Source organism: Balaenoptera physalus, assembly GCF_965194825.1.
Source record: "Balaenoptera physalus genome assembly, chromosome: 6".
NCBI classification, from domain to species: domain Eukaryota; kingdom Metazoa; phylum Chordata; class Mammalia; order Artiodactyla; family Balaenopteridae; genus Balaenoptera; species Balaenoptera physalus.
The window spans coordinates 117828042-117900130 of record NC_138885.1 but is presented as its reverse complement, the minus strand read 5'-3'; the positions used below and the strand labels follow the sequence as shown (position 1 = coordinate 117900130).

The 72089-nt window shown below is 40.3% G+C and overlaps 1 protein-coding gene across 2 annotated transcripts; it reads left to right on the top strand.

Annotated features, from left to right (window-relative positions):
* The first annotated feature begins 17881 nt into the window (after positions 1–17881).
* LOC309663062 (cyclin-Y-like protein 1) lies at positions 17882–52223 on the top strand. Of its 2 annotated transcripts, XM_082466372.1 has the most exons (10): positions 17882–18122; positions 27237–27311; positions 29197–29231; positions 35284–35384; positions 38933–38968; positions 41170–41221; positions 42194–42313; positions 46138–46304; positions 49586–49748; positions 51304–52223. In XM_082466372.1, exons 1-10 carry the CDS (start codon positions 17897–17899, stop codon positions 51418–51420), a joined length of 1092 nt encoding a protein of 363 aa, XP_082322498.1. In that variant the 5' UTR covers positions 17882–17896; the 3' UTR covers positions 51421–52223. The 2 variants fall into 2 exon arrangements, with proteins under 2 accessions (XP_082322498.1, XP_082322499.1); XM_082466373.1 differs by lacking the exons at positions 35284–35384; positions 41170–41221.
* The last annotated feature ends 19866 nt before the right edge of the window (positions 52224–72089 follow it).

Genomic DNA, 72089 nt, shown 5'->3' with positions numbered 1-72089 from the left:
CAGTTAGAAAAGGCCAGTTACGTGTGGGCGCCGAGCTGCCCTGCCGTGGAGCCCTGGCACCGGCGATGACCTTGTGAGAGTTTCCAGAGCGGCTGAGTCTCGGCGCTTTGCACTCAACACTGTCTGCAGGTTATTTACAGTCACACTTATTATTCTGAGGGAATAAATCTGACTCTAAACTGTTGACATTTGACAGCAATTCTAGTTTTGATAGGCGCCAAAATTCATTTGAAATTTGGATGAATACCATTGTATTATGGCGCTGAATTGTACTATTATAAATACGATCATATAAATGGTAAGGTTCAGTATTGTAAATCTCATGGTGTTATTAGCATTCATACTGTTTTATTTCTCGTGCTGATTTTAGTTGAAGGCTGACTCCCCTCCCCTTCCAGTGAGTGGTAATTGCATTTAAGCGTTGACTAAAAGAGAAGTAACTGTAATTATTTGTATTTTAATCGAAGTAGTTTGAATGACAAATCATTGTAAGAATCCAATTCCATTTCTAGAATGAATGTGAATGCTCTCAGCAGGTGTATATTTTATTGTCTGTTTTATGAATTCATATCAGTAAGAATATAACCACATGGATGCACCCAGATTCTACATTAGGACATTTTTGTTCATTGAGCTAGTGTTTAGGAGAATAATCTGTATTTATAAAGTGTGACATAACTGCCAATTATTCCTATCAGGAATTACAACACTTTCTATTGACAATAAATGTCACATTTGACAACGTTCGCACACATTTTGCATGACACGACTTTCAGAAACTAAGTGCGGTGGCCGTCGGGTCTTCTTTAAAGGGAGACCAGCTTCCCTTGCTAAGTCAGAATCCAAGAGGTGGCAGGGGAGCTGAACCCACCTCCCTGATTCTTTCCCTCCGAGTGTGTTGCCCTGGGAGCTGTCCCTTCGTGGTCCCTGCCCCCAGCTGACCATCTTCACCTCTGTCCCTGCAACACTTAGGCCACCGTGTCCCCAGACCTGCTGCCCCTCTGGCTTCACCTCCAAGGGGTTTGAGCTGCTGACGGCTCACCTGGCACGCCTCCCTCCCCGACCCTCTGCTTTTCCTCCTTCCGTCTCCGGCTCTTTGGGGACCTGGTCCTCTGCTCTGCCTTTCAGAGTGCGGTGTACAGACCTTCTGCTGCAGGTTCTTTTCTCGCTGTATGTTTCCAGGTGGCCTCACCTGCCTCTGGTTAACCCACTGATGCCCAACACGGTGCCTCGGTGAGCCCCGCTTGGCTGTCCAGTTAACACTTCCAAGATCCTCCGCCTAATCTGAATCCCGAAACCCCGCTCTCTCTCTGTGTTTATATGTCAGACAACGGCAGCACCACCCAGCCAGCTCATGTCTCTGTCTGATGTGCTCGTGCCCTTGAGGCCGCCTCAGGGCCTTTGCTCACGCTCTCGTCTCTCCCTGGACGTTGACCCCGTCCCTGGCCTCTGTCCCAGCCTCCATCAGCCCTGCTCATTCCCAGTCACAGCCGCGCCCCTTCTCTCTTGCTTTCAGAACCCACGTTTGTCTGGGTATCTGGTGCCCGTATGCTTTATGGGCCTCATCCCACCCTCAGGTGTAAATATGGACCAGTCTAAGTCAATGATTGCCTTTGGAAAGGGCATGATTGCAGCTTTGCCAGTGAGGCTGCTTGTGAGTGAGGGGGGAAGTTCCCCTTTCTTTCAGAAAGAGATGCAAGACTGGGTGAATAAATTACATGCCTGGTACGTAACAGCTGATACGCACTGTTGAATCATAAGTATTTATCTGAATTAATGGTATGTCATGCTGTAAGAGGGAGGAAGTTCTGTTTCTGGCTCTTGTACTGAGAATTTATATTTATGATTAGCTATTTTGTAAATTTATTTATTTATTTATTTATTTTAGGCTGCATTGGGTCTTCGTTGCTGCGCGTGGGCTTCTCATTGCGGTGGCTTCTCTTGTTGCAGAGCGCAGGTTCTAGGCATGCGGGCTTCAGTAGTTGTGGCTCGTGGGCACTAGAGCGCAGGCTCAGTAGTTGTGGCGCACGGGCTTAGTTGCCCCGCGGCATGTGGCGTCTTCCTGGACCAGGGCTCGAACCCACGTCCCCTGCATTGGCAGGTGGATTCTTAACCACTGTGCCATCAGGGAATCCCTGATTAGCTATTTCGGGTTTGAATAAAATTGTGCCTTTATATTTTTATAATTGCTGCATTTTGATATCAATTTTACAAATCAGCATAACTGTTAATGGTAAAATATACCGTATTCTCTTCTCATCTCTATCCTGCTGAATATTATCCTTAATGATTTCTCTTCAGATAATTATACTTTACCAAATGGCTCCATTAGTTGACTCTTCACATTATAATTATCTTAAGTTTTTGTTACGTGCTGAGGAGCATGAAATTACTCCTCAACTGTAAACCTGGGGACATTCGGACCCCTTGAGGCGGCAGCAGTGCTTTGGGGAAGGTGTGTGGGCTCGACATAGGCAGTGCTAGTCCTGTCATCTTGGTGATAGATCCAGGCTGTCATGGCTTGTGTGACAAGGTAGACAAATAGCAGCTTCTGCATTTGTGGCATTAGAAACGCCAGAGGTTTCACTGCCTTCCTGCCGGGGAGGGCAGCCAGGAGAAGTGGCGCCAAGCTGGCCTTTTCCACAGCCGTGAGGGTTTTCCTGAAGGGGTCAGGACTTTATGAAGGTAAACTTAAATGTCATTTGGAAAAGTACTTTGTGGTTACAGATGTGTACGTACCTGCACCTGCGTGCACACCATTTATGCGTGTACATCACTAACAGAGCAAAGTGTGAGCACCTGTTAGGAGCTGTGCTGGGAGCTGAGAGGACAAAGCAGGACAGAAGGCGTCCAGACACAAGGTGCATGCCGGTGAGCACCCCCCAGCTCCCCCCACCCATGACCACTAGAGGAGGTAGATTCTGGAAGCGCAGGCTTTGGGGCGGGGCAGGGGGGCGTGAGTGGCGGGCGACAGGTGCTTCCTTCCTGCCCCGAGTGGTGACTGCTGCTTGTTGCTGGGGGTACGGCTGTGGCTGTGTGCACAGGAAAAGAGTGACACACGGAAAACATGATCGCAGATGTTTATGGCTGTTATGAGGGAGAGAGACACGACCTTCAGAGAATACCATATGTGTTAATCATAAGTGCTCAGCTTGGCGTCTCGGGAGGCTGCCTGGACCATCAGCTGCCCGGTTGTACCCTGGCTCTGTGACCCCAGAGTCTGGGGCCTGGATGCTCTCAGGTGACTCTGTGCAACGGTGAGCAGGTACCAACTTCTTTGTGTGACTCACCTGTAAGGTCGGGAGAAAAATAAGGAGGATACTCATATCTCTAGAATAATGACTATCATTTAATTCTTTTTTTTGAGGGGGATTAATAAGAAAAGATCCAGGTGGGATAGAATTGATTACAAACAGGAGACAGTGTGTGCGTGCATGTGTGTGTGTATGTTATAGCACATTTGGAAAAATCATTTGCTCTTATTAGTTATCTATATTATACACATTAGTGTATATAAGTCATTCCCAATCTCCCAATTCATCCCAACACCACCACCACCCTGCCCCCGCTTTCCCTCCTTGGTGTCCGTATGTTTGTTCTCTATATTTGTGTCTCTATTTCTGCCTTGCAAACCGGTTCATCTGTACCATGTTTCTAGAGTCCACAAATATGCGTTAATATACAATATTTGTTTTCCTCTTTCTGACTTACTTCACTCAGTATGACAGTCTCTGGGTCCATCCACATCTCTACAAATAACTCAGTTTCGTTTCTTTTTATGGCTGAGTAATATTCCACTGCGTATATGTACCACATCTTCTGTATCCATTTGTCTGTCGATGGACACTTAGGTTGCTTCCATGACCTGGCTGTTATAAATAGTGCTGCAATGAACATTGGCGTGCATGTGTCTTTTTGAATTATGGTTTTCTCTGGGTATATGCCCAGTAGTGGGATTGCTGGGTCATATGGTAATTCTATTTTTAGTTTTTTAAGGAAACTCCATACTGTTCTCCATAGTGGCTGTATCAATTTACATTCCCACCAACACTGCAAGAGGGTTCCCTTTTCTCCACACCCTCTCCAACATTTACTGTTTGTAGATTTTTTGATGATGGTCATTCTGAACAGTGTGAGGTGATACCTCATTGTAGTTTTGATTTGCATTTCTTTAATAATTAATGATGTTGAGCAGCTTTTCATGTGCCTCTTGGCCATCTGTATGTGTTCTTTGGAGAGATGTCTATTTAGGTCTTCTGCCCATTTTTTGATTGGGTTTTTTTTTTTTTTAATATTGAGCTGCATTAGCTGTTTATATATTTTAGAGATTAATCCTTTGTCCATTGATTCATTTGCAAATATTTTCTCCCATTCTGAGAGTTGTCTTTTCATCTTGTATATAGTTTCCTTTGCTGTGCAAAAGCTTTTAAGTTTCATTAGGTCCCATTTGTTTATTTTTGTTTCTATTTCATTTCTCTAGGAGGTGGGTCAAAAAAGATCTTGCTGTGATTTATGTCAAAGAGTGTTCTTCCTATGTTTTCCTCTAAGGGTTTTATAGTGTCTGGTCTTACTTTTAGGTCTTTAATCCATTTGGAGTTTATTTTTGTGTATGGTGCTAGGGAGTGTTCTAATTTCATTCTTTTACATGTAGCTGTCCAGTTTTTCCAGCACCACTTATTGAAGAGACTGTCTTTTCTCCATTGTATATCCTTGCCTCCTTTGTCATAGATTAGTTGACCATAGGTGTGTGGGTTTACCTCTGGGCTTTCTATCCTGTTCCACTGATCTATATTTCTTTTTTGGGCCAGTACCATATTGTGTTGATTACTGTAGCTTTGTAGTATAGTCTGAAGTCAGGGAGTCTGATTCCTCCAGCTCCGTTTTTTTCCCTCAAGATTGCTTTGGCTATCCGGGGTCTTTTGTGTCTCCATACACATTTTAAGATTTTTTGTTGTAGTTCTGTAAAAAATGCCATTGGTAATTTGATAGGGATTGCATTGAATCTGCAGATTGCTTTGGGTAGTATAGTCATTTTCACAATATTGATTCTTCCAATCCAAGAACATGGTATATCTCTCCATCTGTTTGTGTCATCCTTGATTTCTTTCATCAGTGTCTTAAAGTTTTCTGAGTAGAGGTCTTTTATCTCCTTAGGTAGGTTTATTCTTAGGTATTTTATTCTTTTTGTTGCAATGGTGAATGGGATCATTTCCTTAATTTATCTTTCTGATCTTTCATTGTTACTGCATAGGAATGCAAGAGATTTCTGTGCATTAATTTTGTATCCTGCAACTTTACCAAATTCATTGATTAGCTCTAGTAGTTTTCTGGTGGCATCTTTAGGATTCTCTATGTATAGTATCATGTTATCTGCAAACAGTGACAGTTTTACTTCTTCTTTTCAGTTTCTATTCCTTTTATTTCTTTTTCTTCTTCCAAAGAAGAAGCACTACCTGACAGCACTATTTACATAGTTTTTTGCAAAACTATGTTGAATAGGAGTGGCAAGAGTGGACATCCTTGTCTTGTTCCTGATCTTAGAGGAAATGGTTTCAGTTTTTCACCACTGAGAATGATGTTTGCTGTGGGTTTGTCGTGTATGGCCTTTATTATGTTGAGGTAGGTTCCCTCTATGCCCACTTTCTGGAGGATTTTTATCATAAATGGGTTTTGAATTCTGTCAAAAGCTTTTTCTGCATCTATTGAGACGATCATATGGTTTTTATTCTCCAATTTGTTAGTATGGTTTATCACACTGAATAATATGCATATATTGAAGAATTCTTGCATTCCTGGGATAAATCCCACTTTATCATGGTGTATGATCCTTTTAATGTGTTGTTGGATTCTGTTTGCTAGTATTTTGTTGAGGATTTTTGCATCTATATTCATCAGTGATATTGGTCTGTAATTTTCTTTTTTTGTAGTATCTTTGTCTGGTTTTGGTATCAGGGTGATGGTGGTCTCATGGAATGAGTTTGGGAGTGTTCCTTCCTCTGCAATTTTTTGGAAGAGTTTGAGAAGGATGGGTGTTAGCTGGTCTCTAAATGTTTGATAGAATTCACCTGTGAAGACATCTGGTCCTGGACTTTTGTTTTTAATCACAGTTTCAGTTTCATTACTTGTGATTGGTCTGTTCATATTTTCTATTTCTTCCTGGTTCAGTCTTGGAAAGTTACACCTTTCTAAGAATTTGTCCATTTCTTCCAGGTTGTCCATTTTACTGGCATAGAGTTGCTTGTAGTAGTCTCTTATGATCCTTTGTATTTCTGCAGTGTCTGTTGTAACTTCTCCTTTTTTATTTCTAATTCAATTAATTTGAGTTCTCTCCGTCTTTTTCTTGGTGAGTCTGGCTAAAGGTTTATCAATTTTGTTTATCTTCTCAAAGAACCAGCTTTTAGTTTCACTGATATTTGCTCTTGTTTTGTTTCTATTTCATTTATTTCTGCTCTGATCTTTATGTTTTCTTTCCTCCTACTAACTTTGGGTTTTGTTTGTTCTTCTTTCTCTAGTTCCTTTAGGTGTAAGGTTAGATTGTTTATTTGAGATTTTTCTTGTTTCTTGAAGTAGGATTGCATTACTATAAACTTCCCTCTTAGAACTGCTTTTGCTGCATCCCATAGGTTTTGGATCATCATGTTTTCATTGTCATTTGTCTCTAGGTATTTTTTGATTTCCTCTTTGATTTCTTCAGTGATCTCTTGGTTATTTAGTAATGTACTGTTTAGCCTCCATGTGATTGTGTTGTTTATGTTTTTTTCCTGTAATTGATTTCTAATCTCCTAATGTTGTGTTTGGAAAAGCCACTTGATATGATTTCAGTTTTCTTAAATTTACCAAGGCTAGATTTGTGACCCAAGATATGATCTATCCTGGAGAATGTTCCATGTGCACTTGAGAAGAAAGTGTAATCTGCTCTTTTCAGATGAAATATCCTATAAATATCAATTAAATATATCTGGTCTCTTGTGTCATTTAAAGCTTGTGTTTCCTTATTAATTTTCTGGCTGGATGATCTGTCCATTGGTGTAATTGAGGTGTTAAAGTCCCCCACTCTTATTGTGTTACTGTCGATTTCCTCTTTTATAGCTGTTAGCATTTACCTTATGTATTGAGGTGCTCCTATGTTGCGTGCATATATATTTATAATTGTTATATCCTCTTCTTGGATTGATCCCTTGATCATTATGTAGTGTCCTTCTTTGTCTCTTGTAACATTCTTTATTTTAAAGTCTATTTTATGTGATATGAGTATTGCTACTCCAGCTTTCTTTTGATTTCCATTTTCATGGAATATCTTTTTCCATCCCCTCACTTTCAGTCTGTATCTGTCCCTAGGTCTGAAGTGGGTCTCTTGTAGACAGCATATACGTGGGTCTTGTTTTTGTATCCATTTAGCGAGACTGTGTCTTTTGGTTGGAGCATTTAATCCGTTCACATTTAAGGTAGTTTTCGATATGTTTGTTCCTATTACCATTTTCTTAATTGTTTGGGGTTTGTTTTTGTAGGTCCTTTTCTTCTCTTGTGTTTCCCACTTAACGAAGTTCCTTTAGCATTTGTTGCAGAGCTGGTTTGGTGGTGCTGAATTCTCTTAGCTTTTGCTTGTCTGTAAAGCTTTTGCTTTCTTCATCAAATCTGAATGAGGTCCTTGCTAGGTAGAGTAATCTTAGTTACAAGTTCTTCTCCTTCATCACTTTAAATATATCGTCCCACTCCTTCTGGCTTGTAGAGTTTCTGCTGAGAAATCAGCTGTTAACCTTATGGGAGTTCCCTTGTATGTTATTTGTCGTTTGTCCCTTGTTGCTTTTAATAATTTTTCTTTGTCTTTAATTTTTGTCAGTTTGATTACTATGTGTCTTGGCGTGTTTCTCCTTGGGTTTATCCTGCCTGAGACTCTCTGTGCTTCCTGGACTTGGGTGGCTGTTTCCTTTCCCATGTTAGGGAAATTTTTGACTATAATCTCTTCCAATATTTTCTCGGGTCCTTTCTCTCTCTCTTCTCCTTCTGGGACCCCTATAATGTGAATGTTGTTGCGTTTCATGTTGTCCCAGAGGTCTCTTAGGCTGTCTTCATTTCTTTTCATTCTTTTTTCTTTAGTCTGTTCCACAGCAGTGAATTCCACCATTCTGTCTTCCAGGTCACTTATCCGTTCTTCTGCCTCAGTTATTCTGCTATTGATTCCTTCTAGTGTAGTTTTCATTTCAGTTATTGTATTGGTCATCTCTGTTTGTTTGTTCTTTAATTCTTCTAGGTCTTTGTGAATCATTTCTTGCATCTTCTCAATCTTTGCCTCCATTCTTATTCCGAGGTCCTGGATCATCTTCACTATCATTATTCTGAATTCTTTCTCTGGAAGGTTGCCTATCTCCATTTCATTTACTTGTTTTTCTGGGGTTTTTTCTTGTTCCTTCATCTGGTACCTAGCCCTCTGCCTTTTCATCTTGTCTATCTTTCTCTAACTGTGTTTCTTGGTCCACAGGCTGCAGGATTGTAGTTTTTCTTGCTTCTGCTGTCTGCCCTCTGGTGGTTGAGGCTATCTAAGAGGCTTGATGGGAGGCTCTGGTGGTGGGTAGAGCTCTCATTTACCAGTTTTATTTTACATAGGATGCCTCATTTACTAAAACCATAGATTCCAAGTTGCTCCATGAAAAATGTGATATTCTTAGCCGTCAACATTAGGGAATTTCCCCAATCACATTTTTAAATTGATTTAATGTGTTATTTTTTTTTTTTTTTTAAATGAAACAAATAACTTTTATTCCACATTGCTCTTTAGAGAAAAACAATACTAATTCCACAATATATATCACTAATATAATAGATCATTTTAACTATTGAATACACTCATTCATAGTCACATTTATATCATTTCCTTTTTTTTTTTTTCACACACACACACACACACACACACTGTATTTTATTTTTACAAGAGATAAATAGACTGACACCAAGCATTGTACATGGATGACCACAACAAAAGCAACAATGATTGCCATTACCAAACATGAAACACACTCATACTATGTCATAATATTGACATTCAGTCCAGTAATCCTCCACTGTAACAGCTCCTTTACTCTGCAGTGAAAATTGATTTGTATATTCTTTGCCTCTGAGTCCTTGTGGGATTTTTTTTTTTTTTTTAATTCAGACAGAAAGTCACAAAAATTATACTCATCCTCATCAGTTCACTCAGTCCCATGTAATTAATTGTTTTTTTTCATCTTGATCTTTTGTTAGCACTTTTATGAGTTCATAAGTTTTTCATCAGAGTTCTGAAAATGCTTATTCATTCAGTTCAGCAGTACAGTCAGTTACCAGAAACCTGTACATGTCAGAGTCTTTTCCATGAATTTCTTGAAGATGAAACCCTTTTATAGGAACATATTTGCAAAATCATCAGAGTACACCCAGAACTGTCTGTAAATGACAAAAGCCTTAAAAATGACCACGGTAAAAGATTTGATGAAAGTTCATAATAATGCAGTTGACAAGAAAATTAGTTATTTCTGAGATATACATTTTAAAGTAATAACTAGGATTATTACATATAACATTATACCAGAACATATAAGATTTTTAGAAATTTCATGTAATGTCTGAAACATTTATATTAACATATTTCCATACATATTTCCATACAAATATAAGATTTTTAGAAATTTCATGTAATGTCTGAAACATTTATATTAACATATTTCCATACATATTTCCATACAAATACAAATATAAGATTTTTAGAAATTTCATGTAATGTCTGAAACATTTATATTAACATATTTCCATACAAATAACCCAATGAAAGTTTAGTATTAGTTGTTTTGTTTGCTTTTTTATACTGCAGGTTCTTATTAGGCATCAATTTTATACACATCAGTGTATACATGTCAATCCCAATCGCCCAATTCAGCACACCACCATCCCCACCTCACCACAGTTTTCCCCCCTTGGTGTCCATATGTCCATTCTCTACATCTGTGTCTCAACTTCTGCCCTGCAAACTGGCTCATCTGTACCATTTTTCTAGGTTCCACATACATGCATTAATATATGATATTTGTTTTTCTCTTTCTGACTTACTTCACTCTGTATGACAGTCTCTAGCTCCATCCACGTCTCAACAAATGACTCAATTTCGTTCCTTTTTATGGCTGAGTAATATTCCATTGTATATATGTACCACAACTTTATCCATTCGTCTGTTGATGGGCATTTAGGTTGCTTCCATGACCTGGCTATTGTAAATAGTGCTGCAATGAACATTCGGGTGCATGTGTCTTTTTGAATTATGGTTTTCTCTGGGTATATGCCCAGTAGTGGGATTGCTGGGTCATATGGTAATTCTATTTTTAGTTCTTTAAGGAACCTCCATATTGTTCTCCATAGTGGCTGTATCAATTTACATTCCCACCAACAGTGCAAGAGGGTTCCCTTTTCTCCACACCCTCTCCAGCATTTGTTGTTTGTAGATTTTCTGATGATGCCCATTCTAACAGGAGTGAGGTGATACCTCATTGTAGTTTTGATTTGCATTTCTCTAATAATTAGTGATGTTGAGCATCTTTTCATGTGCTTCGTGGCCGTCTGTATGTCTTCTTTGGAGAAATGTCTATTTAGGTCTTCTGCCCATTTTTGGATTGGGGTGATTGTTTCTTTGATATTGAGCTGAATGAGCTGTTTATATATTTTGGAGATTAATCCTTTGTCCGTTGATTCATTTGCAAATATTTTCTCCCATTCTGAGGGTTGTCTTTTCGTCTTGTTTATGGTTTCCTTTGCTGTGCAAAAGCTTTGAAGTTTCATTAGGTCCCACTTGTTTATTTTTGTTTTTAATTCCATTACTCTAGGAGGTGGATCAAAAAAGATCTTGCTGTGATTTATGTCAAAGAGTGTTCTTCCTATGTTTTCCTCTAAGAGTTTTATAGTGTCCAGTCTTATATTTAGGTCTCTAATCCATTTTGAGTTTATTTTTGTGTATGGTGTTAGGGAGTATTCTAATTTCATTCTTTTACATGTAGCTGTCCAGTTTTCCCAACACCACTTATTGAAGAGACTGTCTTTTCTCCATTGTATATCTTTGCCTCCTTTGTCATAGATTAGTTGACCATAGGTGCGTGGGTTAATCTCTGGGCTTTCTATCTTGTTCCATTGATCTATGTTTCTGTTTTTGTGCCAGTACCATATTGTCTTGATTACTGTAGCTTTGTAGTATAGTCTGAAGTCAGGGAGTCTGATTCCTCCAGCTCCATTTTTTTCCCCTCAAGACTGCTTTGGCTATTCGGGGTCTTTTGTGTCTCCATACAAATTTTAAGATGATTTGTTCTAGCTCCGTAAAAAAGGCCATTGGTAATTTGATAGGGATTGCATTGAATCTGTAGATTGCTTTGGGTAGTATACTCATTTTCACAATGTTGATTCTTCCAATCCAAGAACATGGTATATCTCTCCATCTGTTGGTATCATCTTTAATTTCTTTCATCAGTGTCTTATAGTTTTCTGCATACAGGTCTTTTGTCTCCCTAGGTAGGTTTATTCCTAGGTATTTTATTCTTTTTGTTGCAATGGTAAATGGGAGTGCTTCCATAATTTCTCTTTCAGATTTTTCATCATTAGTGTATAGGAATGCAAGAGATTTCTGTGCATTAATTTTGTATCCTGCAACTTTACCATATTCATTAATTAGTTCTAGCAGTTTTCTGGTGGCAGTTTTAGGATTCTCTATGTATAGTATCATGTCATCCGCAAACAGTGACAGTTTTACTTCCTCTTTTCCAATTTGTATTCCTTTTATTTCTTTTTCTTCTCTGATTGCCGTGGCTAGGACTTCCAGAACTATGTTGAATAATAGTGGTGAGAGTGGACATCCTTGTCTCGTTCCTGATCTTAGAGGAAATGCTTTCAGTTTTTCACCATTGAGAATGATGTTTGCTGTGGGTTTGTCATATATGGCCTTTATTATGTTGAGGTAGGTTCCCTCTATGCCCACTTTCTGGAGAGTTTTTATCAGAAATGGGTGTTGAATTTTGTCAAAAGCTTTTTCTGCATCTATTGAGATGATCATATGGTTTTTATTCTTCAATTTGTTAATATGGTGTATCACATTGATTGATTTGCGTATATTGAAGAATCCTTGCATCCCCGGGATAAATCCCACTTGATCGTGGTGTATGATCCTTTTAATGTGTTGTTGGAATCTGTTTGCTAGTATTTTGTTGAGGATTTTTGCATCTATATTCATCAGTGATATTGGCCTCTAATTTTCTTTTTTTGTAGTGTCTTTGTCTGGTTTTGGTATCAGGGTGATGGTGGCCTCATAGAATGAGTTTGGGAGTGTTCCTTCCTCTGCAATTTTTTGGAAGAGTTTGAGAAGGATGGGTGTTAGCTCTTCTCTAAATGTTTGATAGAATTCACCTGTGAAGCCATCTGGTCCTGGACTTTTGTTTGTTGGAAGATTTTTAATCACAGTTTCAATTTCATTACTTGTGATTGGTCTGTTCATATTTTCTGTTTCTTCCTGATTCAGTCTTGGAAGGTTATACCTTTCTAAGAATTTGTCCATTTCCTCCAGGTTGTCCATTTTATTGGCATAAAGTTGCTTATAGTAGTCTCTTAGGATGTTTTGTATTTCTGCGGTGTCTGTTGTAACTTCTCCTTTTTCATTTCTGATTTTATTGATTTGAGTCCTCTCCCTCTTTTTCTTGATGAGTCTGGCTAATGGCTTATCAATTTTGTTTATCTTCTCAAAGAACCAGCTTTTAGTTTTATTGATCTTTGCTATTGTTTTCTTTGTTTCTATTTCATTTATTTCTGCTCTGATCTTTATGATTTCTTTCCTTCTGCTAACTTTGGGTTTTGTTTGTTCTTCTTTCTCTAGTTTCTTTAGGTGTAAGGTTAGATTGTTTACTTGAGATTTTTCTTGTTTCTTTAGGTAGGCTTGTATAGCTATAAACTTCCCTCTTAGAACCGCTTTTGCTGCATCCCATAGGTTTTGGGTCGTCGTGTTTTCATTGTCATTTGTCTCTAGGTATTTTTTTATTTCCTCTTTGATTTCTTCAGTGATCTCTTGGTTATTTAGTAACGTATTGTTTAGCCTCCATGTGTTTGTCTTTTTTACGTTTTTTTCCCTGTAATTCATTTCTAATCTCATAGCGTTGTGGTCAGAAAAGATGCTTGGTATGATTTCAATTTTCTTAAATTTACTGAGGCTTGATTTGTGACCCAAGATGTGATCTATCCTGGAGAATGTTCCGTGCGCACTTGAGAAGAACGTGTAATCTGCTGTTTTTGGATGGAATGTCCTATATATATCAATTAAATCTATCTGGTCTATTGTGTCATTTAAAGCTTCTGTTTCCTTATTTATTTTCATTTTGGATGATCTGTCCATTGGTGTAAGTGAAGTGTTAAAGTCCCCCACTATTATTGTGTTACTGTCGATTTCCTCTTTTATAGCTGTTAGTAGTTGCCTTATGTATTGAGGTGCTCCTATGTTGGGTGCATATATATTTATAATTGTTATATCTTCTTCTTGGATTGATCCCTGGATCATTATGTAGTGTCCTTCCTTGTCTCTTGTAACATTCTTTATTTTAAAGTCTATTTTATCTGATATGAGTATAGCTACTCCAGCTTTCTTTTGATTTCCATTTGCATGGAATATCTTTTTCCATCCCCTCACTTTCAGTCTGTATGTGTCCCTAGGTCTAAAGTGGGTCTCTTGTAGACAGCATATATATGGGTCTTGTTTTTGTATCCATTCAGCCAGTCTATGTCTTTTGGTTGGGGCGTTTAATCCATTCACGTTTAAGGTAATTATCGATATGTATGTTCCTATGACCATTTTCTTAATTGTTTTGGGTTTGTTTTTGTAGGTCCTTTTCTTCTCTTGTGTTTCCCACTTAGAGAAGTTCCTTTAGCATTTGTTGTAGAGCTGGTTTGGTGGTGCTGAATTCTCTTAGCTTTTGCTTGTCTGTAAAGCTTTTGATTTCTCCATCAAATCTAAATGTGATCCTTGCCGGGTAGAGTAATCTTGGTTGTAGGTTCTTCCCTTTCATCACATTAAGTATATCATGCCACTCCCTTCTGGCTTGCAGAGTTTCTGCTGAGAAATCAGCTGTTAACCTTATGGGAGTTCCCTTGTATGTTATTTGTCGTTTTTCCCTTGCTGCTTTCAATAATTTTTCTTTGTCTTTAATTTTTGCCACTTTGATTACTATGTGTCTCGGCGTGTTTCTCCTTGGGTTTATTCTGTATGGGACTCTCTGCGCTTCCTGGACTTGGGTGGCTATTTCCTTTCTCATGTTAGGGAAGTTTTCGACTATAATCTCTTCAAATATTTTCTCTGGTCCTTTCTCTCTCTCTTCTCCTTCTGGGACCCTTATAATGCGAATGTTGTTGCGTTTAATGTTGTCCCAGAGGTCTCTTAGGCTGTCTTCATTTCTTTTCATTCTTTTTTCTTTAGTCTGTTCCGCAGCAGTGAATTCCACCATTCTGTCTTCCAGGTCACTTATCCGTTCTTCTGCCTCAGTTATTCTGCTATTGATTCCTTCTAGTGTAGTTTTCATTTCAGTTATTGTATTGGTCATCTCTGTTTGTTTGTTCTTTAATTCTTCTAGGTCTTTGTGAATCATTTCTTGCATCTTCTCAATCTTTGCCTCCATTCTTATTCCGAGGTCCTGGATCATCTTCACTATCATTATTCTGAATTCTTTTTCTGGAAGGTTGCCTATCTCCACTTCATTTAGTTGTTTTTCTGGGTTTTTTTCTTGTTCCTTCATCTGGTACATAGCCCTCTGCCTTTTCATCTTCTCTATCTTTCTGTAACTGTGGTTTTTGGTCCACAGGCTGCAGGATTGTAGTTTTTCTTGCTTCTGTTGTCTGCCCTCTGGTGGTTGAGGCTATCTAAGAGGCTTGATGGGAGGCTCTGGTGGTGGGTAGAGCTGACTGTTGCTGTGGCGGTCAGAGCTCAGTAAAACCTTAATCCACTTGACTGTTGATGGGTGGGGCTGGGTTCCCTCCCTGTTGGTTGTTTTGCCTGAGGCAACCCAACACTGGAGCCTACCCGTGCTGTTTGGTGGGGTTAATGGCAGACTCTGGGAGGGCTCACACCAAGGAGAACTTCCCAGAACCTCGGCTGCCAGTGTCCTTATCCCCACGGTGAAACAGAGCCACCACTCGCCTCTGCAGGAGACCCCCCAACACCAGCAGGTAGGTCTGGTTCAGTCTCCCCCAGGGTCACTGCTCCTTCCCCTGGGTCCCGATGCACACATTACTTTGTATGTGCCCTCCAAGAGTGGGGTCTCTGTTTCCCCCAGTCCTGTCAAAGTCCTGCAATCAATTCCCACTAGGCTTCAAAGTCTGATTCTCTAGGAATTCCTCCTCCCGTAGCCGGACCCCCAGGTTGGGAAGCCTGACGTGGGGCTCAGAACCTTCACTCCAGTGGGTGGACTTCTGTGGTATAAGTGTTCACCAGCCTGTGAGTCACCCACCCAGCAGTTATGGGATTTGATTTTACTCTGATTGCACCCCTCCTACCGTCTCACTGTGGCTTCTCCTCTGTCCTTGGACGTGGGGTATCCTCCTTGGTGAAGTCCAGGGTCTTCCTGTCAATGATTGTCCAGCAGCCAGTTTTGATTCTGGTGCTCTCGCAAGAGGGAGTGAGAGCACGTCCTTCTACTCCGCCATCTTGGTTAATCTAATGTGTTATTTTTGAAAACATAAGTTGGGATATCACAAAATGGACTTAGCCTGCAGAGGCTTACTTTCAACCAGAGAGCTCCATTTCCATGTTCCGCTTAACAGAACCCAAAATGATCTTCCTTCCCAAACCTCTTCCTTTTCCTGCACTATCTAAGAAAAAGTAACCACACTCTACATAGTTCCCTAAGCCAGAACCCTAGCAGCCATTTTTGCTTCTCTTTTCCCCTTCCCGCTCCATATCTAGTCACTGAGCACTTCTATTCTACCTCCCAGATGACCTCAGATCCTTTCCCTCCACTCCAATCTCTGCCACTGCCTTTAGTTTGAGCCCTCACTCCTCTCTTAGATGAATATAAAGTCTCTTAATGGGTTTTGTTGCTTCCATCAGTCCTACTTATTCTCAAGCGTGACCTCACTACAAACCACCTGATAGTGACTCCTTAACTTCACAACATTCAATGGCTCTCATGTTTCTGGGAAGAAAACCAAGCTCTTTACCCCAGCATCTACTTGGGGTTAATAGATCTAGGTTTGAATTTCAGGTTTAAGTACTTTGCAGCAGTGTGACCTCAGACTGTTGGGCTTTCTAAGCCTTTGTTTTCTCACCGTGCCTGAGGTCACTGAGGGCAGGACTATTTTTCACACACGGGTGCCTGGCATGTAGGAGGGACTAATCAATGTTGAATGAAGGGAAAGTATTTTAAAATCCACATCAAAAAATTGTTCCTCCTTAAAAAAAGAAAATCCTGATACACTATGCCACTTCCAACCAAATTTGACTTCGACCTTTATTTTCTGATGATCACAATAAGGTGCCTTTGGGGATCCACACAATCAGGGATCAAATCCTGGCCACACCCCTGAGCAATCATGTGACCTTGGGAACGTGACTTAGCGTCTGTAAAATCTGTAAAATGAAGGTTTCTGCGGATTTTGTTCCCGAGGGTTAAATGAGTACCTCACTTGGAACGGGGGCGGGCGCATAGTGTTTGCCAAATGTTAACTATCGTTATCATCTTCATCAAATCAAGACCGTGGTACTTCACTTTGTGACTCTCAAGTTTGTATGAGAAAATCGTGCTTTATGCGTTGTTGTTGGCTAAAGTAGGGAAACCTGGAAACTCCTGCCGTGGAAGAGAGCAACAGGCGAGAAAAGCGAGTTGCTGAATCCCAGCGCCTCAGAGGTGGGAGGGGGGAGTTTGGTCCCTAATTTGCTGATGAGGAAGTGGAGGGGTGACGTGTCCTCGAGTCTCATTCAAGACACAGCCACAGCTCTTTATTGAGAGTAGGACCAGGGCCCCGGGGGTTGCTATGGTTAAACTGTAGGCGGAAACTAACACTCTTTGGAAGGCAAGACAGGAGGAGCATTCAGTTATAAAAAACGGTCAAAAATTGGGGTGAAACTAAGTTCGTTGAGCAATACATCAAATGAGTCAACTGTGGACCCAGTGAAAGCGAGTTGCTAACTGAACTGGCATTTTACGAACAGGGGCTTTCTACAGAGCCCACTGACTCAGGACGGCTTCGATTAACAAACTCCCGCGGCGCTTCCCGCAGGACCGGAAAGCTCGGAGCGCGAGAGATGAATGGAAACCAGAGTCTGGGGCGCGCCGCTCGGGGGGCGGGGCAGCCGCGGGCGGGGGCGGGGCATTGTGAGTCACATGCCTGCGCTCTGAGGAGGGCGCGTGGAGGGAACTCTGGTCGTGATTGGTCCGTCGTAACCAGGTAACCGAAGGACACATTCCGGTAGGCAAGGGCCGGCCGGGCTAGCTACTTTCAGTCGGGAGGTGGCAGCGGAAGGAGGAGGAGCTCCGGCTGCGCTCTCTCCCTCAGTGGCTGCGCGTCTCAGCGCTTGTCTGGTTCCCAGCCCTTTTAAATAAGCGGGTCTGGTCACCGCCCTCACAGACTAGTTGGTTCCGGGGAGGCAGCGGCGGGGGTGCGGCCGGGGCCGGACCCCTGCCCGGGGCCCAGCGGCTGGGCAGGGGTGCGGCCGGGGCCGTACCCCTGCCCGGGGCCCCGGCGGCTGGGCGGACAGGAGAGCGGCGGGCGAAGTCGCGTCTGCATGTGCGGCACAGCCCCGGCATAGCCCGGGGCTGCCAGTGCCCGCCGCGCCATTGTTGGGGGAGGGGGCGGCTTCTGTGCTCGGCAGAGTCGGGGGACGAGCGGAGGCGGCGGCGGCGAGGAGTGAAGGCGCCCCATGGGGAACTCGCTGTGTTGTTGCCTGTCCCCCAATGCCAGCCCCAAGTCGGGCCGGCGCAGGGGGTCAGCGGAGCCGGACTGCGAGTCTGAGGTCTACAAGGCGGCGGCCGGGAATGCGGTGGCAGTAGCTCCGGCGGCGGCTACCGTGGAACCCGCCGAGTTGGATTTCGCAGGTGGCGAAGGCCACCACCTGCAGCACATCAGCGACCGGGAGATGCCCGAAGGTAAGAAGCGGCGGGCGCTCCTCGCCCCTCGCGGGGTCGGCGCCGTCTGCTCTCGGGCTTACCTCTGGCCTCCGCCGCCCCCAGGGTCCCCCGGGAGGGAGACGCCGCCTAGGGCTCCTTCTTGCCCGGAGTTGGCTCTCCCAGGGCTGGGCACCGGGGACGAAGGCTGGCTCTGCTTGGCGTCCCCACCCCTTATTCTTTACCAGTCGCGTCCGGCCAGTCTCCTTCCCTCTTCCCTACCCGAATGCCCAATTCTTTCCCCCGTTCCCATTTCCCAGCCCGGCCTGAGACCCTCCAATCCGCGGCCCTTCCTGTTCGTGGTTCTATTTAACATCTCGTGGGACTTAGCAGAGACTTTCTGGTGTAGTCTCTCTTTTCTTAATGCAAACTTAAATACTCTAACTTCGGCGTATCCATCCCGTCTCCCTATCCAGATGGTACCTAAGCGAAGGAACTAGGTAAGGGCCTGATGACAGATTTCTATTCCTTAAGGTAGTTGATACTCGAGACAATTAAGACAAACATTAGAGGATTTGTCATTTAAATTCAAAATAGAGATGGACAGAGTCAGTGTGGTGTTCTTAACTAAAATTCTTTGGATTTTAATGTTTTCAGTCGCCCTGATAGAAGCTACTTTATCCCTTCTAACTATAATTTGAACACGATAGGAAAGAAAATGGTGGGAGAGGGGCTTAAAATAACTGTGAACGGTGTGAAACGTTACTGCCACGGCTGCAGAGAATAGTTGTTGGGTTTTTTTTCTTTACCAAAGGAGACCCCATGGAGTTCTGATTACTTTTAAATTCCCACTTTGACACAAGTATGTCTTCAGTTGCACAGCCTTAACCGACTTCTTTTGCACGTTGCCTGTTCTAAGGGAGGGGTGAGGTGGTTCCTGAGACTGCTGGACAGAAGTTTCAAAGGAGAAAAAACAAATTCAGATTGTAATTTGTAATATAAAGGTTTGGGAGTTAACATACCACATCCATCCTGCAGAAAAATGTCTCCATGGCTCCCTCCTCCTCCGCCCCCCCCCCCAGTAGAATACTATTTAACTTTAGGAATGTTCAGGTAAAAGTTCTGTAGACTAAGTGGCTGGGGGTGGGTGTTGTCGGGGAGGAGAGGAGAGAGAGAAGAGAGGAAATGTTTGATTTTTGCCTCTAGAATTTTGGAAAGGGATAGCTCTAGGTTAAAAAAAAAAAAAATTCTGGGTAGCATAGTGGCACTTTAATAAAGACTGTTCTTTGAAGTATAAAACATTGTATCATAAAGATGTTAAAGCCCCACTGGCCCATTTGTTTCATTTAAATGCCAGAGATTATTTCATTATTTCATAGACGAAATGTCTTACAGCTCTTCTATTTAAATTTTAGTTGGGTTTATTTAATTTCTTTAAAAGTTAGAATAATGAAGCCTGTGGATTCACCCTTATGATGGACGTGGCTTTGTAAGTGGAAAGTACTCCCTTTTCAGAATCGTTAGATATTGTGAAAGAATGAACAAATTATGTGAATTAATTGTAGCTTTAAACACAAAGCATGTAAGTACTTGTGAAAACTGCTCTGCTTGTTGCTATAAGGTAAGCCTCTAAATGATTTTTAAAAACAGTTAGTAGTTGGCTAGTGTAGGATGAGAGACGAAAATTGGACCTTTATAGAATTCTTTTAAGATTTACAATGCATTTTCTTGTGTATTTCACTCGGCCCTTCCATCTACAAATAAGGCCCGTATATATTCTCCCTCTGTTGCCGATGAAGAAGCCAAGACTTAGAGATCTGAAATGACTGTGTAACACAGCTACTGAACAAAAGAGACAGACTTGGGAGGTGGTAGATATGCCAAATTCAGTTCTTGGGATGCTTAAGAAACTGTTTAGAGTGCACCTTATATTTTATTATAATTTATCCATAAGTTAGGCCTATCTCAGCATACTCCAGTTTTGATTATTGCCATTCCAGTTTATTGTACACAACTCAGAAGCAACATTTACCTCTCCATTCTCTGTCTGTACATACATTGCAATGGATATGAATAAAAGTAGAAGTCATGAAATAGCCTAAATTTATCAGTCAGGTAAACACGTTGATATAATTTAAAGAGTTTGTTCTGGTGAAATCCAATTGAAGCCGAGAATGCCCTGGACAGAGGGACATTAGGGGAAGCTGGTAAGCGGGCAGGTAAGGTACTAAGCATTTAGCATACGACTATGTATGATAAGGAAGGAGTGCTAAATCAGGAACTGGAAAAATAGAGTTCATGAGTACAGAATTTACCTTTTTATGTTTAACATGATTGTTAAAATTTCATTTCAATTTGTCTTTTTTGGGGGGGCATTCGATAAAGTGATAAGAGAAACCTCAATTTCAGCATTTGCCTATTAATTAAGTTTCCATAGAAACAAGGTCAGAACACCAAATATAAAGTACAGGCACATTGGAAGTTTGCTCTTCATGTCTTTATTTCAGACAATTTTGTATCAGTTTCCCTGGAAACTGAGAAATACCTACTCAGATATAAAACATTTTGGCTTTTCTACAGTGAAGAATTATTTGGTTACTTAGAGAAAATCGTACATAAATGATGCTCTGTCTTGTTCTTCAGAAACATTGGAGAAGAACATGATTTCTTCAAGCCATCTCAAAAAAGTAACTCCTAAGAACGTAGTATAGATTTCAGATAGACTCAAAAGAATTTTTTACTACTTTGTCTTTAACGGTATATCTAATATAACTGATGGTAGTGTCATAATAGAAAAGAAGATGCTACGGTCCTATTATCTGATTTTATTTTTATTCATCAACTTTTCATACAGCCTTTATGTTCTGACCTTAGGAGCTTTGCTAATTTTCTGGTGAAAGGTGCTCTCTCAAGTGACCCCTACCTCCCATCCCCCTGAAGAGTGGGTAGGGAAGGAATTGGCAATATGATGTGGAAAAACCTCTGAGCAACAGATCTTTCCTTTTTTTGGTGACAGTATTAATGAACATTTGATGTGAAAGATTGAGAAAACACAGAAAAGTCCTTCACTCACACTCAGAATATCCAGAATTTTTATTAATATTTTGGTGTTGATTCTTCCTGAACCTTTTGTATGCATATAAACATAACATTGTGTTTATTTTACAAAGATGGGATTGTTCTTTATGTGCCACTTTGTAACTTTTTGTTATAAAGAAAAGTAACGACATGAAGCTCCTGTAACCGTGCTGACACCTAGAGAGTGCTCCAGGGTGATGTCTTTCCATGCAACTGCGCATAGCTCTACAGCCTGCCTTTTACCAACTGTTTACTGGGCCATCGAATAACCTTGGAGCATAATTCATTTACCCAGCCTTTATGGTTGAGCATCTTTTATAATCCCATTATAATGCTTTATTCAGGGGACACAGATAAAAACTGATGCATTGTATTGATACTTCCCTATAGCATTCTGATTGTACACTTTGTCTTACGACTTAATTAAATTCATAGGGTGAGTCATTTTGTAGTAAAGGTATTTTAACATTAAATGTTCTTTTTCCAAATTAAAGTTACCATTGATTTTTCACTGAACATTAGATTTCCTCTTTTAGGTTTTCGTGGTTCTTGGTAACCTGTCTTGTGTCTTTGATTCTGAGTAACTAAACTACTACTCTAAGAGATCTGAAATTAACTCTGGTCCTAGGTGACAGACACATCAAAAGACAGCATTAGAAGAAATCTTAGATGATGTGGGAAAATTGGGAAAACCTTAACTGGTTTTGGGTACACTGAAACATGATTATTAGGCACCATTCCAGAGGCAGGACAAACAGTGGTTAGACAAGACAAAACCCGTATCCTAACTCAGGTCCTTACTTTCTAGAGGTGCCTGGGGGCTGACGACACAAGAATAACATCAGGTAGTGAGAACACTAAGAAAGAAAATGAAGGTAATGGGCTGGGGAGGAGGACAGTTTTACAAGGGGTGGTTAAAGACAGCTTCTCTCCTTAAGCGACCCATGAGCAGTCCTAAGAGAGCCGTGTGAGGCTGTGGGAGAAGAGGCTTCTGTGCAGTTCCTAAGAAGGGAATATGCTTGATGCGTGCCAAGGACAGAAAGATGGGTGGCTGCAGCTGAGTGAATGAATGCCAGGAGGAATATGGGGGATTAAGACCTTGTATGCCTAGTGGGCCTTGACCAAAAAATATGAATTTTAGTCTAATTGTAATGGGAAACCATTGAAGGATTATATGCAGGGGAATGATGTTAATTCTTAGAAAAAGGGAAGGGGGGTAGAGAGGGCGGAGGGAGATCAGACCAGCTACTGTGTGAGAATAGACTGTAAGGGTGGAAGGAAGCAGAGAGGGAGACCAGTTAGGAGGCTGGTGCGGTAGCTCAGGTGAGAGCCAACAGTGGCTTGAACAAAAAAGCGATATTAATAAGGGTCTAAAATAGGCTGTAGTATATAGATTGCTCTTGCATTTCATTTGATTCTCACCATGTTCTGAGTTAGGTAGTGTAGGAATTCTTCTCTTAGGTATAAATTGAGTTGTCCAAGGTTTTAAAAATGAGTATTGATAGAGAGTAGGACTGTAAATTCCAAATGCATGGCATATAGGAACAGAATTTATTGTTGACATTATGTGAGCTTCTTTGGAATACTACCTTTTTTCTCAGCCTTTTTTGTTGTTGTTGTTTTAGTGTATTAAAGTAATAAAACTTAAGAGTTAAAACAGTAACACTGCGTAATGTGAAATGAAATGAAGGTAACTTGCAACCCAGAAAGGTTCTTAAAAGTCCAAGAAACTGAGTAAAGTGCTCTTTAGAAATATATAAAGCCAGGTGTACTTACCTATGTGTCACCTCTCAGTCATGATCACTGTAACACTGATTGAGGATTAAAATAAGGCAAAACTGAGAACCAGGGTAGAGGCAGGTACAGAAGCAGTTGGAAACCAGAGCTGGGAAGTTTGGAAGCCAGGATTGTCAGAAGCTAGGAAAGCAGGATCAAGGCTTGGGTGAGCAGTAGCCTGGCAGGTGCAGGAGCCTGCTGTGTACCCGCTGGTGAGGCAGCCCAGCTCAGGGCTGGCTGGCAGGAACTCCCTGACTGCGGTGGAAAGTGTGGACGCAAAGAGATGAAATCATCAGTTTACATGGTAATTGTAAAGATTGTAATGTTTGTATTATGAGCCATAAAACTAATACACTGCACAGTATAGGGATGCTAGGGCAGTTCAGTAAATGCAGTGGTTACCGTTAAGTAAACTGGTGCTCAGCAGTTGGCCCAGAAACTGCTGACATCTCCTGTTTATTTGGAATATATTGAAATCAATATGTCGATATTAATCGCTTTCTGAAATATGCTGCTTCTGTCAGATGCTTTCTTGGTCACTTCCCTCTCCCTCTAATATTTTAACAAGGACAAATCATTTATCGACAGTTTGATAGCATAGTTTTAACACTTTTAGCCTTCAGTAATGCATTTCATTTGTTCTAAGTTGCCTATGTTTTCACACTTTTAACAACTGCAATTGAGATGGATCTTAACAACTGGTAGAATCTTAGATTGGAGGAAAAACAGTACTCAGTGTCGGTGGTGTTTTACAGGTTTCCTCTGAGGAATGTTTACATGAAGACCGAGTTTAATTTTTTTTTAATCATACTTTTTCTACATCGACCTATCATGCTGTCAAATAAGTTGCAATTTAAATTGATAATACAAAAATGATGGGTCTTAAAATACAGTTTTAATCATAACCCCTAATCATGAGCTCAAGAATATTTCTCCTGGGTAAAACATTCTTAGAGGTTTCTAAAGAAATAACTTTCGGAAGAATCCATGTAATTTCCTGAATGCACAGTAATTCCCTGAAGTCTCTAAATTACTGTGTGTGCATGTGGTGGGGAGAGGGATGAGAGGGATGGTGGGTGGTAAAGCTTTGCTTAATAGTTGGCAGTCTTACCTTTGTGATAGTGAAGAGTGTGGTAGGTTTTATCATAGTCTCCTTAGGCTCTTGGGAAGATAGTTCATGGGAAGTGCAGAAATATTGTGTGTATGTATGAGTTTACTGTCTAATGGCTCACATGTCCATTCTATAAGATAGTGATGTGGTATTTTTCATTAGCAAAAAGTGCAAGTTATATAGAAAATTGTTAGTTATATAGGCTATAAACAAAAGATTAATATTTTCTGAAAACCTCATGCAAACTGACAGCAGTAGGGCCCTGGTGTTTACAGTACATTCAAATGATAGGCCAACTCACCAAAGTGGAAATAACACTGATAACTGTGGGAAAATGGTCAAACTGTGTAATCAGAAGAAATACAAATTAGATCTACAGTGAGGTTCCTCATTCATATCAGTAGGAATTTTTTTTTTTTTTTTCAAGTATCCAAAGCAAGGGTAGGAAATCAAAATGTCATGATTGGTAGCATTATACCCTAATGTGCCCCCCACCTTCTTTAGGAAGCAATTTAGCATTGTACATGGAGCCGTGAAAGTGATCTAACCTTTTGGCTTAGTCATTCCACTTCCGAAGATCTTTGCTAAGGAGATAAAACCATTATTTTAAAAAACTATGTACATAAAGATTTTCCTCATAATATTTTAAGAATAGAACTTTGTAAGCACCAATCCCCAGCAATAGGGGATTGGCTAAGTCCAGTATAGGAATAACACTTGATGGGCCAGTGTGTATTCATTAAACAATAAATATGCAACAGTGGGGTGGAGAGCGCTTGTTAGTAACAAGAAGACATAAATTGTACACTAATTAGAGCTTTTTTTAACGTATAAGAAAAGCAACTAAAAGTAACAGTTGTGAATCATTGTGTGTTAATGATTGTGAATGGTTGTGTGTAACTTTTAAACAGAGCATCGTTTTGTCTCATGCAGATTTTTGTTCATGATATTTGATAAAGGAATGAGCAAGTGACTTTTACCTTTCCCCACCTTTAGTGTGATCATCAGTACTGCTGATTAACCAGGTCTCCTTCAGTTGCAAGTTAAAAGAACATCACAGAGTTAAGCACTACTTGACCCAGGAGTTAAATGATCTCCTCAGTTCTGCTCTCCTCTGTTGATGTCTCCTGAAAAGCCTTTCCCCTCATGATAGCAAGGGGAGTGTCCAGCAGCTCAAGACTAGCTAAGGATCCTAGAGTACAGTTCTGCCTTTCTCTTTTCTTGGCAAGCCCCAGGACAGCTGTGATTGATTGGCCGTTCCTGGATCCTGTGCCTACCTTTGAACCCCCTAGGATAGAGTAGGGAGAGTGCCAGCTTTTTTCTGGTCACTTGGGCTAAGTTTACTTTTTTTTTTTTTGCATGTTGTCATTTCTTTTATCCCAGCCTTCTTGACTTTTGTATTTAGATCTGTAGTAGCACATCTTGGTTTGGCGGCTGTGTGTGTGTGTGTGTGTGTGTGTGTGTGTGTGTTAAAGCTTGCTTCTCTTTGATTCTGGCACTTAATTTTCCTGGACTTCCATTGAAAATTGTTAAGTTTTACCATGCCATAGACACTGATAAATAAGACAGCTACTTTGCAAACATTTCTGCTTATTTTTTAGATTCAAATGTAGTCTATTTACTTTCTTTTTGGTATAGGTAAGTAGTCATGAATTCTTTCGGAAGCTATAGGTTAGAGGCAGCTGTGAAAGTCTCTGCCTGCCATTTTGTGTACAGCTGAAATAATTTATTTTCCCATTGTCTTAGTTTTTCAAATATGTAGGAGAAAAAAACTTTAAAATAATTATATGGGTCTTTTACGTAAAAATGTTGAATAGAATATTTTCTCCAAAAGCAGCTTGATAAACTTCAAATTCAGTGAAGGAATTTTCATGAAGAACAAAGCAGTTGGTTTAGCTCTGTAAATTACTAGTGCTGGCAATGACATTAAAATGGATGGCTCAGATTCCTGTTAAAACGGGAAGTCCAAAATTACTGTTCGTGCCACATTCTTTCTGGGTGGGAAAAGGGGATTCTAGGTAGATACATTTGTGAAATGCTGGGTTAGACAGAATTCACTACTAGACTAATTAGTTTTTAATATATCAATGTGTGTATTCTTTGGATTCTCTAAGAGGCAGGGATATATTTGTATTTCACTTTGACCATCAAAGCCATCTTTCAAAAACAGATCAGTTATTATGTGGTTTAGGAAATAATTGCCTTAACCATTACTCTTTATCTGAATCTTGGTCCAGTTTCTTAAAAGATTGGTTAAATGGTTTGCGATGGACTTTGCTGAGGAAGTGTCATAGGGCTTTTATGTTTGTTTGTTTGTTTGAAACAACAACCTTACTATCCTGTGTGGTAGCTTGTGCTTGTTTTGTATTTCTGCCTAAATAGAAGACGCTATCCCACCTTGGTGCAAGGTGGGCTACAGGCAGACCCACCTTTTCGTGTAGGTATGGCCAAAATTTTTTTCTAGTAGCCCTATGATCTGCTCCAGAAAGTACTCTTATTGAAGCCCCAAATTAATCATGCAGCGTGGAATGAAGAAGTGAGTTTAGCTTTGGAAATAGAGGGCAAAGTTAAAAATCACTCTCATGGAAGTGTTCCTCTAGATTAGAACATTGAACTTTTATGTAGTCCTCTTAAATCTGCCATGATGAATAGCCCCCAGATAAACCACAGCCAATGAAATGAGTTCATTTGTTGAATGGAGTTAGAATTAGCCATTTGATTGTCTGAAGAACATTTGCCAAAAGCAACTCACTTCGTTTTGGCATATTTGATATATTGAGCTGGTATCTGACAGTAGTTGGCCACAGCATAACTTGCTTCTTGAGACTGTTCCTGGAATGTGCTAGTAATATCAGCTTTAAAAGAGGGTGACTGAATTTTTAATTGATAAATAGGAGGGGAGTCACATATATGATTCATCTAAAAATGGCATAGATTATTTAGGTGCAAGTTAAAGAAGTCTAAGACATAGCCATGGTTTTACTCCACATGTATGGAGAGTTTCTACAATTTTGCTGTTTCCCAATAGAATTTTTATATTGTGCCTTTACTAAAATTGCCTTTTTGTCATTACTAAAAGCTCTTCTCAAGACTATTAATAAGTGGTTTCAATCAATGTGTAGCTATCTTTAAAATCATGTATTTTTCTACTCAACTAAATCACCACACCTTTTTCTCTTCTTCCTATACAGACTTAGCTTTGGAACCAAACCCTTCTGACCACCCAAGGGCAAGCACCATTTTTCCGAGCAAATCTCAAACAGATGGTAAGGCAATGCTTTTTTTTCCCTGAGAAAAAGAGTGAAAACTGTTTTTGTTTTGTGTATTATAGGAGGTATTTAGAAAAACTCTTACAGTGGTTTAAATGTTTCACTTTTTTATGTATTCACTTGTCTTATTTTAATATGTTGATGATACAGTTTCCTTTAGTTGTCAGTGTTTTAGGGAGGAGAACACTTAGACTATCTGTTTATACATTTTGCCACCTCTTTATCAACATAGTCAACTGGCCACATGATTTAGATGTGGTCTATTTCTCCATGCTACTTTGTCCTTTTCCCCTTGCTCCGAAGAGCACATATGTTAAAGACAAATGATAGGGTTTAGGTCACAGTTAGGTTTTCATTTGGTCAAATCAGAAAAATCAGTTGTTATATGTGGGAATTGAGCCTTGTGATTTTGGCCCTGTTTTACACAGTGTTCAACCAGACGAGCCTATCTCACATCCAGATTTATGCTACTCAGAACTTTTAAGCTATTCAAAACTTTCTCATCCTAATGTAGTGCTGTGCCAGGGTAATAAGAGCAACATGCCATATGGGGTTTTCCAGAAGATTATCCTCAGCATGTGAAACTCATATACATTTCCTGTGTCCTCCTTGTTTTAAGATGAGAATCAGAACCGTAGAATTTTTTGCACTCCTGCTTGCCTGCTTGTCTTCCTGAATGTTATGTTAAATCCTAGTTTATTTGCTAAAAAGCCATACGTGACCAAGTTTTTCAGTTGATTACGAGAGCAGGAATACAAGAAGTGAACATTCCATAATATTTAAAGTGATGCAGCACAATAAAAAACGGAGGTTTGGTTTTTTGTTGTTGTTGTTTTGCTTTTTGTTTTTTTCCGTTAGATCACTGGTTTTTATAAAAGGATATAACTCAGGAACAGCCAGATGGAAGAGATGCATAGGGCCAGGCATGGGGACAGGGCACAGAGCTTTGATGCCCTCTGCAAGGGTACTACATGCTCACCAACCTGGAAGCTCCTGGGGTTTCTAACTTGCATTTTTCTAGTGTGTGTACTTGAGCCACTCCTTTCTGGTTAGGATTGCTCTATTTCTCAGTTTCTTCCAGAGCCATGAGCTGCTCACATGTAGAGGGGCTCTGGAGACAGTAAAAGAAAAGCTGTCCCATGCCTGTCTCTCTCTTCAGCCTTAAGGAATCCGTGCCTGTGATGCCTGTCTGGAGTTAAAGGAGGCAATGTGAGCAAGAGTGTGGCCTAAGACCCTCTTCAGGCTTTTATTCTTCTGGCCTTTGTTGGAGCAAAACCGTTTTGTGTGCTGTAGATATGTTCATTTAGGTCAGCACACTCATTTTAAAATTTACGTTTAACATAGGTTACTTTCCAGTTGTGTATTTTTTCAGTAAGGTATTTGAGTAGGTTACCATTAAGTGGTTCAGGATGCTTCCAGAGATCCTGGTGCGTTCGGAGACGAGTGCCTGGCCAGAAACTGGTTCTTAGAGTCGTCATCTGTAGATTGTGGTAATTAAAGTAAGCTGTGTGTAAATGAAGACTGAGAAAATACTCCTGGCTAGTAGTTCAGCTATGCAGCAGGTACATTTTTTTATTAGCTAAGTTTCTCACCTGGCCTGATTTGCTTTGTCCTTTTCTTTTGTAAATGGGGAGTCTTTCATTTGTGCCTAATACAGAATATCTATTAGGTCAAAAAAGTGAAACTAAGTTTTTAGATTTTATTTATAGGACTCATCTTGCTGGGTGATTTAAATTATATATTTTGTTGGAAATTATTTTAAAAAATAGAATGGAATTCTATCTCATTGTGTTATTGGTAATCCATCAGATAATTAGTGACTACTTTTATTTTTCTATGGCATTTGTATCAGAATTCATCAGTTAATTTTTTTTATTCTTAGTGCGGGAAAAGAGGAGGAGCAACCATTTCAACCATGTAAGTAAACAGTTGAAAAGTTAAGAAATTAATAGTTTGAATTAAAAATATGTCTGCCATGATTCCTAAAAATATGATGGATCCAATACTGTTAGCATGGACCTCTTTTTTGTAGATTTTCTAAATCTCTATTTTCCTAATTATCAAATGGATTCAGGAAAGTCTTTGACTTAGTAGTGCCCATTTTTTAAGGGTTCTGACATTTACGTTAAATTTCACTAATACGGTTGTAGTATAAAGATCTGCCTTAAATTCTTTTGCCTTATTTTTTTGATCTTATTTTTTAACCAAAGTAATAAAAGTATAACAGGTAAGTTAATTTTTAGCACTGTCCATTGACTTCTTGTCATAGCAGGTGAAAGCTGAGCTTCTTCGCTCCACCATGACGTTATTTCCCTCCCTGTGTTCCCTCAACATGTATCAGTTTTTATTAAATCAGAATCAATGTTTACATTACTACGACTCTGCAAATATTGTGCATTGCTGAGCCATATAGTTCTCTGACTGTGCCTCCTCCTTGTACACCCTTCATTCTTTTTCTTAAATATTAATGAAATTGGAGCACTTCTGCACTTCTCTAGGATAACCCAATCCCCCTTTTCCTAGCCAACGTGATCTCACACAGCCAAATGCAGTAAGTAGCTCCCTGCCCGGTCTCCCTGCTTTCACATTCTTCATTTTTTCTGTGGAATTAATTTCCTGACTATATTCACTTGCCTGTTTTCTAACAGCTATTTTTTTCCCCAAATGTTTTAACATTTGTCACATGCCTATGAAAACTATTTTCCGTCTACTAAGCCACATCTGTTCCATTTTTTTCTTGGAGACACTTTGCCCCAATCTTTTGTCTTCCTACTCCCATATAGACTAGTGTTCCCCTAGGCCTGCTCTATGCCTCTTTTCCTGGGATATCTGTGTGAAGTCATCTGGGATCTCACATAACTCTGCTCTCTTATGTTGGATCCCCTATGTCCTAGATTCTGTTTCCCTCTTGTCTTGTTATACTTCCTTGTTTTACTGGAGCACATTTTCCTGGGAAAAGGGCACATGGGCAGAAAGTTTAGAGAGATCTAGCCTCTCTGAAACTCCTTCTATTTGATAAAGTATAGAATTCTCAGTTGAAACTAATTTTTGCCGTTCTAAAGACATTTCCCTCTCATCTTCTCATTTACACTGTTGCTCTTAAACCTGTTGACATTGTATGGTACATTGTACATGACCGATTTTAGTCATTTTCCCCCATCCCTTCCTTCTCGGGAACCTTTTAGTACCTTCCCTCTCCCTGGGATTTTGAAATTTCATAATTTGGTTTGGTATAGACCTTTTTGGTGTGTTTCTTTGATATTCTGTTTTTTTCTTCCAGGTTCCTATTATTCAGATGTTGGAAGTCTTAGACTTACCAGATCGCTAACTTTTTTCCCCTCCTGCTTTGCATTTTGTCTTTTTGTCCTGCTTCCTGGAGATTTCCTTGACTGTGCTCTAATCCTTCTATTGAATATATTGTTTTGTCTACCTTATTTTCAATTTATAGAGTTCTCTTATATCCTGTCATTCTTTTTTTCACTGATGCAATTTCAAGTTTTCATTTGCTCCTGAGTTTTTATCACTCCCATCAATTCCTTCTTCCCGTTTTGTTTTGTTTTTTTTTAAAGCGTCCTTATATTTTATTTTATTTATTTATTTTTTGGCTGCATTGGGTCTTGGTTTCTGCACGTGGGCTTTCTCTGGTTGCGGTGAGCTGGGCCTACTCTTTGTTGGGTGCGTGGGCTTCTCATTGCAGTGGCTTCTCTTGTTGCGGAGCACAGGCTCTAGGGCGTGCGGGCTTCAGTAGTTGCGGCTCATGGGCTCTAGAGCGCAGGCTCAGTAGTTGTGGCGCATGGGCTCAGTTGCTCTGTGGTATGTGGGATCTTTCTGGGCCAGGGCTCGAACCCGTGTCCCCTGCATTGGCAGGCGGATTCTTAACCACTGCGCCACCAGGGAAGTCCCATTCCTTCTTCCTGTTTTGATCTCTTACTTGTTGGGGGCTTCCCTCAAACGTGTGATGGTCCTTGGCTGTCTGTTAAGATCTAATTGGAAGCATCACTTGGACAACTCGTTAACTGATGGGCCTCACTGCAAGGATTTGGGGACCACGCCTCTGAACTCTGAGCCTGCCTTGGGTTCTGTAAGACAAACTGGTTTTCTTGTTCCTGTCCTAGTCAGCCTCTGTAGGTACCAAGGTTGTGCTTCCTCTGTTCTGCCATGTCAGTTACCACTCCTTTATCTAGTCTTTTCACCTTTCAAACATTAAAAATCATCTGCTGTTTATCCTGTCTTATGTATAGCTTTTTTAAAAAATGCCTTTAATTCTAATGAGATGATATCTGAAAGAAGGGGGAGAGGAAATAGATTTGTGGTCAGTCTACTCAAACTTAGATTTATTCTTTGAATATAGGTTCTGAGTTTGAAGTTTAATGCAATATAATTAACGATATTAATTCAGACAATATTTTTGATTATACCTATAATTAGAATATTATACTTTTCTACTAAGGCCTTGAGTATGAATTCTATTCAAACCACTCACCCTACCATATTGTCCATTAATGTGCAACATAGATGGATTATTACAGACTTTTCAGTGAAAGTCATTGATTCTTAATAAACGTATCCAAAACTTGTGAAAAGGGGGAAGAAAAAAGTGAACTTCAGCTTTATTCTCTCTCTTTTTTTTTTTTTTTTTCATTTATATACTTTTATTTGGGAATGTTTAAATCAATACAGAGAAAACGAAATTTCAGAGACAATGAATATCATTAGTTTGGATATCATTACTTTATTATAAAAGAAACACGGAAATTATTTACAGGATGAAAGATTTCAGAACTTCAGTGGCAGCTTCACGTGATGCCATTGGGGGAACGGGCAGCTTCACGTGATGCCATTTCAATAGTGACTTATTTTAGTCGACATATTTTCCAAGAATGTCACCATCTCTAAATAAGAAATAATCCTTGTCATCTAGAACTACTTTGGTGCCTCCATATTCTGGGAGAAGAACTTTATCTCCAACTTTCACACTAACTGGTTGAATCTCTCCACCCTTTCCTTTAGAGCCTGATCCAACAGCTACTACCATTGCTTGCAATACTTTTCCTTGCGATTTTTCTGGAAGCATAATGCCTCCTTTGGTTACAACTTCGGGTGCACTTCTTTCAACTAATACTCGGTCAAAGAGGGGAAGAAACTTTGTAAATGCCTGTCCTGCCATGACTCGGGTTGCCGCACTTCGTACTCTCGCTCTCTCCAGCTTTATTCTTTTAATGGGTTAAAATCAGAGGCAGTAGGCACAATGGGAAGAGTCATTGGGTGGGGGCAGGATTTCAACAGGTACTTGACCTTTAATGATAAGCTTTGAGGGTTGTTACTTACTAGCCTCCTAGGTATGATTATTTTCTAGTCTTCACCATTAAACCTGCAGTCTACTAAGCAACCTTTCCCCTTATAAAGATTGTAAAAGTCCATGTATTTTGTCCTTAGTGCTGAATGAAGATAAATACTCTTCTTCAGTGACCAATTGAAATAATACCTATGAACATTAAACTGTCAGTAGTGTTTTTTGCTACTTGTTTTTTTTTTTTTTTTGTATTTGCATTTTATACCCTTATGTGTGTCAGTGCAGTTTATTGAGGTTGTGAGCCAGCAATGGTAAAGCTTTAATCATAAGGGACAGTTATCTTAAATTTTCAAGCAAGATGAGAGGAAAGTAATCTGCTGGCAGCTAACATATCTAGGCTTTGCTCAGAGGCTTCAATTCTGCCATCCTTTAGTGAACACTAGATGCTGGAAAGTTTGAATAGTTTCAGGAGTAGGCCTGTGGAAGTGTTTCTTTTGTAGGATCGAGCCAGTAGACTGTAAGTTGCTGATACAACTTAAATGAGCCCCCATAGGATTATAGAGCACATCTAATTAAAAATTTTAAATGTTTTAGCAGTAATATTTCCAAAGACAAATCAATATACATTCATAATAGAAAAAAAAGTTTTTAATAGAGGAAAACAGGATAAATAGCACCCAAAGCTCTACCAACTAGTCTATATTTTGGTACATTTCCTTACTATTTTTATTCCCCTCATATATATAGATTTTTGGTCAGAATTGACTTTTATTACGTGTAGTGTATGTCATATTATACCCTAATAGTAGTGACCTTAAAAGATAACCTGCTTTGTTTAGAATCAAAGTATTTGAATGAGTGAATTTTCATTTTTCATGCTGTATCTGTTTTTTGAGATTCTAAAATTACACATTAACCAAATAGCTTAAGGACCATATCAGAGTTTTAGTTTAAAACATTTCTAGCTTGAAGGAGAAATTAGTCTTCCAAATAGTGATACTGTTTCAAATATGTTACATCTAGAACTTTTTGTTAATAAGGAATAAGTGGCTTTGCATAAAGCATCTGAAACAAGCAAAATGGTGTTTTATATATGCCATTTGGATATTTCTGATTATTGGATACTGGCAATTTTTATTTAAATGCTCTGTATTTTAAAAAGCATCAACTAGATTTTCTCCCTGCCTCACCTTTCATGTATTTGTGGAGGACATTGATGGGAGAGTGTGACAGCATGGTGAAAACTATTTTATATTAATAGGAGGAAGGAAGGCTCATCTGAATTAGTAAACAAACAAAAACCAAAACCAAAACCCAGCTTTAAAATTGTTCGTATTCTGTGGTATTAAAGAATGCTACTCTTCCTTCCAGTGGCTTTCAGTGATTGGGATTTGGTTATTGGCCTTACTTTAAGGAACAGAGTTGTCCTAACATAGTTTAGGCCATTTTAGTATTTGACTATTGCCGTGTTCATGGGCTCTTCACAAATAAATGGATACTTCTAAAGTGTTTTAAAGATAGTTCATTCTCTAGAGGGTCTCAAAAAGTTCTTTGTCACCTATCCAACACCACTGTAGATAAATTCTCACGAATTTGTACCTTTAGTAAGATTTACCTCCAGTTGTAACTGATCTTAAATAATTTCTCAAACACTTGTCGAATCCTAATTTGTCCCAGATTCTGTGCTCAGTAGCTGGAGGTAGGAGAAGAATCTTCCTAACCTGGAGAAGCTTGTTTACTTAAGAGGGTGGTACTATGCAAGCAGCTGAGACCATGGAACAGTTGGTAAATTAGATGTGTGAGTGTGCAGAAAGTGAGAAGTTTTGTGGTGTGCCTGCTGGCAAAGGGATCCTAGAGGCAGATGGGGTCAAGCTTGCTGGGACAGGAGGAAGAAAAAGGCATTGCAGGCAGAGAGCAGCATGGGTGAGGCAGGAGTGTCAAATAACACGTAGAACAGAATTAGTACAATTTTGAAATGAATGGCAAGTATTCTCTGAGGTTCTCACTTGAGTAATGTACTGGCAGTCTTACTTAAACATGAAGTGAGAAGTTAAATTCTCAGAGTTGTTTTATCCGTTTTTTTTGGATGCGAGAGAATCTTTAAGCAGTACCTTTTTGTCCTCCAGATAAGGAAATTGAGGCCCAGAGAGACTTATGGCCCCCAGCTTTTTAGTGATAGAGCAGCCCTGGCATGCCCAGCCTCTGATTGGAAAACGTTTGTTTCGTCACACTGTCTCCTGAACATTTATTATTGGTGTTCATTTACTGCAGTGAAATGCTCCTACATCGGTATTATATAAAGCATTACGTTTTATTGTAGTAAATGAATAGAAATAGGAAATCTCAGCTGCATTTCATTGCTTAAGGAAAAAACCCTGAAATCTTATTCTAAACTTTTTACATTATTATAAAGGTAATTTATAATAGGTGCTTGCCAGGTTTGATTATAGGTACTATATCAAGGCAGCATTTTAGAACCCATTTCTCAAAGCTCGTCTGTGGAAGTCAGAGTATAGAGGTTTCCCATAGAGCTGCACATGATATCACACTCAGGCAGTTCATGGAGTGTAAGAAAAATCTTAATGCTTTATCGTTTGACATTTTAACCGAGGAAAAACACACACTTGATAGGTTTAACTTACTGTGACATTTTCTTCTATTTCCCTTCCCCTTCAGGTATCTCCAGGGCAGCTTACTAAAAAGTATAGCTCATGCTCAACAATATTTCTAGATGACAGCACGGTCAGCCAGCCTAATCTTAGAACCACAGTAAAATGGTGAGTACAAGTAGGTTGCCAAGGGCTGAGTGACAGACCCCCTTATCGCTAAAAGCATCCTAGCCATACATAAGTTCATTCATTTGAATTGTCCTTTTCAGTGATCAGGTTAAAAAACTGGTGTCAACTATAGATTGATTTCAAGGACCTAAATATGAATTTTCAGTTTCCATTTTAATCTTAGAGCGCATGATAGAAGGGAAAGCCAGTTAGCAAATAAGAAATCCCAGAAAAAGTATAAATCTTTATTTGACGCGTTTCTGTTGCTAAGCCATTGTTGAACACAGTGAGAAAGAGAGGTGCTTTTGATTGGCTGTTTCTAGAGACAATTATTACTGTATGAGTTGTAGTCCTCAAACAACGTGCACTACTTTGGAAGCTGCTCTTAGAAGAAGGAACAGCTTGTCCCCTGCTGGCACCAAAGCGAATCTGCATTTAAATTTAATTGGAGTTTGTCAGATTTATCCCACTGTGCTTTTTTTTTTTTCCTGCACTCTTTCTGTATGAAATTTTACTTCTCCTTCCTGTCCCCCAAAGAGGGGGAGAATATATCAAACCAGTCTTAAGAAATACACACTCAAGCTTAATTTCTTTGTAGATGAAATTTGTTCAACTGAGGTTTTAACTTAATAGACACATTTAAGTTTTGTTTATATATATATATCTCCAACACACTGTATCACTCACAGCAGAGAACAATAAAAGAGGTGAGGTTTCGGAAACATGGCTGTGGTCAGGCTTATACTTAAGGAGACACGAACAGTGTCATGATGATGGAAACTATTCTTTAATTTCTGGGAGCACCTCATAGTCCACAATTGGAGATGCACTTTCAAAACACCCTAATGATGAACCTTTCAAGCTTATTTAAGAGAAAAAAACCAAACGGGATGCAGAGCTTCTTGCCTCCTCCCTCGCGGTTGTCCACGAAACATTAACATCTCCTTAGGATATGAATGTTGATTTTCCAGAACACAGTTTGGGAAATGCTATTTGAAAATATTAATGTCCTTATCCTTAATTTTATTTGTTGTCTTAATTTTATAAGCTAATTGTATTTTTAATTGGTTTTTAATGTGCCAGCTTTTTTTTTAGCTATTTAAATTATCAGTAACTTCTACTTTAATTAAAGACAGCAAGTTCACAGTCATAATAATGTAACTTTCCTCTCTTGCTTACAATAATAGTTGCAGTCAAGTCATGTTTCAGCAAAAACTGAGCCCCATCTCTAAAGTCCTGAGTTTGGGCACTTATCACATAATCACTCAATGTTTTTCTTCAGCCAAGACACTGAATCTGTGGGTACAAAAACCACTCTACTTTGGCTAGAGTCGCAGCTTCTTTTGAATTCAAAAGAGTCTGATGTCCAGTATATAATTCAAAAGTACTTTGAAAGTAAACCTTGCTCAGGGACTTCCCTGGTGGTGTAGTGGTTTAAGAATCTGCCTGCCAACGCAGGTGACACAGGTTCGAGCCCTGGTCTGGGAAGATCCCACATGCCGCAGAGCAATTAAACCCGTGCGCCACAACTACTGAGCCTGTGCCGTAGAGCCCGCGAGCCACAACTACTGAGCCCGTGTGCAACTACTGAAGCCCACGCACCTAGAGCCCGTGCCGTGCAACAAGAGAAGCCACCACAGTGAGAAGGCCGCGCACCACGACAAAGAGCAGCCCCCGCTCTTGGCAACTAGAGAAAGCCCGCGCGCAGTAACAAAGACCCCATGCATCCCAAATTAAGTAAAATTAAATAAAATTAAAAAAAAAAAAAAAGATTTACCTTGCTCAGACAAGAAGGTTTCATCCTTTTTTTTCCCGACCTAGTCTAATTTTTGAAAGTACAGTAAATTTTAATTTGCTCTCATGAAGTTTTAGAAATGATCATTCATCACATTCATTATTGGTGAAATAAAGGTTTACTGAGAAAATTAATAGGGCCAATTGGCTTTTAGGAATGATTTTGAAAATGTTTATCATGGGGTTAGTTTTCAGTGGGGTAGCTGTTCTCAGTGGGGTAGATGAGCCTTATTAGAATCACTTATGCAACTTTTCAAGATATATGTTTCTGGATGCACAAAGTCCACCCGCCTGCCCCCGCCTCCAAGACACAGTGTCTGTGTGTCTGTCTGTCTGTCTGTCTCTCTCTCACCCACGCACACACACCTGTTGACAAGATGGGGAATGATGTGAAGCATGATTATATGGACAAAAGCATCCCGAGTGATTCTCCGATCTTAACCCTAACTCATTCATCCCTAAACTTTGCTGCACGCTGCAGTCATCTGGGGCTCTTTAAAAACAGTCCTGATGCCCAAGTCATACCCAGTGCCGGTTAAATCAGAACATCTTGAAGCAGAAGCCAGGCAGTTTTTAAAGCTTCTCAGATGATCCCAGTGTGCAGCTGAGCTTGGGAGCCACTATTTGGTTAGAGGGCAGGAGAAAGAGAACTGCTTCTGATAATTAGTGGGACCTTAGGTAAGTCAGTTTTAAGCCTTGGTTCCCTTATCTGTAAAATGGGTGGTTTAATTAAATGTCATCTACGGTTCAGTGGTCCTTTCCATCATAAAACTTCTAATGCTGTGATTTTAAAATCAATTTGAAGATGAAACTTTGAAGCACTATAGAAGTATCCATCTTTGATGCTAACGGTGTTACAGGCCTTTATACAAGTGCTAAGATTCTATAGACCTATTCTAAAATTCAGATTTGCCTTCCCTCAATTATTTTGAGTTTCATTTTAGACACTGAGAACAAAGGGGAGCATATAACTTAACCAGAGAACCCCTTTGTTGCCTAATATACAACATCTGTGAATAACTTAGGAATATAGTAACTTAAAAAAGACTACCTAAGGACTTGTATCTATCTGTTCGTTAATACTTTATTTAAAATAATTTGGAAATACCTGTCATTAATAGGATACTGTGTAGTATTATGCTGTCTTATTAGCACTGCTTATTTCAGGATAGCTAGACCTATCATCAGTTTTGTGGCTATAAAATTTTGCTATTAAATTTTCTAATAATTATGTAAAAGTGATTTGAAATCATTTTGGTATAGAGCACTTTTATTATTTACTTTTAGGGAAATAATGGAAAACGGATGGGTAGGTGGATAGCGAACTAAATCAACTGAAATGCAGGGGCTAACAAAAAAACCACACCCACACACACACACACCCACACACAAACTACTATATGGCTTAAATTTAAGCATGTGTATAGATAGATATAACTTGTACAGGACAGAAGGTTTTGTGGGTAGAAGGACAAATGACAGGGGACATATGTAATAATTTATATATTATAATAATCAACCAAAACATGCCTTCTAACAGCATATCTAGCATTTTGGGTCTCCTAATTTTGCTAAAAGCTGAAGAACCTAAAACAAGGGGGAAAGCACCCATGTGGTACTGTTCTGAATTCGAGGATTTCGGGGCCACTGGGCCTCTGGAAGGTCTTCCCTCCTTGCTAACCCCTTTTTAAAAATGTCTTCAGGCCTGATATGATAAAAATCAGTGATGACAATGTATTTTTTTTCCTCCACAGTATGACCTTAGCAATATATTACCACATCAAGAACAGGTGAGCTCTTTTGAAACCTATCTTGTTATTCCAGCTAATTAATTTACAAGGTATCAAGTTTAGTGTTAGGTAATAACTATAGATGTTACTGGCATAAGCTTTTATTATTAGAGTGCTTTTATTACAATATAGAAGTGAATCATTTATTTTTCTCTTAGGACCCTTAATTCTTAGGTTACTGAGCATCCCAAAGAGTATTTGTTTATATGGGTTATATTGATAATTTACTGTATTAGAAATTGAAATTGAGAATTTAAAAAATTAAATTCATTGTATATTAAAACAGGGTGTGCCTTAGCACTACTGAAATTTTGAGCTAGATAATGCTTTGTTGTGGGGTGTCGTCCTGTGTGTTATAGGATATATAGCAGCACCCTTGGCCTCTACTCACTAGATGCCAGTAGCACCTTCTTCCCTCCACATTACGACAACCAAAACTGTCTCCAGCCATGGCCAGAAGTCCCCTGGGGGACGAAATCACCCCTGATTGGGAACCCCAGTGTTCAACATAAATCATTTTTTTTAATGAAAAATAACTATTTTCCACAACAAAAAATATTGAGAGAAAAGTATCTCCTCAATAGAAGACAGCTGATTCTCATATCTATTCTGTCTTCAGTCATTTGTTTTGAAGAAACAATATGAAGAAGATCCAGCCGCTTGCAGATATATAGTTGGAAAAAGGTGTATTTTTAAAGCCTTCAGATAATTTGGTATATTCTTTGATACTGTACCAAAAGTCTGCATGTGCTAGTTTCTTAAATTAGTTAAAATGGAATTCTAAATCATATCAATGAACTTGTAATAAATACTATGTTAAATTAATACCCATTGATCTGTCATGCATACTGAGTAGATCTTTTTACCTGTACCTGACTTTATAATATTATACATTGGTCATTTGGAAAGTATTGGTTCACATTTCTTTAGACAGTGTCAAAAACTCACTTTTGTTAGTATCACCACCAGTCTTACCAGAAAAGTCTTTTAAGTGTTGAGAAGTTGTCAAGTTCACAATCGAAGGTAGAAGTTTTCCAAAACTCCTGATATTTTTAGCTTGATGGCTTGAATTTTATCATTGGCAACAAATAACTTTAGAGTTATTTTCCTTGAAGTGACAGGCTCACTTTGTTCATTTTTGAAAGAATGACTGTGTCAGTTGTACATTCAAATAACGATGGTGTTCGATGAAAAAAGTGTTTCAAATAAAGATGGTGTTCTATGAAAAAAATGACTTACCGCCAAGTCACAAGTGCTTTTCCTTAACACAGCCATATTTCAGTATGTAAAAGTGCTTAATGCATACTTTCCACTTATTCAGAATATTAAAAAGAAGGACCAAGGTTTAAGAACACTATTAATTTTTACTCTTTTATCAAGGATGTTCTTCAAGCAGATTTTTTAACTGCAAGTGGCAGTGAATAATTGAATGACTTCTAATTCAGTTTGGTACCACTGCCTTGATTCATGCTCAGAAACCAGCAGTTTTACCCACTTTTGCTTTTATACATCCATAGCAAATGTCACACAATGTGAAGGGCAGGTAGTGTCTTAGTATTCTTATAAAAGCAGTTTTGACCTCTTGGGCCTCCTGAAGGAGGGGATAGGGGAGAATCCCAGAGGCCTGCAGACCACATTTAGAGAACCGCTGTTCAAATGAGCGCAGTGTATTAGTGTGGTGAAATTTTAAATTAAAAAGCCTGGTTTCTTTTAAAATAAAAAGACAATTACATTTTTAACTCAAACTATTTAAAAGAGACAAGAAGAAATACACAATAAGGATATAAAGAACTAAAGAGAAAAAAACGGGAAAAAACCATGAATCTCATATTCACATTGATTGAAGTGAGAAGAATTTATTGCCCACCACCACTGCTTCATAAAATGTTCTTGCATATTCCAGTGTGAGGTTAGAGGGGTGAAAATATATTGGTTTACTAGCATTGCCTGTTAGGGAGGGTCAGTGCTTATAGAGGCAACTCTGGCTGGTTGTTGTAGAAAAGGTTTCACAGAACTTGATGTGCTGAGTAAAAATAGGTCAGGAAACCTTTCTAAGGGTGGAATCCAGGAGAAGAATTTATAAAACTGTTTGCTTCGTTGAAGGTTAAGCTTCCTCTACCCCTCTCTCTACTCCTAGCCGATATTTTACTAAGATAGTAAGTCCTGAATTAATTTTTTAAATGCACATTCTTATTTTATAGAGTTGCAGATAGATCCTTGGATATTTTTGATGAGAGATTACATCCACTCACAGTAAGTGTCAGTTTTATTGAAGTGGTATTTTTCTCTTATACAGTTGTGTTTATTTCATGCTGATTTGCTTTGAAATTAATTACTAGAAGAAAATTACTTCCTCCAGCTCGAAGTCAAATTCATCTTCCTTTAAGTCTTCTTCCCCACGCCATGTTGTGTCTAGTCATTTTCCCGAAGACGTGTTGTATAAGGGGTTGATGGATATGAACCGAGTTGCACTTTGTGTGAATAGTGAGCAGGTAAGTAAACATACCCAAGTAACAGAAAATGTATCTTTTTAAAGGATGATGTTCCATAGCATCAAACAATATAAATATTTGTAAATAAACCTAATATGATAAGGCCTCTAAGAAGAAAATTAGAAAACTGTTTACATTTTAAACGAATTAAAATGACAAAGTTTTAAAATTCACTTCTCCGGGTGCTCTGTGGCCACACGTGGCTGGCGACTGCTGTACAGGACAGCACATTCTTAGAGCCTTATGGTTACAGGACACTGGAAATGTGTTTTCAAAGTTGACTACAGAAAAGTATGACATATGGTGATCAGCAAGACTTTTGAGCCTAAAAGTATTGGGTTGGCCAAAAAGTTTGTTTGGTTAGTGAATATATTGTTCAATAAAATGCTTGGTGAAAATGAAAACTGTGTCTTTTATTTTTACTTAAAACCAAATGAACTTTTTGGCCAACCCAATAGTTTACATTTGGTTAGAATTCTGTGGGGAGGAACGTGGAAATACATAAATTTTCTGCGGTTGTGCCTGTATTTTTCTTTAATGAATGGTGGTGAGTACTGGATCACTGTGGTATTTTAGGATCCCATTGTTTAGATTTAAAAGACTACAAGACATGTCACCCAATCAGAATTATTTTAAGGGGCACGTGGGCCCAAGTGTGAAGACTGCTATCTTAAGGGTACTTTTAAGTATTTTTCTTCCGTGGATACTTAAATTGCATTTTTTCTCCCTTCAGCGAGAAAAGATTCCAGAGGAATACTTCGAGCATGATCCTGAACACAAATTCATTTACGGATTTGTTCATACTCTTTCTAGTGCCGCACAGCTAACTGCTGAAGGTGCAGTAGTAACTTTGGTAAGATATTTTTTCTTTCATAAAGCATCTGTAGAAATTTCTGTCTTGTACACATGGTATGGTCCTGTTTTTCCCAAATGAAAGTAGGTTCCTGAAACGATCATTAGAACTTTATTAAGAGAAACCTATCAAAAGAAAGTAAAGTATACACATTTGAGCTTTAATCATCATTATGATTTAAAACGTTGCCATTGCTTTTCTCATCACAAAACAATTGCTATTAAAGGCAGCAGGAGAGATTTCTGGTTTCTCCTTCCACACCTGAGGGGACACACGCACGCACAGTGCACACACGCACACACAGACGACGCGTGTGGTGGTGGTGGGGCGGGGCAATCACTGAGCGCTCTGGTCCACAGGCAGAAACAGGTTCCGGGCAGTTTGAAGCTGAGTCCCAGACTGCACTGCCTAGGCAGTTCTGATGTGTGTCCTGACTGAGAACTACTGCCCTCAGTTCTCTGTTCCTTGGATAATGGATAATGGTGTTAACCATCCCTGCTGTCCTCTTACTGCCTGCATGTGAAGTTGCCCAGGACTAGGGTGCCAGTAGGACTTCAGAAGGCTTTACTCTAGTTAGCCTGCTAAGCTACAGCTGTGTAAGGACCTTTTTGTCATCCATTCCTAATTCCTATGGTAAGATTTTATCATTTGAATAATAAATCATATTCAAGTGAGAGGTAGTTGGGATTGTTTTACTCCTCCCTATAGCAAACCTGTAGGGGGGAAAGTCAGCTGCGTGGTCTGCAGGGAAGGAATACTTAGGCCACTCACTGCCTGCTCCTATCAAGGCAGAATTTAGGACAGGAGGCTTGTCCTTTTGAAAAGAGACCCCTCAGTGGGTACTGGATCAGACACAGGCCTTTTCTTGGCGCTACAGGCCACTTGGAGTGCTTAGCACATGCTTGAGAGAGGCAGGAATGGTGCTTGCATATGGAGAGCTAGGAAATGCAGGAAGGAGAGTATTTGGGTTGGAAGAGGGGCATTTCTTTGTAGCCAAGTTAAGCTTGATGTACCTGCGAGACAGCAGAATGGCAGTGTCTAGTAATCATTTGAATATATGGGATTGGAGCATGAATCTGAGCTAGAGGGAGGGAATTAAGTGTAGCTGTTCAAATGCAGAGAAAGTATGTAAAATAAAAAGTGGGTAGAAGATAGATCCTACTAGAGACTGTCAGCACTTAAGGGACAGATCCCCAGAGGAGTGGCTACAGTGGTAGGAAACCCAGCAGAGAACCCTAAGAGACACCAGGAGAGGTTCAAGAAGGAGAGTATGGTCCAAACGCTAAATGCTACCAAGAAGTTGCTCATGTCATAAATACCATGTCACTGAATACCTACTCTGTGTCACTTTTCTACATGTGGGGGGTGGAGGAGAGAACAAGTTGGATAAATAAAGTTCTCGCCTTTATGGAGCAAGTGTGGAAGACGTAAATTTTTTTTTTTTTTTTTTTTTTATCGGAGTACAGTTGATTTACAGTGTTGTGTTAGTTTCAGGTGTATAGCAAAGTATAAGTGTTTTTTTTTAATGAGTGTTTTTTAAAAGATGACTATTTCAAGTGGTGGTAAAAACCATGAAGAGAAAGCAAGGTAAAGGGATAAAGTGATTAGAGGGGCTTACTAGAAAGCTCAGGAAGAGCCTCTTTAAAGAGGTAATGTTTGAACCCAGGACCTGGCTGAACTGAGGAAGATCAGGTACGCTGGCATTACGGGCAGAGGGGACAAGTGCAAGGCTCTGAGACAGGAACTTGTTCTGTGTGTTCAAGGAAAAGCAAGGTGGCCATTGTGATCCGAGCGGGGAATGAGGGAAAGAGCATAGGTGATGAGGTCACGGAAGGACAAGGCCGTACCGCACAGGGCCTCGTAACTTGCAGGCCACGGGAAGAAGGTATTTGTTTGATGGGAAGCCTCTGGCAGATCTGGAGCAGGCGCATAAAGTACTCTTAATTTAAGAGGCTCTCCTGGCTGCTTTGGGGAGAACAGACTGTAGTCTGTTGGGAGGCAGAGAAGTTAGGCAGTGGCAGCGATACAAGTCAGAAGTGACAGACAGAAAAGCGGTCAGGGTACCAGTGAAGGTAGAGATAACAAGAAGTCCTAACAGATTGGAGCAGGATACACTCAAGTGCAGGTTTTTGGTCTCAGCGACTGGGCGTGTGGCAGTGCTCTTTCATTTATGAGGGAAGGCCTGGGGAGTGGAGCTCTGGGACGAAGAGCTCTGGGTTGTTTGTGTGAAGGCACCGGTGACCACGGCAAGAGTAGTCTCTGTAGAGTGGTAGCAGCAGGAGGCTGACTGAAGTGGGTTAAGGAGAGGATGGGAGATGAGGAGCTGGCCTCAGGCCTGAGGACGCCGTCTAGGGGCAGTGGGGGACAGGCTGGGGACATGGAAGCATTCACACTGGAGGAAGCCTCTGACAGAGAGGGAGAAGTTGTTCAAAAGGAGACTAACTGTGGGCACAGTGCTCTGCAGAAGTGAGGTGGGATCAACTTCATTCATAGGAGAGTTAGCTTCAGTGAAAAGAAAGAAATCTCGCTTCCTCCGAGACAGGAGGGCAAGTGGGATAAATGAATATCAGCACGTGTACCAAGTTTGCCAGTACAAAGGTGAGAGGAAGTTGAGAGATTGCCAGTGTCGTTTCAGTGCCTCTGATGAGTCCCATAAAGTAGAGAGTTGAACCTTGCGGGGAGAGTCGTTCTTAGGGTACTAGAGAGTGCTGAGTTCTTTGGGGAATGGGAGCCGAATTTCACTAAGAACATATAATCTCAATACCCGTGTTTGAAAACACAGTAGAGTTTGGAGGGCATGGGCGAATCTGAGCTGTCAATCTGATAACCCTTCAGAGAGTAAACAGACTCTTTCAAACTGGACATTTTTCTTTTTGTCAAATGGCATATACACTCTTCTACAGAGGTAACAACAAATCACAGCTTACCTCTCTAATCTTTGCTCAGCTGTTAACTCCATCCAGTTCTTTGTAGGGTAGACATTTGATACATGTAAAAGAAACCGTGAAATCATCTCACAAACCGGCAGGTTTAGAGGAGCCCCAGGGATACAGACACAGGCAGGTCTTCCCACCTTAAAACCAAAAGAATTGACTAAGCTGCAGATTATGTAAGACAGAAATGAATAATGAAATGATAATGGAGATGTGAAAAATTGGGGCTATGAAAAGGACTACCCTTTGTATGCATGTGTGTTCCTTCAAAAGGCACTAAAATATGGGAATACTTGACAGTTGTAAAGCCCCTTTGTACTGCCTGTCCTGCTGTGCCACGCAGCAGCCACTGGGAGGCTCTCTTGACCACCAGTTTTTATCTTCAAGTTCATGCCACAAAAGGACTGGTGACTGACTCTGAAGAGAAGGTAAAGATGTGCTCAGTCTTACCAGAATTTTACACACTCAAGCGTTATGTAAAATCGCCATGCAACCACCACCAGTCTTGTAGTTAACATTGCACGTGATAGGCACTCAAGCATTTACTGAACAGTTGAAGTCGACACTGGGCTGTATGTGCTGCCCTTGACAAGTGGGAAGGTAATAATACAATGCGTGTCTTTAGAATGCCCTTTGCTGAGATGTCCTTTCATTCCTGTGACCAAAATTGGGTTGGAAATTCACACGGGCAGAGTAGAAATATCAGACTCACAGAAATATCTGACTTACAACTGTGACCTGGCCTCTGGCCTTGGCTTGGCTGAGCAAAGTCTTTGTAGAACCTAGGAATAAAAGGGGTGTCAAAAAGAGATGAAATCTGTCATTCCTAACAATTCTTATCACAGCACTTAAACTGAACGAAAATCAAAGATCAGTGCTCTACTTTTGCAGGTTTACTTAGAAAGGCTTTTAACTTATGCTGAGATCGACATTTGCCCCACTAACTGGAAAAGAATTGTTTTGGGAGCCATTCTTCTTGCCTCCGAGTTTTGGGACGATCGGGCTGTATGGAATGTGGACGACTGCCAGATCCTCAAGGACGTTACAGTTGAGGACATGTGAGTTTGTAAGGTTACCGTGAACTTTCTAACCATTTTCCAATACCTCATTTGCTCTCATAAAGTTTACATTTTTAAGAAATGTTACATTTTAAGAAAGGTTACCTTGTGCAGAGAGCTGAAATAGACATAAAATTACAGCCTTCTTTCTATCTAGCTGTAGTATAACAATTTGTATTTCCCCTCATTCATTGGTAGGTCTTGATGTGTTATTGTTGTAATATTCTGCTTGAGAAATTGAAATTATTTTTCTGGTGGTTTTTGCCAAACATTTTACAAGCTCACTACCAGAGCAACATGGTACAGTAAGTAACTTGACAGCTTTCTTAAAGCTGTCTACCAGGTCCAGTCCATTTTTAAGGGGCACATGCCTGGTCTTTGAAGCAAGTGGCCACTGTTAAGGTCTTAGGGCCTCTAGACTACTGACAGGTTATAATTTCAACCTGAGTCACACATTGTGTATTTGCTTTTGCTGGTCTTTTTCTCCTTTTTATCTGAGGTTCTGTTGTTACAGAAACTATGATGTACAGGTAGCCACATATAAAGGTTTCAGATCCCTGTGTTCCTGTCTCCTCCCCTAAAGTCTGCTGAGCTAGGAAACACCTACCTCTCAGGTCGTCCGGGAAGCATCCCTGGGGCCTCACCCAGGGCACTCAGCAAACACAGCGGCACTTTGTGGGGCCTTGAGTTAACTAGGCAGGTTCTCCTCACAGATGGCACGCTCACATTGGCATGAAACGCCAGGCTTCCAATCTGGCTCTGGTGAAGGGCCCCAAGGGTGGGAAGCAGGATGAGCCAGAGAGGTAATTCCAGCAGACTCTCGAAGTGCCCGCTTGACAGTGAACCTGTCTTTGTGGGTGGCATTCAGGAAAATGTGAAAGGACACCTCTTGATTATATTGGACAGCAGAGGCCGATCAAGATGGCAGGCAGGGGCAAGAGTTTGTTTTTGTTACCTTTGCCCCTTACCCTAGATAATTCACAATTACCAAAGTGCATATTTACAGCTGAAGCGAGGAAAGCTGTGACTAAGAGAAGGGACCAGTGACTGTCAGTAGCTGTCAAAGTGGCTTTTGGTGAAAATGCCCACTTTGGTGATCATGTAAACCAGGTGGTCGTGGTGATATTGCTGGTAGCAATCTTAGCAAACAGTGGAACAGCAGATAATGAATTTGAAATGAATAGAAGTACTTTTGGAAGTTGCAGAAACTAAAGTGACGTTGACCAACACTATCATCAGTCTTTGAACTGGTCCCTTGAAGGAAGGAAAATTTGTAATCGTGAACACCATCCCTGCCATGATGGCAGCTGAAATTTTCTCAGAATCTGCAGCTGAGCTGACTGGGGCTCTGGTTCCAGGTACAACATCCGAGAACATGCAGGGAAACGTGTGGGTGTTCATAGACATTGAGCCCAGGAGCATTGGCGGCACTGTCCAGCTATGAAGAAACTAATTCTAAACAACGCTTTTCTGTGTAGAACGGAGAATCACCAGGAGTTATGTTTATAATAGGCTGCTTTTGTTTATGATCTTTGGGAGTTGGAAAGCATTACAACAAAGTGTTTAATACACATTTGTTTCATCCCTCTGCTGTTGACTACTATTTGTAATGGTCTCATTTTGAGTCTGAATTGAAAAATTGCTGTCTATCAGCTTTTCCTTAACACTTTCTAACATCTCTGTGTCTTGTTAAATATATATTTCCCTTCAAAAGAGTAAGTTAAACTGAGCAGCTGCTGTTCAGACAGTTTGCTGCGCCTGTAAGTGGTAGGCTCTTCAGCCACCTAGCCATTTACAAACAGCAAAAAACACAGAAGATGCATATTCTGTAGGCATAATGCTTTTCTTCAGTGATTAAAGCTCTATTAATAGACATGTTAATCCTATGAAGTACTGTATTTCCACACAATTAAAATGTATTAGTGGAGAAAATATAAAAGGGATAGTGAAGTGCATTTATTCCTGTAGTAAATTAAGTCCTGATTAGCTGATTATCAAAACATTATCTGATTTACATTTCTATAGACTTCTGGCCGTATGAACAGGAAATTAATTTTGGAAGTAGGTTCAGTTAGGTTTAAAGTTCAACAAATGAGAAACCTCATTTCTGCTCATACTCTGCTCTCCATACAGGAGAACATGGAGCATTTGTTGATTTATCCAATGGATAAAATATTAACACTTGAAAACCAAGAAACCAAATGTATTGTAAAATAAGCCACTTGCATGTTTGTTTGGGTATTTATCATTTTTATCTAATCAACTCTCTAAAGTGATTGCTGTGAAAAGTGGTAAGATTTACTCTAACTTTATATTTATTTACTTAAACATTTGGCAAGCAAATGGCTGGATATGGTCATATAGCAGAAGCCTGCTCCCAGCACTCTACTTTCCCACTTCATTGAATTCGCCCTCTGTGGGCGTGTGCAGTCTGTCCTGGCAAGGGGCGGTAGGTCTGAACATTCTGGGCTGCTCTCCTAACACCGGGGGCAACAACTGCTCTATCAGAGGTCGTATCGTAAAGTGGGTTTAGTCTAGCTGAGACATAATCTTACTGCCTTCCTAAGCTTAAAAAGTGCATCCTGTCCTGTCATGGTGACGACAACTCACCCTAGTAAGGTTTTAAGGTGAACAGAAACTTGCATTATGCCCTTTGACACAGCCCCATGCACGGGGTGGGGGTGGGGGTGGGGGGATTCCCTTTCCCATCGAATGTAGCTTATTTATTTATTTACTTGAGATGAATCCTTGTTGCCTCAAGAGTTTTCCCCCCTCAGAGATAATAGCAGTGGCTCTCGATGGATCCATTTGTTGCCGTGGTGATGTGCCCACTCCTTTTGTTGGCTCGTCTCTACTTCAGTAAGCCCCTGCCTGTCATCAGCCCGGTGAAAATGTCTGCAAGTTCTTCAGAGCTAATAAACAGCATACATCATTCCTTTCAACTGATCACTAGAGCGGGGCCTCGTGAGTGAGTGTGGAGCATGAATCGTACAGCTGCACTAATGGAACTCTGAAGAATGAGCCCCTGAGTCAGCAGCATGAGTGCATAAGAGGGCCATGACCTCTTCCCCCTTGTCCCAGACTCAAAGTGCTGGGACGCAGAAAGGACCACAAATAGCTGTACCTTGTTTGCACATTAGGGTATTAATCCAGCTGGGTAGCCATTATTGGTTTCAAAACAGTATTTAGAGCCATCCTAGTAGCTCAGAATGGTATTTTTGAAGATAGCCCAGTTGACTAAAATTGTCCTGTGTTGGTTTTGTCTTCTCCTCCTCCCCCAGGAATGAGATGGAAAGGCACTTCGTGGAGCTACTTCAGTTTAATATTAATGTTCCTTTCAGTGTGTATGCCAAATACTACTTTGACCTTCGCTCCTTAGCAGATGACAACAACCTGAATGTTCTATTCACTCCTCTTAGCAAAGAAAGAGCACAGAACTTAGAGGTAAGGCTGTGAAATCACTAACTGGGGTTTTCTGTCAGCCACCGAAGCCACACCTGTAGCTAAATTATATTAAGCAGTGATTAGGAAAATGGAAAGCTGTTAACAGTTTGAAGAGCTTATTGACCCGTTGGCATCATATTTCCTGTGTCTTTTATGGTTTATACAGGGATCCCACATTATAAAAAAAAAAATTGTCTCTTCTGTAACCATAATTCAGAATACTTTCAATCATATTTAATCTGTTCTTAATGGTTTTCCATTTGAACCTCTACACTTACATATAACCATACATGAATAATTTCTTAAAATTGTATCCCTAATCAGATGTACCTACAGAATCTACTTACCACTCTTAACTGTCTGTTTTTTTTTTAATAATTGATGTTTTGGACTATTTCTACTGTCTTGATATTTTTAATAAATAAATAAATGTATTTATTTATTTATGGCTGCATTGGGTCTTCGCTGCTGCACGCGGGCTTTCTCTAGCTGCGGCGGGCGGGGGCTGCTCTTCATTGCGGTGCGCAGGCTTCTCATTGCAGTGGCTGCCCTTGTTGCAGAGCACGGGCTCTAGAGCGCAGGGTCAGTAGTTGTGGCGCACGGGCTTAGTTGCTCCTCGGCATGTGGGATCTTCCCGGACCAGGGCCCAAATCCGTGTCCCCTGCATTGGCAGGCGGATTCTTAACCACTGCGCCAGCAGGGAATTCCCTCTTAACTGTTTTTTACTCAGCTTGCAGTTCGTGTGTGTGTGTGTGTGTGTATGTGTGTGTGTGTGTGTGTGTGTGTGTATCACAGTTCAGTCCCATGAGTTTATTAGACAAAGCATCCGTGGCTAACCTGAGAGACCTATACTTGGAAGGTATAATGTGGATTCAGATACTGGATGTAGAAAGTACATGAGTTTTTAATATAAATGGTAACGTACATGGAACAACGTAATACTTATGGCTTATGATTTTTGGTGGGTATACAGCAAAATTCACAACTGAAATGAACACATTTAAAATTGATACTTTCTGTGGTACCTTGGTGGTACTTTAGAATAAGATGTTTTTCTACCATAATTTATGTGCAAGTGAAATAGCACCTTTCAGCGCTTGTCATTAGACCTCTCCTACCTTCAGCACATACCTACCTGATTAAAATTTTCTTAGAGTATGTAATAACTAATGAAAACTGAAGAGAAGTTGAATAGCTGAGTAAACACTGATTTTGCCCAAGTGTATGTCCATTACGTTTAAGGATCACGTGTGTAGGTAACAGATGATATTGCTATTAGGAGCCTATCATTAGGAACCCAATTTTTAAGTAACTCTAAGTTATTAGGGCAAGTTACCCCTTGCCCCAGCAATCTAATCATAGCCCTTAAAGGTTATTACCTTAGGGAACTGTCAGTTAGTGTAGATATCAGCTATCCAAAGTAGCAGTAACTATGAACTTATCTAAACGAATGGAGATGTGTGGCTTATCAATGATGCTTTTTTTGTTTTTTTAAGGTCCGAACATTTTTTTCCCCCCTAATTATACCTATGTTCTACCTGATTGACTTTCCTAGGCCATTTCCAGATTGTGTGACGACAAATACAAAGACGTGTGTAGAGCTGCTATGAGAAGGTCTTTCAGCGCTGATCATTTCATTGGTATTCGGCGCTCCAATGCCATCCTCTCTTAAGGGAGAAGTGAGGGGTTGTAACATCATAAACCCCTCGAAACAAAGACTGGAGAAATATCACCTCTCCTGCTCAGAAACCAGCAAAGTTAGTATTTTCACCTTAAAGAAAGACATTGAATTCAAGAGACTCATGGACAAGCGAAGATTATGCTCATAGGAAAGAACGGGACCTCGTCAATGTAACACGCTCTTCTGTCCTTTTTATTGTAAACAGAGTTACAAAAACCACTCCAAAGCTAAAAGCTCCCAATCCACGCACAGATATCTGCTCCCAATCCACGCACAGATATCTGATAGCTGTGAGCTATGTGACGTTTTTTAATTAATAGTTTAAATTTTTAGACTTTAAAGACACTAGCTATATAACTTCTATGTTTTTCTTACCTCACTGTCCCATACTGCTGCATATTCCTTTAGAATCAGTGCAGTATTACCATCAAAAAATGGGACTCCAAAAAAAAAAAAAGTAAAAAAACAAAAAAAGAAAAAAAAACAAAAAAACAAAAAAAAAACAAAAAAGAAAAAAAAACAAAAAAAAACAAAAAAGAAAAAAAACACAAAAAAAAAAACAAAAAAAAAACATGGGACTCCTAACAACTCATAAAGCCAAACTTCCGGAACAGACTGTTGTAGCATCGTTAGGTTTTGCAGGGTTCTTCCTCCCTACTATATCATTGAAGCTGCTAGTCATTATTGGCAATCAATTTAAACCAAAAAGCTGCTGAATAACACATGTCATCCAAATTCTTTGCAGGCAGTACTTATTAGCATATTAGCATGTTTGCGATCATAAACAGAGAAAGTAGGTTATTTCCTTCTATTGGGTCCGTGCTGCATTTCTTGTTAACTATAATGGTGCTTCTGATTTTGTGATGATTTTCCTCTTTGTTATGTACTTGTGTTAAAGGATATTTTCATAATTCCAGCCAACATGGTGGTCCAGTAATTAACAAGCCGGTGATGAAATAGAAGGTGTCCCAAAAGTCTTAGAACAATTTTAAGCTTTAATATAGTGTGCTTGGATACTCCAGAACAGTGTCGCAGAAGTATAAATGCTAGACTGGCAAAACATCACTTGAAACTTTAATCGAATTTCTTCTAAACTCATTTACTTTTGTACATTTTAAACATTAAGCTTTTATTTTTTTATTTTTTATTTTTTTAAATGAATTAATTTATTTAATGGCGTGTTGGGTCGTTTCTGTGTGAGGGCTTTCTCTAGTTGTGGCAAGCGGGGGCCACTCTTCATCGCGGTGCGCGGGCCTCTCACTGTCGCAGGCTCTCTTGTTGGGGACACAGGTTCGAGCCCTGGCTTGGGAAGGCCCGTGAGCCACAATTACTGAGCCTGCGCGTCTGGAGCCTGTGCTCCGCAACAAGAGAGGCCGCGATAATGAGAGGCCCGCGCACCGCGATGAAGAGTGGCCCCCGCTTGCCACAACTAGAGAAAGCCCTCGCACAGAAACGAAGACCCAACACAGCCATAAATAAATAAATACATAAATTTTAAAAAATAAAAAATAAAACAATAAACGCTTAACGTTTAAAATTTACAAAACTAAATGAGTTTAGAAGAAATTCGATTAAACTTTCAAATGATGTTTCGTAAGTTTGTGGCATTTATACTTCTACAAGTATCAAAGCTTAAAATTGCACTAAGACTTGAGGGGATACCTCCCCTCCTCTTTTTAAAATAGTCCTTTGCAAGGCTGGGCTGCTTACCTGCTTGATCACCTAAGTTTCTTTTTTCTAGATTTGGTGAAGGAATTATGAACAACAGTGTTAATTCACATGTAATAAATTGAAAAGAACTGGACCCTAGTAGTAGTGACAGGAGAGTAAGTGATACGAAACAGCTTTTCTATCCTGTGTGTTAACCTGGCTGTAGGTGTCTCACTTCAAGTTCTATGTAAGAGGAAACATATAAACCTTAGGAACCCTTACCTCAGGCTTTAAAAGGCAGGGAGGTCCAGTAATCAGTCTTTTTGGAGATTGGTAACGATGTCACCTAAACTTGAAATATTAAAAAAAAAAAAAAAAAAAAGTGTTCTCAACTATGTGAAATCTTTCTCCTCCTACCTTCTCAAATGTAATCCTAGGAATTTTGCCTGTAAACAAAGCATTTCTGGGCCAGAAGTACTTTCTCTCTTTATAGCAAGGCTTCACATTATACTGAGTGCTGCAGGTTCCATCATTTTTAAGGGACAGAGACATAAATGATAAATTATGGTATATAAAATACTACAATCTACCACCTCAAAAAATATTGTTTATGGAGTTTGGAGCTTGGAAATTCAAGTACTGATTGCAGTTTTATTTTGAAAAGAATGCTACAACTTATGTGGTTTTTCTTCCTCATGTTTATATTAAAAGAAAAGCTAATAAACTCTGTTTTAATTAAAATATATGGCTACTGTGTTTGTAACACTTCTCACTGTTCACATAACATTACAACTCTGCCTAACTCAAATGTTTTCAGTCAGCTCTGATAGTCGGGCCTTAAAGCATTTTCCAACTAACCATTCATAAGTTGTTTTGACCCCTGCCTTTAGTTAAGATGTAGACATTTATTTCTTCAGCTTACGCTCTTTTCAACCTGAAGATAATCTAGTCCACTTAAAATCACTGGCTACAGTGCTCAGTGGCATAATGCATTAGATGGCATTTTTGAATTGTTTGTTATGGTGCCAAGATGGAAATGCACATTGAAAGATAAAAGTAGGTAAATCCACAGAGAAAGGAATTACAGGAATACTGTAGAATCAGAACTTGTTGTTTGAGGGTTTCAAGCAATTGAACAGGAAAGAAAATGGAAGAACAGGAAGCAGTAGAATTGTGGTTGCTGTTAAGAGGGTGACTTTTAAACAAGCCACGTAATTTGACTTTAACATGCTATTTCACTTAACATTCAGTTGGAAATATACCAGATCTCTCAAGTTTCTTTTAGACCCTAGCCACTGCACTTGAGCAATATTCCATCAGTCCTGATAGTATTGCCGTAGTATTTCCTCCACCTTAGTTACCTTCCTAAGGTCACATCTTTAACTTTGTTCTTGTTAAGTTGCTGATGAGGAGAAATGATCTGATTTAGTACAGAAGGGAAAAAAAATCGATCACAAGTCACTGTTTATATCAATAGTTTGCACCGCGTAGTAATATGCCAGTTACTAAGCAGAAATGCTGACATATCTCGAGTGGTCGAAGGTTTGAAAAAAAAAAAATTGGGGGTAGGAACATTGGGCATGACTGTAGCTTCAAGAACAAGTTGGTAGAATAAGGGGAATCGCTAAAAATTGCTTTTCCCCTTCAGCTTTAATTCTAGAGGCAATACAGCCATTTTAATAAATGGGAAATTGAGGCAACTTAAGGTAAAAATTTAAACATCACAAAGTAGGTTCTCCAACAAATATGGGGCATGGAAACTAGTTATTAATAGGGTGGCAACTATGGCATGTTTTTCCAGATTTTTATACCGAGGAAGGGTTTGTTCCCTAAAGTAGTAAGACTATAAAAGAATATCTGACTACCTGAACTCAAATTTTATTTTTTCGCTTTTTAAGAAAAATTATTTTTCTCTATTGGAATACTGACATCTGTGCAATTTTAACTCTGGTATACCGTGAACTGAACTTTATTCTTTACAAGGAAAAGACAAAAGTTTGAAATGTATGTTTGAACCAAATTAAATTGCCATTTTTGTATGTTAAATTCATGTGGTTGACCCTAAGACAACTTCTTAGGGCCCAGTGTTTCTGGTTAAGAGAAATTTTTTCCACCCTGTATCAGATTCCATCATGACCCTATGCTTTCACATTTACTCCTAATGTACCCTGTATGCCCATTCTTGAAATTCAACAGCACTAAATCCTAGTTTTACAACAGGTCAAATTTCATTTCTTAGTTTTCCCATTCTATAAAATATACCATTCCTTGACTTTTGAAAAATGCTGAAGCCAGTATTTACTGGAAAACAATTCACTCTGTATTCAGGTTATGCAATGTTTTTGGAAATGTTTACCTATAGCGTGTAGGTTAGCTAAAATCTTTCATCACCCAAGACTTCTCTCTAACCACATGTAAAATGACTACGACTGTTCCCTCACCCAGAAGCCGCATTCTTGAGTATAGAGCTATTTGGTAAAGCACTTGACAGCTGGTAGGGGCTCTCCCAGGGGTAAGTGCTAATTTCTATGCAGAATCTGTAGATTACACCCAGCATCTATCAAGTTAAGGATTAGATCACCTAAAATCTTAACTGTTAGCCACTCACCAGCCTGGCCAGCCTGACACCGTGCCAGCAAGAATACAAAAGATCTAGGAGCCCTTCAGAGACACCTGGTCCCTTGTACACAGGTGCAATCTGTTTGGCTTCTGAGGCAATTTCCACTAGTCCGTTTTAAATGGGTTTGGCAGATGAGATAACATGTACTTCATGTGAAAGAAATGTTATGAATACCAGTTTATGGTTTAGGATCGCTAACATGCAGAAAGAACCAGGAAAGTGAAGTAGTATAGAAATTAAGAGAAATCCAGAGTCAAATGAAAAGAGGTGAATGTTCTGTAAAGAAAAAAAAAAAAAAAAAAAAGGAACAGGTTAGGTGATTACTTAACTGCTGTGAGGGCAGCTAAATAATTTGAATGTGATTAGAGAAAGTCAGTGACAGCCTCAGAACCTAAGGTCCTCAAGAATATGTCGATCTCTACTTCAAGACCTCAAATTACTCTGCTAGCTTTTTCTTACAACATCTATTCCTTCATCTTACCGTTCTCAATTCTACTGACCTTTACTTCTAGCTCCCCAGATGGTGGCCCTTTATCTCCTCACTGTGGGAACCGACTCTTCCAAACGCAGGGCATCAGTGTTTTGTCCACCTCCCACTGCCCTCTCTCAACAAGGTCATCTCAGCTTCACCCTTTGACTCTCTGCTCGTGTCCAATGTGGCAGTGCTTGATGTTGGTTACTACTATGAGCCATTTCTAAAACACTATCACCAGGTTCCAGGAAATACAGGATTTCTATGGCTCACGGGCTAACTGGCCCCTTGTAATCCCCTTTAATCAACTACTTGAGCCCTCCTGTGTTCCCACAAAGTAGTTGTTCCCAATTTGCTGCACTCACTCCCCTGATCTGCCCACATCCCTAGATGTATCTCCTCAGGCTAGGCAGCAACCCCACCTTCCAAACTCCAAAACTCATTTCATCTGGCATTAGGAATAGATGCCTCACTTCTTAAGGTAACCCCTCTCATCTAAGGGAGAGGATTCCATCCCAACTCTTCAAATCAAATTTCTATATCCAACACCCCCACCACCAGGATGGTGGTGAGGATGGGGCAATTTGACCTTCCTCAGCCCTTGACATGTCCTAGTGTTTCTCAAGATGTGGTCTCCAGACCACCTGCCTCTCATGGGCTGAAAGTCCCTGTAAGAAATGAAGCTTCTCTAAATGCAACGCGGAATCCTAGAACAGATAAAGAACATCAGTGGAAAATCTGGTGAAATCCAAATGAAGTCTGGAGTTAACAGTAGTGCGTTAATGTTGACTTCTTAGTTTAACAAATGTGCTATGATAATATGTTAATATTAGGGCAAAACGGATATATCTTTGCAACTTTTCTGTAAACCTAAAATCATTCTAAAAGTTTACTAAAACAGAACAAAAAGACCTAATTCTTGGATCCCAAATTCATCTCAATTCCTGGAGCTGAAGCCTGGGAATCTACATTTCTAATAGGAAGCCCAAATGATTCTTATGCAGACACAAATTTGAAAACTAGTCTTTCAATTCCCTTTCCATTCCATGCCTGAATGGCTGCTTCCTCCTTGTTTTACTTACCTTAACCTGATTTCATCTTTTAGATCCTCTCAACCCTAAAATATAAGTACTATCATTATCCCCCTTTCACAGATGAGAAAGTATAAGATGCAGTACACAAACGAAGTACTAAGAGCTTAAGTAATTTGTTCAGGATCAACAGCCCATGAATGATGGAGCTGGGAGTTGAATCCCTAATCAGTCTAGCTCCCAAATCTATGCACAGAACCATTCTACTTCCTCTCATTCTGTTGCACGTAAGAGCTCTGTAACTAAATCACTAAAAGAAGCATTATTACCTATTTCTCCAACTTCCTAAGTCCAACAGTGCCCCCCTTTTCCACTGGGGGGAATGAACAATGAGAAAGCATTGGGAAGATGTGCCAACTAGAGACCTGGACGGGTAAGGCACAGTGGCTCTTGCACCAGGATCCAGCTCAACTGCTGTATTCTCTGTTCTCCCAAATGCCCTAACATGTACCAATCTAATAATGCTCATAGTACTCACTTTGATGCTAAATTAATTATCTCAGGTTTACTAAGCATCTGTCCAGATTGTCAGGGAAGTGCCAACTCTAAATCAATTGACAGTTGGCCCTCCGTATCCACAGGTTCTGCATCAGTGGATTCAACCAACCATGGACTGAAAATACTTAGGGAAAAAAATTTCAGAAAGTTACAGAAAGCAAAACTTGAATTTGCTGCACACCACCAACCATTTGCATTATATTTACAACTACTTACTTAGGATTTGTATTTGGTGTTATAAGTAATCTAGACATGACTTAAAGTATAAAGGAGGGTGCGGGGGAAGATGGGAGGATTGTGCGTAGGTTATATGTAAATACTGCACCGTTTTCTATAAGGGACTTGAGCATCCATGGATTTTGGTATGGGGTGGCACGGGGGGGAGGGAGACTACTGGAACCAATGACCCACAAATACAGAGGGAGAACCATATATCCTCTTATCTTAGCTGGGTTCCCTGACTTGTATTTAGACCTTAATACAAAGTTGTGGATCTAACTGCTGAATGATGAAGTTTTGGGAGTTTCTGACTGCAAACCAGACACACACAACAACAGCAGCACTTCTATCCAAATTGCTTCAGTACAGAGTATAGATGGAGGGTTGATAAAATAGAACACAATCTCAGGTAATGTCTCTGTTCTTATGTGTATTTTCCTTCATTTCTTCAAGTGAATCATGAAACAATCACAGGATCAGCAGGAGAAACCTATGAAGTATATTCATTCAGGTAAAACATGTTTTCATTAGTTCTCCTTCTGGTGATTGGAATTTCTTTGATTTTATTATCAATAAAAACGTTGCCACTTATATTCAAAGTACATCCGAGAAATCTGATCATGAAGTTAGAATGCACATACCTCCTTCAGATACTCTTAGAAAACAGTGTCTCTCCATGAAAGCATGAGAAAACTACTTGTACAGCATCTTATTTGCTTTACCATTGCTTTAATGCACTTTAAAATTTAGCTACATTAATTGGGAACAAAGAAACAAAAATAGACATTTCTTTGTTTTTCATAAATAACTACTCTCCATATTTGATAAAAATCTCAAAGCATTATTTTAACTTCCCACAAGTATAATACATACAATTTTTTTTTTCTGAAATAATAAGGTCAGCAAATTAAGTATCTTGGCACTAATATAACCACATACAACTGCTATTCTACTGACTTCCAGGAACAAAACAAAAACAGAAAACTTCTTATCAAGATGCTCTGGGTTTCCTTTTGCTAGTGTTAGGGATCCGGAATTATAATCATCTGCCAGTAATAATTTTATAGATTCTAGTTGATTGTCTACAAATAAAATATCGCTGGCTCTGCTTTGTGAGTTCTGGATTTGACATGACACTAACAATACCGCATGGGACAGGCACTATACACACATGGAAATCAGGAAAAGTACTGAATGCCCTGGACTCGAACTACTGACTCAGTATGTGCCTCACTTGGCTCAGTAATAAATTCACCTGCACCAAACCCGTATCAAAAGTCACTAAATCTCTCATATATATAATATATATTATTTATATACACACCCACAACACATACACACTATACATACAGTTTGTAACAACATGAAGTAATATTGTCTTCAAATGATGTACCACAGACTGAAATAAATCCTGTAATTGTCATCAAGCTGCTAGAAGCTTTTGAGAGTTCTGAGCCAGGTTACTTAGTTACTTTCATCCTGCCTACCCTTCATTCACCCTGCTTTAATGTCTTGGTAGCTTTTTCTTTCAAAACCACCCTCCTCGACCCAGGCGTATTTCTTTCCCAGGATCCCTTGATCGGACTTTGGAGGCAAGAGAGGGCATGCAGGGGGAGCAGGAAATCCTCAGCCACTGTACCTCACACCTGCCTAGATTTGTGATGTTCTCTGTCCTGTTGGCCACATTCGGTGTTAGAAAGCAGTTATTCAAGGCTTTGTCCCTCCTACCCCCCTTGGTCTTTCTGTAGAGCACAAAAGTGAAAGAAGCCTCTTTAGCAGGGGTAGCAGTTCATTAAAATATACAACTACATTTCCTAGCTCTGGGGTTCCCATTCTGTACTTGAGACTGCAGGTCGCGGATGCTGTTATTAAGGTGCGGTGTGGGCTCCATGAGGTTTTCTCCTGGCAGCCTGTGTCGGGATTAGTGCAGCCCTAGCCCAGGAGGAAACGGCCTAATGAATACCAACTTGGAAACAGTGGTGTCAGCACGTTATTTAAGCTTGTACATTGCTCACAATTACACACAATACACACACAGGCTTATCACTGGAAATGACTACGAGAAAACATGACAAAGGTTTGCAAGGATAAACCAATAAGGCACCAAGAATACTTATTTTCAGCCAATTTAGACAACTTCAAAGTGTGAGGTTAATAATATAAATTAAAATGACTTCCTAAGTCTTATCAACTGATTTACTGAGAGGTCACATATTAGTTCCTTCTAAATCTTTACCCCCTAATCTGTGATGGGAGACGTTGCTTACAATTGAACCATGAAAGGGACAGCCCAAAAGCTGTACATGTGAAACTAAACTGGGCCTTAAATCCTCACTAAAATCACAGAGCTGGCTGTGAAGAAGCTGCTAAATCACCCCACAACCTTCCAGTTTATAATTGTTTTCATGAGTGTGGTTTGTTTGCCTAATAAAAATAAAAATCAGAAGAAAACAGCATATGAGATGGAAATAGGGGGCGACCATAAATAGATGGGCTTCTCTGCCCTGGGTAGCGGGAGGGGTGGCTGAGGTAAGACTTGAGGGAAGCAGGTGGGCTTCATCTTTGAGGGAAGGGAGGGGGAGAGCAGCGGTGAGAACAGAGGCTGAAAACAGAGGCAGCTCTGAGAGTTGGCCTGGACCTAGACCTCCAAATGCATTACCTGTATTGCCTTTCCTTGGCTTAGTATCCTTTGTCTTAACTGTCTTTTTTTTTTTTTTTTAAAGTAAATTGGTTGTTCTTTTTAGGTTTGGTATGTTGCCAAAATGAAAAATAGTTGTTTTAACAGGAAGAATTAAATCACTTCAACCACATCATCCCACAACTTTTAGATACATTCTGCATCATCTTTACACTCCTCCACAAAAAAAAAAAAAAAAAGGAAGAGGAAAAACCCAAATTAGTCACAATGACCTAAGGCAGCAGAATAATCTTTGTACTTTCTGGGAAGAAATGTTAACTGAGGGAAGAGGTCAAGGTGATCAGAAAAGTTCCTCATTTGAAAAACAAGAGAGGAACTGGCCCTCAGGCAGGGGATCTATTTCAAGGTTCTAAGAAGCTTCTGAACAAGTAGAGGAATTAGATGTGCAAAAAGTTCTGTAGCTCTGTGTACAAGGTTTTGTCGAATATACTGAAATTTTGATTCAGAGGATGAGTGTGTAAGAGCAGTGCATTTTTATAAACGTGAATAGCTTCTGAAAGTCCATGAAAACTATAACACCAGGCTTCTTTCCACCAGCAAAGTGCTTAAATACACTATGGAAACTATACACTTGTTTACTTAATATCCATAATGTAAAAACTGACCTGGGCTTAAATCTGACTTTTCCAACTTTGGTATAAATGAAGCGCAAATCCCTACACTTGCTGTTTTTCTAGGGAGACATCCTCTAATTTTAATTGTTTTTGCCATTTTAGCTTCTTAAATTTAGTCCCCACTCAGTCCTGGTCACTGGTATTCTGCTGGCCAATGCACTGTCACCCCCTTCCCCAGTAATGGCCTCACACTCTTCTTGAATGAATGGTTAAATAGATTAGGAAAGCAAACAGAATTTTTAACAGTAAAGTATGTATGCGTGGTGTGTGTACGTGTGTATTCATCAATACATAGACTTTAATATATAAATGAGGGAATGGTTCAATAGATTAGAAAAGCAAACAGAATTCTCTAACAGTAAAGTGTGTGCTCATCACTATATAGGCTTTCTCAGAAGAGGAGGAAGAGAAAAATATATTGAGGTGAGGCGGGGGGGAAACAGCTTTCCTTTTGCTACACTGATCCATGTTTTAAAAGCTTATGCAAGGGTGTTATGGGTCTCATTTGTTTTCAGAGGCCGCAGAGGGCAGTGTCTCGATGCTTTTGGAATATCTGGCTGTAATCTAGTCCAAAGTCCAGGGACACTTATTTTCCCCCATCGCTGCCAGTGTGTATTCACAGGACTGCATGGTGCGCGCCCGCCGCCGCGTCCCGCCCGCCGCTCTTCTCCTCCCCTGCAGGGGTATCCGCGCTCCAGCGGACTCCTGGGGGCGGTGGCGGTTCTCCCGGGACGCGCCGGGCTCCGCTCCTCCCCCGCGCTCTAGCACCCTTTGGCCCACCTCCGGCGGGTATTGAACTGCGCGCGGCGGCGGCGGCGGCGCTGGCCGCAGTGGAGTCACGGCCTCGGGCTGACTGGCCTCTCCCGCCCAGCCTGGGTCACCTGCTTCTAATGCCCGCCGGGAGGCTCCGCCCCGGCCCCGCCCCTTACAAAGAGGGTTTGAATTGTTTCCCGCTCCCCCCACCCCTTCCTTCTACTGGAAGAAGGCGGCAAAAAGGCAGGAGGGCCTGAGTTCTTGAGGGACTCAGGACTGCACTTTAGGGCTGAGTCGTTCTTGTGTCCTGGATCCCACTTACACAGACTGCGAGACAAAATTGCAGAATAGCCCTCTTCCTCCTGCTTATCAACAAGACTTTGTGAGAAATAATGAGGAATACGTGTATTAATCCCAGCCTCAAAGTTAAAAGAAATAAATATAAATCTCTTCACAAACATTAAAACCGTTAATAAATATGTTTAAAATGTACTTTACCTCTTTCCTTCCCTGGGATTCTACAGGTGCTTATATTTTTTTGGTTTTTTGGGAACTACTTGGCACTCAGTGTCGGCAAACATCCCAGGGTTGAAAGTAGTGGGAGTTGAAAAGCTATGGAATAGCAATCAAAAAGAAAGGGAAACCCTCAGTGGAAAGTATGCACAGATTGTGAACATGCCAAGAGAGGCTGCCTCATTCTGTGGCCTGGATGCAACATGTGTATTATTGGGGATGGACAAGTGTTGGCTAATAATAAAAATTATTTGAAGTTGGAGAATGTTAATCACTCATGCTGGAATTGAACCAGAATACATGTGTTATTTCACTTGGTTCTGACTCAAAGGATGTTATCTCCTAGTCTGTAAACCTCTCCCTTCTTAATCAACAGGGAGATGTTATTTTTGCTTGGAGATCTCTAATAATAGTAGTAATAATAGCGGGAAAACTTGGCCAAAAGAAACGTATTTTGCATTGTATAGCTTTTTGTATCATTTGAATTTTTGCTTTTCTGCACATAGTATTTCACTTTAAAGGCAGTTTAAAATATGCTGTTTAACATGTATTAGGCAGGGTGCTACATAATTCATTTCAGTTAGCTCATTTGATCCTCACAACAATCAGATGGAACTGGCATCATAATGGCTTCCTTGAAGTTGCATGTTTAGTCCATGGAAAGGACAGAAATCACAATTTTCTTCTGAGTCATAGTTATTGTTTAACAAACTGGAAAACACTGAATTATTTTTAAAGATGCAATTTTTAAGCAACTAGAACATTGCCAGGCATTCTTAGCTATTAATTCACTCATCTATCCTTCCATCTAGCCAGCCATCCATCCATCCATCCAAAAACACCAAATTTCTGACTTGAAGACACTACTGTTATATTAAACGTGTTGCTACAAAGTGGAATTCATGAGGTTCAACTTAAATTATTGTCCAAGGTGTACTTATTAATTGATGAAAATACGGAGGATCATGCCAAACATTCCATCCAGTAAGACTGTGACATTTTGAAAGTTTTGAAGTATTGGTTTTGGATTTTGTAATCAGAGAATAGTTATTGCATTTCTAATCTTACTATACTTGTATTGATTATACATATTGAGACACTTGAGAGTTCAATGCTATAGGAATGACTGGACAGGTAGCCTCTGTATACTCTTCAGTATCTTGATAATCAAGCCTGGAACAGTGTGCTGCCCATAGATGCCTTTGGTAAATATTTGTGAAATAAATGGATGAATAAATGGCAACTGAGATTAACTTTTTAAACTTCAGCAAGTGGCACTGAATCCTTGGATAAAGCTTACCTTATGAGCTATATATATCTCTGAGGTTGACCCTACCCTGTTAAATGCAGCATGAGTCCAAACCTTGGCTCTTCCTTTACTAGCTGCCACTTTGGACAAGTCACACGACAGCTCCAGGTCCTCTTTCCTCATCTGTAAAGTGGAGTTACCCCTCATAGAGTTGTAGTGAGGGGTAAATGAATTTATATGGTGAAGAGCTTAAAACCATGTCTAGCACCTCATAACTCTATTTAAGTCTGTTATTAGTTTCTACTGGGTTCATGCTATTTTTCTGTTTTCCCACTCTATTTTCTTTTGTGTATCACTTTAATAATGGGGAAGAAGTTACATTTTTTAGATGTACAGGCATACCTCAGAGATATTGTGGGTTTGCTTCCAGACCACTGCAATAAAGGAAATATCACAATAAAGTGAGTCACATGGATTTTTTGGTTTTCCAGTAATGTCTATAAAACTTATGTTTACACTATTCTTCAGTCTATTAAGTGTGCAAGAGCATTCTGTCTTTAAAAAAAGTACATATTTTAATTTAAAAATACTTTATTTCTCAAAAATGCTAACCATCATCTGACAACTCAGGGTTGTCACAAACCTTCAATTTGTGAAAAAGCAAAGTCTGCAAAGCGCAATCAAATGAGGTATGCCTGTACTTTATGTCTGAGCACACGCCCAGCTGTCACCAGCTATCTCTAGCATTTAGATATTAGCTAGATTTTATGCCAAAGCAGGGATCATTTCACTTGCCCTGGATCAAAGTGCGTACACCTGACATCAGCAACCAGCCCGCAAGTGTGCGAGTGTGCACAGGGCTGGCACAGGACAGACACCCACAAGCCAACTTGAAATCCCTCACAGGTATTTCCAGACTAGCTTTTTCCATGTCCTAGAGCATTTCTGATAACTCCTCTTCTCGTCAGATCAGACACCTCTAGATGAGAAACCCAGACACTAATCAGAGGATTAACATGATGAGTCATTTATCCAGGTTCATAATAAGAATGCCTTGTTCACATTATAAGTGGAATCATTCAACTGTAATCTTTAGTCCTCTCCCCTCCTCCACTGTGGTGGCGATTATAGAAAAGTAAGAGCTTCTTTCTTCTTTCCCAGAGGCGATGGAAGCGCTAATCTTTCCCACCCTCAGCAATGGCTCTCAGCTGCACATTACAATCACCTGGGGAGCCTTAAGATCTACTGATGCTTGGGCCCTACTGAATCAGAATCTCTGGCTGACGGACCCAGACATTGTTTCTTGGTTTCGTTTTATTTGTTTCTTTTTGTTGCCGTTTTGTTTTTAGCTCTCCAGGTGATCCTGATTTTCAGCTAGGGTCGAGAGCCACTGACATAGATGGTTTTGTTATTTCCTCAGCACAGCCCCAAACTTGGGCCTAGCTGGATCTTCTGCAGAAAAGGGTTAATCACATCATGATGTAAAATGGAACACCTCGGAAGAAAGTATAGAGAAGTACGTTCTAGTCTAACTGCATGTGAGTCTGTTTGGGCTGAAGGAAAGTACATGTATATGAAGTAAAAAATATGTAACAGAATTGTGGTACAGTGATGGCACAGTCAACAACAATGGTGGCCGTAACAGTAACTGATGGGTATTGGGCATTTCCAATGTGCATGCACTGTGCTAAGCATTTTACATATATAATCTCTTTTACTCCCAAGAATCCTGTGAGGTTGATATTATCAACCCCATTTTATAGATTAAGAATCTGAGGTTCAGAAAGTAACTTGCTACACAACGGCACACACCTTCCAACTTGGGTTTTCCTCGCTCCAAAGGCTATGCTGCCATTGATTGCAGGCCTCGTTGTAGGCCCAGCAGTAGAGGGTCCTGAAAACCACCAGATGGTAACTCTTGAGATAAGCAACTTCCCTTGTTCCTTATCATCCTTTTCCTGGGGATCAGGTCAAATTTTCAATTCTGGTGTGGCCTCTTGTGTGGGGGACTAAAGTACGGAAAAGCTGAGGGCTCTGGATTCATCTAGAATCCAGTATAAGTCTAGAGCCACTTGTTCTTTGGGCTTTGCCGACCAGGCATGAGGTGGGGCACCCTTTAGACTAGATTTCAGGACCTGTCTGGTATCTTGGCAGAGGGAGCTTCAGTTCGGTAAATATTGATGCTGCACATGCTGTGAGCCAAACACTGGTGCCAGGGGTGCAAAGATAAAGAGGCATGGGCTTACCAGGCAGGACGTGGTGGGAGCACAGAGGAAGCACCTGGCCCAACCTGGTGGCTCAGGGAAGACCCAGGCTGTGCCTGGAAGGCTGAATATGAATTAGGTGATCTATGAGTCAGGGTTTAGTACAGGAAGAAACCACTCTAGGTGTTTCAAACAGAGAAATATTTAATACTGAGAATCAAACAGAGGCTTACAAAATTGATGAGCTGGAGGGGCAGAAGTCAGGGGGGTACCCCTGGGCTATTGAGTTCATGGGCCTACCACAGTAGCTATGTTCCAGAAGTTGGGATGGTGCTGCAGCAAGGGCGCTTCACACCCATGAAACTGGTGACTAGACACTGAAACAGGACATGGAGTCCAACAGCATTAAATGCCTCTTAACATTATTGCTCAAACCTTGCTGGCCAACAGCAACAGCAACAGAATGATGCCTTCTCCTTGCATCTGCCTCCAAATCTTACACAAGTGCACCTGATTGACTGAACTTATTTCAGATCAAGACCCTAGCTGCAAGGGAGTCTGAAAAAAGTAGTTTGGCAGTTTGCCATCTCTTCAAGCAAATTACTAGAAGGATAGAATGGACGCTGGAGAGGCAATCACTAGTATCCACTATAGGTAAGGAAACTGAGAAGGACTTCCTAGACAGAGGAATCAGCACAAGTAACGGGCACAAGGCCATGAAAGAGCACGATTCAAGTGGTGAACAGCTGGGCATGGCTATGCTATCAGAAGCATGTGAATCAAGGTTTTTACCTGAAAGTGCACTCACGTCTAATCAACATATTTTTGATTAATTAGATTCGTATGTACACTGTACACATGACACTCTTTCCTATTGATACAGCGCTTGATGTATTCAACTGACTACTAGTGCAGAGGAGAAAGGAAAGGAGCAAAAAGCATGAAAAAGAATAAATAAAATTGTTAGGTAATAGTCATCCACAAAGAAAACAGAACATTAACCTTCCCCAAGCCTAATGTTGCAAACACTGTTGATTATGTGCCGAGGAGTCATCTCCCCTTTTTCCTTCCTAACAAAACCCCCGTTATTTGTTTTGTTCTGTTTTGTGGGGGAATCCACCCTTTTCTGCATAGCCCTGTGCTTCAGGAGAGGCAGGAGCTTCAGGTCAAGCCCCAAGGAGTAACACGTGATTAGTCTAACTGCTCGTGTTTCTCCCCTTCTTCTTATCAGCGTTTAGGTTACATACATGCATGGGACACAGTTCTAGCCAATAAGGCGTGGTGTGGGGGCCAGTGTGAGGTAAGTCTGTCAGGGGCTTATGGGAAAGCTCTTACTCCAAAGGAGAAGCAGTCCTCTCCCCTGCTGGGTATTGTTTTGTCTGCCTGTGATGCCTACCACTGTGGGCACCATCTTGCAACCACAAAGGAGCTAAGTTGACCCAGTGAAGAAGGATGGCATTGAGGCTGCCTGAACTGTTGGCCTCCAGACTTGTTGTTATGTGATACGATACGCTGCTTATTTTTTAATACATTTGAGTCCCTGTTTTCTTTCACTTGCAACCAAGAACATTGTAACTACTACTTGCAGTCTGTACACTTAGGATGAGATCTGCCCACTTAAACTTGGCTAATGAAGTCTCTGGAGGAGATTTAAGGAGAAAAATTTATGCCCTTTTTTTTCCACCAGAAAAATTGTTGTTTATCCTTCAAGAGCATTCAAGACCCACTCAAATGTCATTTCTGTCAAGCTGAGTGCTTTGTTATTGCCTGTACTCCCACAGCCCTCCCACTACTTCTCTATTACAGCACTTTACTCATGTACTCTTTCAGCAAATATTTATTGAGTGCCTATTTGGGGCTTGGTAGTGTTTTAGGCACAGGGGTTACAGTAGGAAACTAAATGCATGGAGATTCCAATCTAGTAGAAGACAGACAATGAATGAAAAAATTTTAATGTGATGACTCTTATCAAAGGGAAAAAAAAAGAATTCTTGTAAAAGAGGGGGAAATAACTACCTTGAAATTTATTTTATTGTACTGTGATTCTCTGTTCATATGTCAGTTTTTTCCACTAGATTGTGTGTTCTTGTAACCTCACATCACCCACCACTTCCCTGGGGGATTGCATTTTCCAAAGATGGCTGCGAAAACCTCTCCCATCCCACAGGTTTTTCTGCAATGTGATCTTGCCATTCCCCATAGGGGAGGGATGTAGGCGGTCCTAAGTCTCCTCCTCTTGAATCTCAGTGGGCTTGTGACGGTTTTGACCCATGGACTGTGTTGGAAGTGATGCTCTAAAACTTCCATGGATAGGTCATAAAAGGCCGTGTAGTTTCCACCTGGGTCTCTTGGGACACTTGTTTTTTGGAAGTGCTTTTTCTTGGGACACTCCCTCTTGACACCTACATATAGATGCTCCACTTGACAGTCCCAGCTGAGTGAGCCTTCAAGTCATCCCAGGTTAGGTAAAGAAGCTTCCAGATGATTCCAGCCCCCAACCTCAAGTCATTCCTAGTTGTTCAAGTCTTCCCAACTGAGGCCCCAGATATCATGAATCAGAGACAAGCCATCCCTGCTGTGCCCTCTCCAAATTCCTGATCCACCGTATCCATGTGCATAATAAAATGCCTGTTGGTTCACACCACTACTTTGGAGTGGTTTGTTACACAGCAGCAATGACTGGAACCCCCCAGATCTGCCTTTCTGTGAAATTTTAATCCAGTAGACAACTTTTTTTCTTTTCACCTGACCCAGTTGGTGATCAACTTATGCACTGAAGCTTGAGAACTTTCATCCATCTTACTTTCATCCCATTGAGTGTCGCTGTTGATGATATGCATGTGAAATGTCTAATCTTTTAAAACACAAATCTTCACCATTGATCTTAATATCCTGCTGCAGTGAGTTCCCCAGTTCAATTGTGTGTAGTGGGGAAAAAGTGCCTCCTTTTATCCATTTTAAACATGCTTCCTTTTCATCTCATCTTGTCCTCTTGCTCTTCCCCAAGTAAAGTGATTTCCATTTTGTGGGTACCTAGACACAGAGAACTGAGTTGAGACAATAATCTTTCTTTGGTTACCCAGAAGGCCTCGGGCGTGCTGCGACGGGGAGCAGTGGATTTTAGCTGGTGACTTAAAGGTGGTGGAACACTGTATTCTAATTAGTCACAAGTTTAGTTCCAAGCTTTCAAAAAATAGTCTAGATTCTGCAAGACACAGTAGGTGTCCTCTTGTGGTGCTGGGAAGTAGAGCACAGTAGAGAGGGAAGAGCATTGGCCAGTACATAGGCAATCCGGATTCAAGTCTCGTCTTGTGAGCCAGCTGTGTGCCCTTGGGCATAACACTTAGCCTCTCTGGACCTCATTCTCCTCAACTATAGAGTGAAGAGATTCAACCAGAGGGTTCTGGAGCACCCTTTTGCCTCTAACTTTGTATGAATTCTATGTATTTGCCAGTCATTTTGAAACATCTACTACATAAATCCACGGGAAGGAAAAGTTTGTATTCCAAACAGTTTGCCATTTTAGCTTCAAAGTGGAGTTGGAGAGAGCCACCACTCCCCCCTAACAAATTTTCTAGTTTTTAGAAAACTAATGTTATCGTTTTCCAAAAACACAATCCAAATTAGGCTTCAATTACCAAAAAATATATCCTGCTGTGACTGTTAAGTGACAGGTCTTGCAACCTGAGTCCTTTTAGTTTGGGGGTGCACCCCAGGGCTCCCATCAGCCTTGCTTTCATGAGCCTATCAATTCTCACGGTGCCATTGCTCGATGTTTGCATGGGGACAACTCCATTCTAAGTGATGAGAGTGAATGGATGGGGTGAACTGCTGCTGCATATGGCCACCTTGGGGAGGAAAAAGAATATTGTCCCAGTGAGCAGTCCAGTAGGAACTATTCAAGGGAATCTCTAGAAATCTGAAATCTCTTCCCAATTCTTTCTCCCCCTACAGAAGAAAAAAGGCAGTTACCATGTGGGACTTGGGGAAAGCATTCAGTCTCACTCAACCTGGACTCATTTCACTAATTTTCTGGTCTGCTTAATATTTCTTCAACAGTTGTGATTCTTAGAACTTCGTGGGCTCTAACCCACTTCTTAAGCTCTGCATCCTGTTTTGTCTTACTGAATTTTCTCTTTCCAATCCCAGGTGGGTGGGGGAAATGCTTCTCATCTCTGATTTTAAAATTCATTCCAGAATCTCCACTATTGAAGTGCTACCATGCATTGAGAGGACAGATTGCTTTCACTGTTGGCTTAACAAACTCTATCAATAGCAACAAGTAGCATGACGAGGTTCTACTCAACAGAAACTTACTTGTAAGGTTAAGAAAACCCCTGCGGTCCTTAGACAAAACTTCAGGTAACAAGTAGGAGAATAACAGCAGTAAAAGTAATAAAAAATATATCTAGTGTTTAGAAGAGCTTTTTGAAAATATTCTAAAGAAGAACCCTCCCACACTTCCCTTAATAAGATATCTCATATGTGATCACACATATCCACTTCCTTATCATCAGTATCATATGCGAGGATGTTTTGACGTTTTTGTGAAGGCTTTCAAGGAAGGCTTGAAAACAACACAGCAGCATCTATAATGCATAATACTGTCAGTTGTATCAATGGGAAAACTGAAGATCATGTAGGATGAATCACTTGGTTATTATTTGCTTGTTTAAGTTATTTGGGTAAAACAAGTCAGAAGTGTCGCTTGTTTCTTAGAGCGGTGCTACCCCTGCGAGGCTGCCTTCATGTGCTCAGTGACTCCTTGATTGTAGCTAAAAGGGGGACCCAGGGTTCCACACACCACATTCTGTTCCCCCTTCTGTCATTCCTGCTCACACTCTAGTGGGGGGATGAGTTTGAAGGCTTGTTGTCTTCAAAACCCTTCTGTCTATGTGGGCTATGCTGCATCATTGCTTGTTGCCCAAAGGCGCTCTGCAAAGATAATTTACTGCCTAAGAAAGTGGTATATACAGAACTGGTCAAGCCATGGGTTGCACTTTTTACAAAATTAATAAACAATTTTTTAAAGCAGTTTTAGGTTTACAGAAAATTGAGCAGATAGGGCTTCCCTGGTGGTGCAGTGGTTAACAATCCTCCTGCCAATGCAGGGGACACGGGTTTGATCCCTGGTCTGGGAAGATCCCACATGCCACAGAGCAACTAAGCCCATGTGCCACAACTACTGAGCTTGCGCTCTAGAGCCCGTGAGCCACAACTACTGAGCCCGCGTGCCACAACTACTGAAGCCTGTGCGCCTAGAGCCTGTGCTCCACAACAAGAGAAGCCACCACAATGAGAAGCCTGTGCACCATAACAAAGAGTGGCCCCGCTCACCACAACTAGAGAAAGCCCGCGTGCAGCAACGAAGACCCAACACAGCCAAAAATAAAGAAATAAAGAAATAAAGTAAAATAAAATTAAAAAAAAGAAAATTGAGCAGATAGTACAGAGAGTTTCCATATATCCTCTCCTTTTCCCACTCACAGTTTCTCCTTAGTGCGGTTCTTAGTTCTCTCTTAGTTCTCTTGCCTTAGTGCAGTTACAATTTAGTACAATTGATGAACCAATATTCATATACCATTACTAACTAAAGTCCATAGTTTGCATTAGGATTCGCTCTTTGTGTTATACAGTTCCGTAGGTTTTGACAAATAATGTCATGTGTCCATCAATACGGTATCCTACAGAATAGTTTCACTGCCTTAAATATCTCCTGTGTTTCACCTAATCATCACTTCCTCACCCCGCCTTGACCCTTGACCCCTGACTATCACATCTCTTTACTTTCTTTCCCAGAATGTCATATCGTTGGAGTCATTCAGTATGCAGCCTTTTCAGATTGGCTTCTTTTATTTAGCAATATGCACTTAAGGTTCCTTCGTGTCTTTTCATGGCTTGATAACTCATTTCTTTTTTTTTTTTTAATATCCTCTTTTTTTTAGAAGAAGAAATTACAAATAACAAAACATTAGCAAAATGAGTAGAAAGTACAGCGACTTCTCATATACTCCCCCTGCCCTCACACATGCACAGCCTTCCCCATCATCAACATCCCACACCAGAGTGGTACATTTGT

What these genes read in the sequence shown, in the direction of transcription:
- LOC309663062 (XM_082466372.1), top strand. Translation starts at nt 17,897, where the DNA reads ATGGGGAACTCGCTGTGTTGTTGCCTGTCCCCCAATGCCAGCCCCAAG. An exon ending in GACGTTACAGTTGAGGACAT is followed by an intron (nt 46,305 to 49,585) that starts GTGAGTTTGTAA and finishes CTCCTCCCCCAG; the next exon opens with GAATGAGATGGAAAGGCACT. An exon ending in AAAGAGCACAGAACTTAGAG is followed by an intron (nt 49,749 to 51,303) that starts GTAAGGCTGTGA and finishes TGACTTTCCTAG; the next exon opens with GCCATTTCCAGATTGTGTGA.